We start from the raw sequence: 71,049 nt of genomic DNA, 5'->3' as shown, positions 1-71,049 counted from the left end.
TAGAGTCTACCAGTTTTTGCATTAATATCCTCCTTCTGCTCCAGAATCTAGTCTGGGGACCTGCGTCGCATTTAGTTGTCCCTTGTCCCAGTCTCTGCTGGTCTGTGACGGTGCCTTATTCTTTCTGTTTTCCATGACCTTGGCAGTCCTGAGGACTGCTGTCCAGATAGCCCGTAGACTGTTCTCCCACTCTGGGTTTGTCTGATGTTTTTTTCATGATTAGACGGGGGTCGTAAGATTTAACAAAGAAGACAAAATGGAATATTCTAAAATCACACAATTATTTTAATTTTTAATTTAAATATGATGTTTTGGTATTCTCTATTGCTTTCTTTTTTTTTTTTTTTTTTTTAAAAAGATTTTATTCATTTGACAGAGATAGAGACAGCCAGCGAGAGAGGGAACACAAGCAGGGGGAGTGGGAGAGGAAGAAGCAGGCTCATAGCAGAGGAGCCTGATGTGGGGCTCGAACCCACAACGCCGGGATCACGCCCTGAGCCGAAGGCAGACGCTTAACCGCTGTGCCACCCAGGCGCCCCTCTATTGCTTTCTTAAGAAAAGGATGATGCCATTCTCGCTTTTAAAAATATGTTTAGTTCATTTTCTTTTTTCTTTTTATGTTTTTCACCTTCCACCGGCCCCCCCTCCTCTTGTCCCCCAGGAGTCTTATAGAGACGTGTATGTGACTGGAAAGCTATTTTGGGAATCGGTCAGGATAGCGAGGTATCTCCTCTACTTAGAGAACTGTTCTCTCTGGAAAAGAGAGACTTCGTAGAGTGGATTGAGAGGGACAGATAGATCATCAATTCAGGTCAGGTGTTACATCCCGGTTGGGCACCCTTATGGGTTCTCTGCCTCACACAAAGCTTTGGACCCTGGTGTCTCCTGTCTCCAAAATGGCCCTGATGATAAAATCATTTGGTGGGTTCTGAAAGCTAGATTCCTTGCTGTTTCTGTTCAGGAAATCGGAGTGGCCAGGACCCAGTGTGCTTTCAGGGATGCTTTTGTGACTTTTTAAAAAAATATATAACAGCTTTGTTGAGATATAATTCGTACACTATATAATTCAGTCATTTAAAATGTATAATCCAGTGGTTTTTACTCCATTCACAGAGTTGTGCAGCCATCACCACAATCAACTGTAGCACGTTTCATCTCTAGAAACAAAAACCTCATACCCTTTAGCTGTCGCCCTCGTGTGTCCCCCCACCCCCCACCCCTGCCATCAGCCCTCAGCAAACGCTAATCTCCTTTCTGCCTCTAAGGATTTGCCTCCTCTGGACACTTCCATAAATGATTTCCATATGTGGAATCTATCAGATGCGGCCTTTCATGACTGGCTCCTTTCACTTAGCGTGTTTTGAAACTACATCCTATCAGAGCCTGTATCAGGACATGGCTGAATAATATTCCATTGTATGGATAGACTACATTGTGTGTCTCCATTCATCCATTGATGGACGCTTGGGTTGCTTCCACCTCTGAGCTGTTATGAATCACACCGCTGTAAACATTCATGTGCAAGTTTCTGTGTAGACATACGTTTTCCTTTCCCTTGGGAATGTGCCTAGGAATAGATTTACTGAATCATATGGTAACTAGTAAGTTTAACCGTTTGTGGAACTGCCACACTGCTTTCCAAGTGATTGCATGGAGTTTCTAGTCCCATGAGCGGTGTATGAGGACTGATTTCTCCACATACTTGCCAACACTGACCTTTTTTTCTTTTCTTCTCTTTTTTTTTTTAATAGCCATTGCAGGGGTGTGAAATGGTATCTCATTGTGGTTTTAATTTACATTTCTCCCATGGCTAATGCTGTTGAGCATCTTTTCAGGGCCCTGTTGGCCATCTGTATATCTTTGGGGAACTGTGCATTCAAGCCCTGTGTCCATTTTTTAAATTGGGTTGCTTGTCTTTTTGTTGTTGAATTATAAGAGTTTTTATATATTCTGCATACTAGACCTTTATCAGATAATATGATTTATAAATAGTTTCTCCCATTCTGTGGGTCATTTGTTCACTTTTTCGGTAACTTCCTTTGAAGTACAGAAACTTTTCACTGTGATGGAGTCCAGTTTATCTGCGTTTTATTTCCTGTTTGTGCTTTTGGTGTCCTAGCTAAGAAACCATAGCCTAATCCATGGTTGTGAGTTTTTTGTTTTGTTTTTTTTTTAAGATTTTATTTATTTATTTGTCAGAGAGACATAGCTAGCGAGAGAGGGAACACAAGCAGGGGGAGTGGGAGAGGAAGAAGCAGGATCCCAGTGGAACAAGGAGCCTGATGTGGGGCTCGATTTCAGGACCCTGGGATCATGCCCTGGGCCAAAGGCAGGCACTTAACGACTGAGCCACCCAGGTGCCCCAGAAGGTCATGAATTTTATAGGCTTAGCTCCATATTTAAGGCTTTGAGTTAATTTTTGAAATTTTTGTATATGGTGCAAGGTGGGAATCCAAGTTCATTCTTTAGCATGTGGGTATCCAGTTGTCCCAGCACCATTTACTGAAGACTATTCTTTCTCCATCGAATGGCCTTGGCACCTTGTAGAAAACCAACTGACAGTAAATAGGAGGGTTTACTTCTTGACTTTCAGTATCCACTGATCTGTGTCTGTTCTTACGTTGGTACCACGCTGTCTTGACTTGAGCCACCAACTTTGTTCTTGTCCAGGATTGTTTTGGCTATTCTGGGTCCCTTGAATTTCCATATGAATTTTAGGGTCAGCTTGTCAGTGTCTGCAAAGAAGCCAGCTAGAATTTTGATGGGAATTTTATTGAATCTGTAGATCTGTTTGGAGAGTATTGCCATCTTAGCAATATTAAGTCTTCTGATCCATGAACATGGGACGTAGGACTCCTTTTGAGGTCAGAAACTTACATGTTGCTTTTTTTTTTTCTCTGTGTTTGTGTCTTTGTTTTTTTTCTCTTTTAGAAACACAAAAGCCGAAAACGCCGGTAAGTTGCCAAGGCTGTTGGAGGGGAGGGGAAGAGCAGGCAGAAATACCAGGGGTGCCAGCTCCAGTGGCTCCAGGGCCAGGCAGGTAATGAAGCCAGCTGGGTGTAATATGGAGGGAGTGGTGGGGACTGGCCAGGAGGGAGAGAGCCCTCTTTCAAGGCATTGCACTTTGATTGGCACTGGTGAAGTGTTGTTTTCCTGAGTGTGGAAAATGACCATCCACTGTGCAGGGAGAGAATGTGTCATCCAGCACACCGCTTGTATTTCTCAGTGGGTCCTCCCAACATTTAGGCTTGTTTCTTGGTTAGTCCCTCCCTCTGAGAGCCTCAGGACACACTGGTTTGTGTTCATGTCTGTTGGGTTCACGGTGATGAACTGTATCCTAGTCAGAGCTGCACAAAGATGGAAGAGAGTGCTTAGGGGAGTAGTGAGTTTGCTGTCGCTGGAGGTGTTCATGCAGAGGTCAGCGATACCTTCAGACGTTGGGACTAGAGGACCCTTAAGGCCCCTTCTGCCTCTGGATTTCTGCCCACAAGGATGAGACTTGTGTCTGAGAACCTCCTATTTATATTTACCCCAGCTGGGGCAGGTTGAGCCTGCGTACTGAATCCTGAGGAGCTGTGAGCAGCCTGGGTGGCTACTGGCTCCTCTCCCGTCAGAGCCCAGCCCAGGTTTGTCTCGGGTAGGGTGGTCAGGAGTGAGCCCTGTTGCCTGTTTCCCGCTGATCCAGTTAGGCCCAGGATGCATGGCCTGGCCCTGCCCACCCGGCCCAATTCTCCTTTCCCAGCCTCTTCTGCACCATGGAGCCAGAGCCCGTCCAGCCTGGCATGCTCATCGACATCTGCAAGTATCTGGACTCCCTGCAGTACCGCGTCTGGCGGAAGATGGTCACGTCTGTAGAGTCCGGTGAGTGGGGGCGTGGGCAGGCGTTACAGGCAGGGGAGGCACTTCATGCAGGGCAGAGCGCCAGCCGAACCATTTTCTGCCAGCTTCCCACCCTGTCGGAGCTTCTCCAGCCCCTTTCAGACCGGTCCCTTGGTGCCCTGTCCACCCCCTGCCCCACCGCTCAAAGCTGTCCTGGCAGAACCCCTTTCTTTTTGGGTCCTGACACTCGCCACCTCTGCAGAAAGAGGAGCTGGCTGCCTTCTCTTTTCAGAACTGTGTTGTATAGGTAACGAAAGGACTGAGTGTTTGCGTCCCCTTAGTATTCATATGTTGAAGCCCTGACCTCCGATGTGATGGCATTTGGAGGTGGGGCCTTTGGGACGTGATTGGGCTACTTGAGGTCATGAGTGTGGAGCCCCAGGATGGGATTAGTGGCTTTGTCAGGAGAGGCACCAGGGAGCTGGCTTCCTGTCCCTCTCTCCCCTGTGAGGACACAGCAAGAAGGTGCCGTCTGTGGGCCAGGAAGAGGGCCTTACTGAAACCCAGCTGCGCCGCACCCCAGTCTCAGACTCTGGTCTCCAGAACTGTGAGAAACACGTTTCTGTCATTGAAGCCACTTAGTCTATGGTATTTCTGCGTAGCAGCCCAAGCTGACAGAGACGTCATGATTTCATAGGGAGAGCTGTCAGTGACCCAGATGAACGTTACGTAATGTGCTTCTCTCATTCGTCATGGGACTTGTGTGAGCATCGGGGTCCCTGCTTCTGTTGGTTTCCTATGGCTGCCATAACAAAGGACTGCACACTGGGTGCCTTCAAGTGAACGATTTACTTGCTCACAGTTCAGACGCTAGAAGTCCAAAATGAAGGTGTCAGCAGGGCCATGCTCCCTCTGAATCCTACGGGAGATCCTTCTTTGCCACTTGCTAGCTCCCGGCGTTTGCCGGCTGTCCTTGGCTGGTGGCTGTAGCTCTGTGATCCCGGCCCCTGGTGTCACCTGGCCTTCTCCGCTCATGTGTCTGTGTCTCTTCTCCTTCTTTAGCTAAGGACAACAGTCATACTGGGCTAAGGTCCCACTCAACTCCTGTCTGATCTCATCTTAATCACGTCTGCCATGACCCCATTCCGAGGCACTGGCAATTAGGACCTTGGCATCTTTTTCTGGTCGGTCATGGTTCAACCCACAACACGGCCCCTCAGCCCCAGACGGCTCCCTCCGGGCACTGGGGCCGGTCGTTTTGGGGGGATGGAGTCCCCACTGGCATGGCAGAAGGGTGGCCCGTGAGGTTTGCTGATTTTCCCCCACTTCCTGCCTCTGCTCTCAGTGCCTTTCAGCTTCGATCCCAACACCGCGGCCGGCTGGCTCTCTGTGTCCGATGACCTCACCAGTGTCACCAACCACGGCTACCGAGTGCAGGTGGAGAACCCGGAGCGCTTCTCCTCGGCGCCCTGCCTGCTGGGCTCCCGCGTCTTCTCCCAGGGCTCCCATACCTGGGAGGTGGACCTGGGGGGGCTGCCGAGCTGGCGGGTGGGTGTGGTGCGGCTGCGCCAGGACGCCGGCGCCGAGGGCCACTCGCACAGCTGCTACCATGACACCCGCTCGGGCTTCTGGTACGTGTGCCGCACGCAGGGTGTGGACGGGGACCACTGCGCGACCTCGGACCCGGCCACGTCGCCTTTGGTCCCGGCCATCCCTCGCCGCCTGCGCGTGGAGCTGGAGTGTGAGGAGGGTGAGCTGTCCTTCTACGACGCCGAGAGCCACTGCCACCTCTACACCTTCCACGCCCGCTTTGGGGAGGTGCGGCCCTACTTCTACCTGGGGGGCGCACGGGGGGACGGGCCCCCCGAGCCTTTGCGCATCTGCCCCCTGCGCATCACTGTCAAGGAGGAGCTGGATGGCTAAGGCCGGCCCGGAGCCTGCCCGACGCTGCCTGGGACTTGTGTCATGGTCTTGCTTCCTTTCTGTCCCTCTTCGTCAAGCCATGCTTACCTCAGTACCTCTGAACCATCGGCCTCCTTGCCAGGATCTGCCTGCTGACGAGTCCTGTCCTTTTCCTGTGACTCCAGGCCCAAGCCATCTCCTTGGTTTCTGGTCCCTTCTCCAACCACAGTTGAAAGTCATCCAGGAGACACCTCATTCCCCAGAGTCATGGCACCTTCAGGATGTGAATTTTCTAAATCCGAATTCCAGGATATATGGGGGTAACATTTACTTTGAGAATGGGCCTGTTTAACATGTAGGTTTTATTATCTGGGTATGATGACGTCAGCAGACCAGGAGAGTCTGCAATGGGAAAGCGTTTGTTATTTGCTATTCCCAAGAGGAGGGCCCCACCATGCCAGGGGAGCGGCCACATGGGGAAGCACCAGGGCCCCTTAGAAGCAGAGGGATTTGAGGAAGTGCAAGGTAGGAGACTGCTGTGGTTTTAGTGACAGGAACAGGTGAGGCAGGGCTCTGGGTAGACAGGTTTGGACTCTGCTAGTTTGAATGATCTCGGCAGGCTCTGGGGCATAGGGACTGCCCCCAGTTGTCAGGGGTGCCTGGGATAGGGGATGATCGGGAGGGGAAACGGTGGCCCAGTGTGTTAGAGCCCTGTGAGAGCCAGGTAAAGGGAGCAGTTGGGGGTTAGCCCGATAGCTCTGGATTGGTTGGTTTGTATACGAAAGGCGTGCTCTCAGGGAGTTGATTGCTTTCTAGGAATTGGCTAGCCCTGGGAGGAGCAGTTTCCCATAGTCAGAGTATCAAGAATACAGAAAATAAAATCTAGTTCATACAGCGCTGCTGCTGTGGGTTTGGGGCAGGACCCAGGCCCAACTTGTCTGTCACTTTATACCAGTATTTTAAAACCACTCCACAGAGCCCCCGCTTGTCCCCCGGGGCAGAGGCAAGGCTGTCAGGTCAGCTCTGATGTATCTATTTACACTTCTTGGACTATTTCACTTAGGAAAGGTGATTTTAAAAACCACAGTTTAGACCCGTTCCTGCTGTGGGCCTCGATTCCTCATCTGTAAATGCGATAGGAGGACTGGAGAATTATGTCCTCTAGTTGCTGTGATGGAAATAGCTCTGATTCATTCTTATAAAGTAACGAGAAAGGAAGGAAAGAAAGGTCCTTTTCAGTGAGGAGTAGGAAAGGGATGCAGTCTGGGAGGGCCTAGAGGGAGAAGGGCGGGAGGTACCTACCTCGCTTGGCCTTTGCTGCCCTCATCCGGCTCCTTCTTGCTCTACTGCCCTCTGTGTTTTCATCCTGATTTCTTCTGCCCCCCACCCTGCTGTGCCTATGAACCTAGAACGCCACCTTTTCTTTCTCATACCTGCCTGCAGAGGGTTTTTAATTGTCAGCTGTCCCGTCCCAGGAAACAGCATGGTGAAAGGAAATACTGGCCTGTAGGGGTGGTGGTGTTCTCCTCGGGGGCATGTTCCCGTGCCCCAGGTTCACAGAAAGGATGATTCAAAACTATGAAGTGGTTATAAACGTGACATGTACAGTTGATGTGGGCCACGGGGAGGGACGCCATAGGAGATGCCACTAGGTGAAGGGGACGGGGTTGGAATGTTGGCACACTGGTGTGCACAGGCCCCGTCAGAACGCACTGAGGCTCAGGGAGCTCAAGGCACTTTGTGGCCAACACGTCTGAGACCAGTGTGCAGTCTCTATGCATTTATCTAGCCCATCAAATATAATCTCTAGGGTAATCTTGACCTGAAATTATTTTGTTAGTTATATAATAAACTTTTAAAAATGTTTTTTATTTCCAACTTAGAAACTGGAAAGGGGTTTTTAAATAGGATAATTTGGATAGCCTGGACCTCTTTTTTAAAAAAAATAAAAATGATATTTGAGCTAAAATCCACTTTTTCTTTTGACATTTTCCTTTCAGTGTTCTTGTGATGAGCAAAAGTTCATCCATGTTGTAGCATGTTTGTGACCTTATTCCCTTTTATGATCAGGTAATATGCCATTGTGTGGATATACTACATTTTGTTTATCCATTCTTCAGCTAATGGGCATTTACATTGTTTCCATCTTCAGCCATTACGAGTAATGTGTGGACATATGTTTTGTGTGGACTTGTGTTTTCCATTCTCTTGGGTATCTCTCTCCGTAGGAGTGGGTTCGGTGGTGCATGCATGAACTCTGTTTAACCTTGTGAGGAACCGCTAGGCTATTTTTCAGTGGAGCTGTACCATTTTGCATTGTCATCAGAGGTGCGGGAGGGTTCCATCGTTCCATATCCTTGTCAACACTTGTTATTGTTTGTCTTTTAACTTAGCCATCCTAATAGGGGTGAAGTGATATCTCATTGTGGTTTTGATTTGCATTTCCCTGATGACCGATGATACCGAGCATCTTTTCATGTGCTTGCTCATTATTTTTGTATCTTCTTAGGAGAACTGTCTTTAGATCCTTTGCCCATTTTTGAATGGGTTACTTGTCTTTGTATCATTGAGTTGTAAAAGTTCTTTATACGTTCAAAATACAAGTCCCGTATCAGATACATGATCTACAGATTTTTTCTCCTGTGGTTGTCTTTTCACTTTCTTGATGATGCTGTTTGAAACACAAGTTTTTAACTTTGATGTCCAGTCTTATTTTTTCTCTTGTTACTTGTGCATCCTAGAAATCTCCCTTTCAACACTGCCCTTAAACCCAGGTACCCCAGTTTTTGGATTGGCTCGGGCATGGGGCAGTTCACCTGTTGACAGGAAGCCCTAGTGCACGAGTGTCCTCTTCTTTTGAACCCTCTCCCACCCAAGCCTTCTACTCTTGCTTGTCCCCATGTCAGTCTCCTCCTTGTTACCACATCCAGGCTGAAGACAGCAGTCCACTGGGCAGCCTCCCCTCTGCGGCTTCTCCCACCTTCAGTCCATCCCATGTGTTGATGCCAGAAGCACCATCCTTCAGTCTCACCTCTCACCCAGGTGACCCCGCTCCTACCTGTCCAGGTACATTTCTCCAGGGCGCAGCTCAGAGCTCATTACCCAGCTCTGCTACTATTTCCTGGAGTTCCTGACCTCCACACACATGTAGCTCCCACCAGCCCAGGCTTCTCGTGACATGTTCAGCCCACTGCCTGGCTTCACACAGCTGGCTGGGTTGGTTGGTTGATTGGTTGGTTGGCTGTTTTAATTGGAGTGTTCTGGCATCTGTTGCACTGCTGATTCTGGTTACATTGGCCCCACCACGTACATGCTGTGTCTCCCCGGGCACCCTCGTTACTTCCCTGAGCTCGTGTCCTTATCTGTAAACATGGGCATCATTCCCGCCTCATAAAGGTCTGATGTAGCGTGCCTGTGAGTGCTGTCCCACGGCGAGCTCTTGGGGATGGCAGCCACCGGAAGCGTGCTCGCCACCACCAAAGGAGATAACTTAAGGTCCCCTCATTGATCTCCCTGGCTTCCCGTCCCTGCCATGTTGGCCACCGGTTATTTTTAGCTCACAGTGTTCTATTTAGCTTCATCGGCCCTCTCCTTCCTTGCTTCTTTCTGCTAGTGGAGGATGAAATTTCTCTCAACCGAGTTTCATCGTCTGTGTGTTGATCAAACAGTGGAAGTTTCTCACCACCCCCACGATTCGCGGAGCAGCCGTGCCAGGGTCCTGGGCACAGAGTGACTGTGCTGTCCTGGGCTTTTCCCAGCTCCTTGGAGTGACGTCTAAGGGCCCTCTGCGGCAGCTTTTGCCCACTCTGCCGCCCCTCTCCCCCCAGACTGCCCAGCCTTCCCAAGCCCCTGCAGACTTGTACACCTCTGGGAGCTGCTTCCCCTTGTTTCCTCAGCCCGCAGGGCCTGTTGCCCTCCTTCACTTGCCTTTAGTCGTCTGGGCTCGGTGCTATCTTCCAAGACTGCCCAAGGCTTCCCTGGCTGCCATCACACGTTGGCGTAACCAGGATGATGGGATGTGGACACTGGAGTTCAGGGAAGCTGTCCCTGAAAACTCCACACAACGGGCAACATCTTTGGTAAGGAGAAAAGCAACCTGGCACCTGAAATCTAGTTTCCTGGATTCAGGAACCGACCTCATGATTTCTCAGCTATCTGCACCTTTTGAACATGGTGTTCTCATCTAAAATGAGGATTAGGGTATCTACCTCCGACTGTCGAGATCAAATGTGGAATTTTGGGGGCGTACAAACACCATGTATTATATCCTAAACATAGGGCAGCTCTAATATATATTGGCCAGTTCTTCAGGAGGTGGGAAGTTCTGAATGTTGACATATGATGCACATTAATGAATCCCAAAGGAAATTGAGAAATAGAAGTTCCTGATCTTGGGAGTGCTCAAATTTCTTGAGATTTTTTAACAAGGATCTATACATGCAGGATACAGGCTTATGAAAAATTTCAGCACTGTGGGAAAAGGATTATGTCATCGTGACTGAGAAAAATAGTGTTCAGAGTTACACATGCAGACATGCAACACACACAAAAAGACCAGCAGGTTCCTGTCTATAATTTGTGTCTATTGTGTGAGTAGACAATCCATTTACATGGCTGTAAATTTCAAAAGTACTTGAACAGTCTCCCACTTCTGCCCACATACTCAGTTCCTCTCCTGTGGACCATTTAAATTACCATTTAAAAAAAATCCTTCCAGAGATATTTAATGCATAGCACATATTCTGTTCATGAGTATATTCTGGTTCCCCCAATACACTGTCACTTAAGCGCATATACTCCAAATCGGTATCCCTAAGCAACCCAACCAAGAGGAGCATACTCAAAATAAAGGATGTTATTAAAGTAATTTCCTGTAGTCAAGGGGGAGGTATGCCATGGATGTTTTCATGCAGTCAGCCTAACTGGTGGATTTAGCTTTTCACTGGTGTTTAAGTATTTTATGCTAGGTTTTAAAACAGGGGGGACACAAAAGAATTTAGTCGCTCCTGACATTAGAAGATAAACCTGAGACCTCAACATCTGTTTTTAAAATTTCAATCCTCACAACAGTCTCTAGGGACCTAAATAACCTCGTGGTTACCAGGTTGGGATGTGGGATTGGACAACCTGGCTCAAAGTCTGACCCATCCACTGTGTGACCTTGTGGCAGTTACTTCACTTCTCAGTGCCTTAGCGTCATCATGTGGAAAATGGAGATTATAAAACACCTTAAGGGCACCGGGACGGCTAAGTCGGTAGAGTGGGTGACTCTTGATCCCGGGGTTGTGAGGTCGAGCCCCATGTTGGGTGTAGCAATTGCTTAAAAAAATAAAATCTTAAAAAAAAAAAGATATCTTAAGACACACGGAGATAATAAGCCACCTCATAAGGCGGTTATGGGATTACAGAAGCAAATGTGTAAAACGCTTAGGATAGGTCTGGCATGTACTCCGAGGTTGAGAGTTTACCGTTGTTTCACCTGGTTATGCTACTAAATAACTGTGAGACTTTAGAGAAAACTGTTCAACTTGTCTTCTGTAAAAAGGGAAACTGGGACACTTGCATAATTGTTTTCAAGGCCTTTTCCGAGTCTAACGTCCTGTGATTCACAATCTGTGTCACTAGCAGAAGCCTAGTGTCCTGCACGTGGTAGAAACTGCCGCTGCAGGTGAAGTATTTAAGGACCCGGGTGTGGCACCAGGAGCTCTGCCTATGTTTTGAGTCTGGAGGAAGAAAAAACTAGAGTCATAATGTTCGAAGTGTAACCAAGGTTATTCCAGAGAGGGGTGGGTCTTGAAAAATGGTTGCTGCAAATAGTAATCAGTCACGCACAATAAAATATTGTCCTGATCCAGAGATGGCTCGTGTGCTTGTATGTGCGCGATTAAAGACAATGTCAAGCACCGTGAGTGTGATCTTAGTGACCCCAGAGCTGGTTGGATCGGGCACAGGATGACCGTCCGTGGTGGGGATTGTAGCATCTGCCTTCAGGGGCTCCGAAAATGCAGCTTCTCACACTAGCCTGTGCCTCCCTTTCCTTCCTCCAGCGACGACCAGAGGACTGGGCAAGATGGTTTCAGCGATCGATCGGATCGCTAAAGCCTGTGCCCCAGGGCAGAGGAAAGCTTCCCTGTTCTGGGCACTCTTTGTCCTTGTTCGTGGGTGTCACTTGGGTGTGTTCATTTTGCTAGGGAACAGACTGAGGAAAATGGGAGATTCTGGTTTCTATGGATACTGGGCTAGCTGGGATTTGCATAATGTATTTCAGAGAACAGACAGTGTGGGAACAATGTGGACCCAGGAGGAACATAAAGGCACACAGAAACGAGGTGCAAGGCCTGGCAAGTCAAGCTCCTTTTCAGTCCTCGACTAGGAACGCGAGTCTGAGATCCGGCCCCGCACGTTGGAGAGGAGCCCCGAGGAGCCCCGAGGATCCAGGGAGATGGTGGGTGCACAGCGCCCCCCACAGGCACGGTCTATACTGTGGGTTCAACAAACGTCCCTGCTCTTTGGCTCCCCCTTTATCTCAGCACTTGTCTGAAAGGGTCCTTCAATAACTGCACCTAGCGTGTGGAGCTCCCTTGTTTATTTTCAGAACATTTCGGATACGCCCTCTCATTTTAATCCCGGCCACTACAGGAGACACGCCCAGGGGTCGGCAGATCATGGGACTAGTCAGTAGCAGAGCCCACCTCAATCCCAGGTCTGGTTCCTGTCCCCAAATCCCTGGGGGTTTGCGGCAGTAAACGTGGCATAACTGAGGCAGTTCAGTTTGGGGGAGAGGGGTGGTGGGGAAATACTGGAGGCAGGATGGCCAGGCAGCATCGGGGAGGAATGCAGCGGGTCAGGCAGGTCGGGGGTGATGGCTGCTAGTTTATGGCTTGCTAAAGTGTAGTCACCGCGGGGCGACGAAGGGGAGCGCTGGTTCAGTGCTGTGTGGCGGGACACGGGGTGGAAGTATGGAGACGGCCATTAGAGGGCGCTCTAGCTCAGGTTCTGGATGGGAGATAGGGAGTCAGGAGTCAGGGCCCAGGCGTCAGGTGGGGGCCACTGGAGTCTGAGCTCTCACGTGGGGATGAATGGAGAGGGCAAGGGCAGCATCCTGGGGAGCACTGACACATTCCGGGGTGGACCGAGGTGTCCGGGGTAGAGACGGCAGGAGTGAATGCAGAAGCGGAATCAGGGGAAGGTGATGTGACAGAAAAAATCACGTTGAAGGTAGAAGGGAGCAAGCAAGTGTTGAAAGATGCAGAGAGACCGGTAACATGAGAATGGGAAGTAATTCTCCAATTCCAGTTTAATCATGGCACCTGGCAAAGCTTCTCCCAGTGTCAGTGAAGACAGAAGAGAAGATGAAACTCATGTCATCAACAAGCTGTTGGTAGAAGTTGGAAGAAATGCCCCCTAATTCTGAAGCCAGGGGAGTGGGGTTTTTAGCACCCACCCCGACTGCCTCTTGAAACACCCACCCAAGAGACCTCAAAAGCTACTTTGTCTCTCCCCTTGTCTATACTGTGAGGACTGGACACTGTGAAGGTTCTGGTGTTAGACTGTGGGGTTCATATGAGGTGGTGGTGGTGGTGTTACAAAGTCATGTTCTTGAGTCCCTCTTGCTTTATTTTTAAATTTTGCCCCCTCCTTGCTCTATTCCCTTTTGCTGGCTGTGAGCCTGGTCTCCGCTGTGGGAATTAAAGGAGGAATATCATGCTGCGGGTCCATGGGGGACAGCTCAGCGGTGACTGGGAAGCTTATTGAAATAAGTGTTGAGTAAATAAATGCATTAAGGAATGAATCAGTACCGAAGGGGAAAGTGAATCTGGGAAACAAAAGTTGAGGTTGTGAGATCCAGCCATTCCCCTTGCCTGGACTTTCACTGCTGAGGTTGAGGATCAGGACATGATTTTAACCAATGGACGTTCCTTACATGTCCTAACCCTCTACTGTTCCCAAGCTGTTCTTCGTAGTGGCCAGAGATACTGGTTTCTTCTGTCCTTCATCCTGCCATACCCATTCTGGACTGCACAGCCCAGAAAACTAGCAGGTGGAAAGGAGGGGGAGGGGTGGCAACATCCTGAGGCCAGGAAGTTGTCTCTACAAAACGGGGGCGGGGCAGAGGGAGCCCTACCAGGGTGCACACAGGTTTGTAGTTTGTTGTCGCCGTGTTTCTGTTTGTATCAGTCCACTTTTTCGTAGTCTCAGGAGAGCTGCAGGCCCCGAAGATCACACCTCCACACAACAGAGCCCCCCACTTTGGTGCCTGCCGGAAGCTGGCAGGTGCTAGGAGCCGGGGCACCAGAATGTGTGCACACATTTTCGCCTGAGCAGACCTTGTGTGGGGTCGAGGGAATCCATGTGTCTAGTTACATACTACTTTCCTGAGGATGAGTTTATTGATTAAAAGCAACAGGGGTCATGAGAACATACCACAGAACAAAGGAAAAGAATCATCCCAATTCAGTGGGAGCACATACTCCTTTAAAAGGCAACATCCAGGAGAAATCTCTGGCATCCTCAACAAGGAGTCTTGTCTGGGTAACAGGAGCAGAGGGAGCAGGAGGGGAGCAAGCAACCATTGGGGGGGGCAGAATTACAGGAAAACTGAAAAGCTAACTGCAGACTTGCAGCCCAGAGAAGAGACAGTGAAGACCAGAGTTGTGACTAAGATGGGTATAATTGAGCAAGGAATGCAGAAGATGGAGTTGGAAACATTGCCGGAAGATAGAGATGAGGGACTTTTTTTTTTTAAGAAAAAGAAATAAAGATAGGGAGGACAGAAAACGGAAATCCCGCTTAAGAATTATAGGAAAAAATAAGAACCAATGGTAATGAAATGATTGGCGTAACTGGAGATTGAAAGTGTGTATCACATTCTGGACAAATTCATGGCAAATACTTTTACTTACAGGATATAAAATCAACTCTTCTAATATCCATGACTCCAAAGGAAAACAACACAACAAACACCCAGTTATGTACAAAGGAATTGAAATCAGCCCGTGTTACCAAAAGACAATGGGAGCATGTGCATAGAATCTTGAGCAAATTCTGAATTGTCTGAGAATTTTATACCCACACACATTGCATGAAGGTAAAAAATGACATTTTCAAAAATGTAAGGATCAGAAAGTATATGATCCATAAACCCTGCTTGCTTGATTATATAATTGTGATAAAGATGGATTAGGTTGCAAATGTCAAAAATTATTCCTGGAAGAGATAATATATAATGTTAAATGCAATGTAACAACAGTACTCTGATTATATAACTCCAAGTTATATTAACCAAATCCTGAAAATTTGGAGCTAAGAGAAATAAAGTTTCTTAAATCCCTCACAGGAGAAAAAGGAGTTGGAAAGAACAGAATTAAAATAATACATTGTTCCATTCTGTGCTTTTGATATTGAAATAAGTATATATTGGAAGGTTGCTGAAACACTAGGAGACTTTTAAAACAGCGTATGTTCTTTCCAAAACATGAACAAAGAGGAAAGAAAAAAAGATAGTGCACCCAGCAAAAATGAAAACAAAGGGAATGAGAATCCATAAAATTCAATAGAATAGTCTCTAAGTCAACAAATATATTCTTATTAAAAAGTTAAGATTTGCAAATAAGATTTTTAAAACTGCAATCAACTACTTATTAAAAACACATCTCATATAAAATGAGAAAACGAACCACAATAGCAAGGAGTCTGGTTTCTAACCACACACCCAAATAAAAAGAAAACATGATGGGCACCGATAATCGCATGCAGAGATTCAGAGGAAAAGGACAAAGTGAGCTTTGAAGGGCTATTTCACACCGACAAAAGCATCGACCTCTATGATAAGTCGTTGGGCATACACTGCAAGTTTGATCCCAGAAAATCAACTAAAAGCAGAACTTCCTAGAGATGTGGTAAAGTGAATCCAAATGACGTTAGCTTATAAAAACCAACACCTTTTTATGCCCCCTCAGAAATACGATAGAAATAAGATTCCATTTCACAAAATAAAACTAAAATATAAAACGACCTCTTGAATTAAAATTTAAAACAGAACTAGAGAACTTTACTGAATAAACAATCATAAATAAAAATACCTATGGTTTGGGTCTGAAATTAGACCAAGTGATTTTAATTTAATTTGGAATAACAAGAAAGGTTAGTCAAAATTGATGGGGGCAAAAGAAATCTTTAAAGTGGTCATATCCCTAAGACTGTATCCCAAGAAAATATTCAGATATTGACAGAAGAAATTATGTACAAAGGTTCCTTGTTCATCACAGAATTATTTAAAATAGGGAATAGTTGGAAATAAATATACAAAAGAAGGGGCATAGAAATAAGTTATTCCAAATGCTGGAATACCATGAAGCTACTAAAAAAAACAACCAAAAAATTTATCCCCCCCCCGCTCTAACCATATTTAGACATGAGGATATGCTACACGATAAAAGACAAAGTTAAAAAAAAAAAAAGGCAAACTGTAATCAGTACAATTTCAAATTTGTAAATCTATCGTATTTTTGACAGGAATACCTGATATTGTGAACAAAGGGTATCTTTGGATGATGTGTTTACATGTGACTTTTGCTTTCTTCCTTCTCCCTCATCCTCTTCCTCCTTTGTTTTCTAAAAAGAGAAAGCATTACACTTAAAATCGGAAAGGGGGACGTGAAGAAAATAAGATTCTGTTAGAGGCGACAATTTGGTGGTGGCTGGTGCCCCTGACGCAGGGTTTTATTTGCAGGATTGTGAGGCTAGGAGGGGGCAACCTGCACAGACAAGGGGAGCACAAACACTGGACTGGGTCCCCAGAGAGAGGATGGGTGGCAATGTGGGGACAAACGGAAGCAACCTCATAGACTCATTGCGAATCCGGGACTGTTTCCAGCAGGACGCAGGACCACCTGCGGAAAAATAAGCGGCAGAGGAATCTAGCAAAAAAGAAAAAAAACAAAAGTGAAGTCAGAGCTCTCCAAAGGGCTGCCCCGCAAGGGCCAGAACCCGCGGATCCGGAGACCCCTTGTGGCGCGCGCCCACACCAGGGACCACGAAGGAGGTCGCGTTCTGCAGGGCGGCGCCGCGGTGTTCAGTTGGAGGAGGCGACGGTGGAAACGTCAACCCAGCGGATCCAGGCGCCTCATTAAGGCATCCGGGTCTTAGGAAAACTTCCTAAGCAGGGACGCTGCTATTGGCTCCTGAAACTAGCATGATGTCACCATCAACCAATCTGAAGTCAGTTGAGCTTCCCTGGCTAAGGAGTTAATTAAGGAGTTAATTAACTCTTCCTAAACCATAGGAGCCTGCAAAAACAGTACGCCTCTTCTTCTTTTTTTTCCTGGCTACTCTTTAACCAGGGTAGGGGAGTGAGGAAGCGGAGTTGGAAATACACTGTAAGAACAGGTAGTGCCTGGTTTTGTAGATATAGGTATAGATGCATTTTCTTTAAGGTATAGAAGTAACACGTTTATTCAGAAAATGGTAGAAAGAATCACCCCAAATTCCACCACCTCTTACACATTTCGATATAGTTTCTTCCTGTACTTTTAAACTCAAAACTGTGAGATTTTATAGCAATGAACTCACGCCACATTTTCTTTGTAGCTTTTTAAATTGACTTGCTGTGAGACTTTTCCTTTGTTATACTCTTCAAATGCATAGTATTTAATAGCCGCAAAACTTTTCAATTAAATGGGCATTCCATAACTGCACCATTATATAACTCTGTGCTATCATGTTTACTGGCTGCAAGGAATTGTATTGTATGGATATACCATAACTTATTTTAAAAGTGCCCAGGCCACTATTGAAAAGAAGGCTTCAGTGAACTTTATTGTATATACATTGTATTGTAGGGCACTTGTCCAATGAATTCCTTAGGATGAATTCCTAGAAGTGTAATTTCTGTGTCTAACAGATTGCTCTCCGGAAACGTAAACAGTGTCTAGTTCTTTACACCCTGAACAAACTTGGATGCTTCCAATCTCTTACATCTTTGATAATATAGTACAAAATGATAGCTCATGAATGTTTTTCTGTTCATTTCCTTCTTTAGTGATGTTGACCACGTTTTCACATATTCAATGGCCTTTTATATTTCTTTTCTGAATTTTCTGTCTTCTTTGTCCATTTTTATATCAGGATGTCTTTTTCTAAGACATTTGCAAGATCTCTAATTTCAACTTGACAGTATTTTCTTGAATCTTTTTCATAGGGACATAATGAATGTATAGTTTTCTCTTATTATGCTATTTTGTCAGGCTTTTGTTTCAGTATGTAGGTATTTTGTAGTGCATCTGGACAACTTTCCTGTTTTATCTGTGCTGTAGAATAGCTTGTGTATTATGTTCCTGAAAAGTTTAAAGAACCAGAGACAATTATTGGAGGTAATTCTTTGACTACTTAAAAAATATCTTACACAATTCTTAGTCAATTCAATTAATCTATTCTTAAATTTTTCTTATTTTAGTTCATTGAAGTTTTAAATAAAACTGTATTAAAATTTCTTTATCAAAAATTTAAAAATTAGTAGTATTCACTTGGGTACAAATGCAAAATTCAAAAGAAAGACAGTACAAGTTAAGTTTCTCACTCTTCTCTGTCCCCAGCCATCTACATCCTCTTCCCATAGGCAAGCACTATTACTGGTTTATCATGGGTGGATCTTTCTGGAGATATACTAAAATAACAAAAGCACATTCTTTTCTTAAACCACAAAATAGTCACATACTGTAAGTATCTTCATCTTGCATTTTAAAAATGATTTTATTTATTTGTCAGAGAGAGAGAGAGAACAGGCTGGGGGTAATGACAGAGGGAGAGGGAGAAGCAGGCTCCCCTGGGGCACCTGGGTGGCTCAGTTGTTAAGCGTCTGCCTTCTGCTCAGGTCATGATCCCAGGGTCCTGGGATCGAGCCCTACGTTGGGCTCCCTGCTCTGCTGGGAGCCTGCTTCTTCCTCTCCCACTCCCCCCGGTTGTCTTCCCTCTCTCCCTGGCTGTCTCTCTCTCTCTGTCAAATAAATAAAATCTTTAAAAAGAAGGTGAAGAAGATGAAGAAAATGAAGGTGAAGATGAAGAAGAAGAAGAAGAAGGCGGCTCCCTGCTGAGCAAAGAGCCCAATGCGGGACTCAATCCCAGGACCCTGGGAATATGACCTGAGTCAAAGGCAGACACTTAACTGACTGAGCCACCCAGGCGTCCCTTCATCTTGCTTTTTAAAAATATATTTTGAAGATTTTATCTTACATAACACATAAGAGTTACCTCATTCTTTTAAGAACTGTATATTGTCCCATTGTCTATAACTTATAATTTACTTACCTACATTGTTTTTGAAAAAAAATAAGGTTACTTCTAATACTTGCTATTACAAATGATGCTACAGTAACGATCCTCCGGGGTAACTATCGAATCTGTGAGCTGCCTCCTTTTATTAAGCAAGGTTAGCCCATTTGTAATAATTGGCATGACAGAAAAGCTTAGATTTAATTCTGTCATCCAATTTATGATTTCTGCTTTTATTGTTTCTAAAATTTTATAATTTTATGATTTTATACTTTATAATTTTAAAATTTTTTATAATTGTTATATTTTACTATGTATCTGTGTTTGTATGCATGTTTATGTTTCTTTTTGTAATTCAGAAGTATTTTATTTTAGGTCATCTCTCTAACTATAAACTTTTTAAAGCTGTTTTTATTCTTTGAAGTAAAAAAATGGATAATTTCTGTAAAATTTCTGCTGTTTGCAATTGTTGGTTCTTTGTAGTTTTGTAGATAACCATTTTGGAAAATATTCTGTGCTCCGTGTAATGATTTTAAAAATGTGTCATAAATTCTTTGACACTCTTCCTTTGAAGGGAGGGATCTAATTCCCCTCTCCGTAAGTGTGTGCTGGACTCAGCAACTCAATTCTAAAATGATAAAATGAAGCAGAAATGATGGTGTGCAACTTTGGAAAATAGATCATATAAAAGCACTGCGACTTCCATCCTGATTGCTCTCCCCCTGTTGGGTCACTTGCTCTGCTGTGTCTGCAGGACATTCATGGAAGTAGATCCTCCAGCCCCGGTCAAACCTTCAGATGACCACAGCCCTGGCTGACACCTTACCTGCAACCCCTTGAGAGACCTAGAGTCAGAACCACCCAGCTAAGCCACTCCTGGGTTACTGACTCTCAGAAACTGTGTCAGATAATAAATGTTTGTCATTTTAGGTTTTGAAATAATATTTTTCACAGTAGATAAGTAAAGCACACTATTCATGCTTCCTGTTGAATTCTATTTTATCTGACATAATATTGCTACTCTCATTTTATTTTTGTGTCTGTCTAGTATGCATAGGTTCATCCTTTTAGTTTTAACTTTCTGTGTCATTTTTTAAAGATATGTCTGCAGTACAATAGTAAGATGAGACTTTTTTCAGATGTTGTTTTTAATAGAAAAATCTAAAATTTATTTTTACTGTCACTCTGTTTTATATGTTTTACACTTCTTTGTTTTATTGTCTATCCATATTTTGCTATGTAAAGTGTACTTTCTTTGCATTTTTTTCCTCTAGAAATTTGGTAAGTGTTTATGTTATTTGTGGTCTTAGTAGCTATCTTCAGTCCTTTTTTTTTTTTTTTTAAGATTTTATTTATTTATTTGACAGGGAGAGAGAGATAGCAAGACAGAGAGCACAAGCTAGCAGAGGGAGAGGGAGAAGCAGATTCCCCACTGAGCAAGGAGCCTGATGCAGGGCTTGATCCCAGGACCCTGGAATCATGACCTGAGCCAAAGGCAGACACCGACCGAGCCACCTAGGCACCCCTCTTTTTTTTTTTAAAGATTTATTTAATTTATTTAAATAATCTCTACACCCAATGCGGTGCTTGAGCTCACAACCCCAAGATCAAGAGTCACATGCTCCACCAATTAAGACAGCCAGGCACCCTGCTATCTTCCGTTCTGTTAGAAAACATAACTAACACTCCCCACTCATTTTATGAAATTAGCATTACAGATCAACACCTGAAAGGGACATTATAAGAAAGATAATTATAGACCAATTTCATTTATAATCAAAGATCCCAAACAAAAGTTCTAAACAAATAGTGAACCAGATCTTATTTTAAAACAGTATGTATATATATGTAAACACAACTGGGTTACGTTTATTTCAGGAATTTATTTCATTCCTTGCTTTTAAAGTTTCAGAATCAATCAATTATTTTATCACATTAACAAGAGAAAAAAGTATATGATCATTTCATTAGATGTGGAAAAATCATCTGATAAAATTCAACAGCCGTTTATTTAAAAATACTTTGAAAACTGGGAACAGAAAAAAAAATTCTCAATCTAATAATGGGTATATGCAAAAACTTAGAGGAAACACATACTTAATGATGAAATGTTAAAAGCTTTTTTCTTGAAGTCAAGAAGAAGACAAAGATGTCCACAATCACCACTTTTTATTTTTTAAGGTTTTATTTATTTATTTGAGAGAGAGTGAGTGAGAGAGCATTGCAGGGTGAGGAGCAGAGAAAGAGCCCCAGAAGGAGAGGGAAAAGCAGACTCCCTACTGAGCAGGGAGCTCTAAGTGGGGTCCAATCCTGGGACTCCAGGATCATGACCTGAGCCAAAGGCAGATGCTTAACTGACTGAACCAGCCAGGTGCCTCACAATCACTTTTATTCAGCATCTTTTGGAAGCCCTAGGCAGTGGGACAAGGCAAGGTAAAGAAATAGAAGGCAAAGGATTGAAAAGAAAAAGATACAACTCAGTATTTGTAGATGGTACAATTATTTGTGTAGGTAAATCAAAACAATTTACACATAAATTACTAATAAATAAGTCTAGCAAGAAACTAGAATGTGAAATTTAGCAAATGGCATTTTCAACAAAAGATTTTTTCAGTCATATTGAAAAATTAAATATTTAGGAATAAATATAACAAAATATGTTACAAACTCTACACAGAAAATTATAAAACATTTTGAAACTTGAAAAAAATTAATAAATCCCTCTGATTAAAAAAATTTTGAAAAAATTTAAGAAGATCTAAATAAATAACCAATATACCATGCTCATGGATTGTAATATTCAATCAATATTGCTAGGATGTCAGTTCTCCCCCAGTTGTTCTAAAGATGTGACACAATCCCAGTCAAAATTCCACATGATTTATAAAAATATATTGGGTAGATTGTTGAGTCAAATGTAAATAGCAAGTAATGCTTTCAAATGTGAGGGATAAAATATTTTTAAGACATTGGTATAGGGAAATAAACAAGGCACGCACAGATATTTAACTATAATTAAGAGATGGAGGAACTTGACTACATTACGAAGTTCTGTTCATCAAAAGAAGTCATTAAGAAAGTAATCATTCAAGCCACAGAGTAAGAGAAAATATGTGTAAAACATATAATCCAACAAAGGGCTTGAATTCAGAAAATATGAAGAAGTAAAGATGGGCTCTATTATAGTTCTCCGTCTAAAACCCAAGCCAAAATGCAAAGAGAAAAGAAACACTTTCACTTGCCATATGTATTCTTTCCCAGTTTAGAGAACCAAGAGCCCAGGGTGGGATGGCTAGGAGGGAACCAGAATCCTCGTTTGTCACAATTAGGAATTTTGCTTCTTCACTGAAGTGTCTTTGTTCTGCGTTTTGTGCAACCGACCCCATCAGAAACAAGTGTGGCAGCTTGCCAGTCTCTAGGGTGGTGCACTGCTCTCTGCTTGTACAAAGGTAACTGAGAGCAAGAATTATGAATGACTTGGTATGCCTGGGTGGCTCAGTCGATTAAGTGTCTGCCTTTGGCTCAGGTCACGATCCCAGGGTCCTGGGATCAAGTCTAACATAGGGCTCCCTGTTCAGTGGGGAGTCTGCTTCTCCCTCTCCCTCTGCCTGCTGTTCCCTATGCTTGTGATCTCTCTCTGTCAAATAAATAAATAAAATCTTTAAAAAAAAGAATTATAAACTACTTTAGTATTCTAACTTTGTAAATCCATATTTTTAAAAAATGCTATAATGAACATGTATTACTTTTAAAATTAGAAAATAAAATCCTGGGGCGCCTGGGTGGCACAGCGGTTAAGCGTCTGCCTTCGGCTCAGGGCGTGATCCCGGCGTTATGGGATCGAGCCCCACATCAGGCTCTTCTGCTATGAGCCTGTTTCTTCCTCTCCCACTCCCCCTGCTTGTGTTCCCTCTCTCGCTGGCTGTCTCTATCTCTCTGTCAAATAAATAAATAAAATCTTTAAAAAAAAATAAAAATAATAAAAAAAAATAAAAATTAAAAAAAAAAAAGAAAAGAAAAGAAGAAAAGAAAATCCTGAGCCTTGTAATAAAAAAGTGCAGAGTGGCAGGGTGGCTGTACAATGATGTAAAATGAGGACGACAGTAAAACCCTCCTGCACTCAAAATACCTCCTCTACGTTCATATTTCTATATCTGAAATTGTACTGTGTGCTTCCTATCATTTAAGAATTCCACTCTCCCATGGGTTCCCATTTAAAAATTCTAGATTCATATCCAGCTCTCGTGTTAGCTGTTCTAAATTGTTGTCTCTCTCAGGTGCTTTGGGAAACACAGGGGTGAGAACAACTGTTTCCTGAGTCAGAGAAAACCTCCCAGAAGGGATGACAAGTGTGCTGGGATTTAAAAGATAAATAGGAGCTAGCCAGACAGAGAGATGGTGGGAAGTCACCCCCCTCCATGAGCAAGGACAGCATATTCAAAGGTGAGTGGCTGGGAGTTGTATGGCAACTTTGGGGAGCCAACTGTATTTTGTTGCAGGAGTTGAAAGGAGTTCAGTGTGTAGGGTGGGTCTGTGTGTGTGTGTATGTCAGGGGTAAGGGGCAGGAGGGGACAGTGGTGTGCATGGAAAGCCTTGGGGACACACAGAGAGATTTGAACTTTGTCCTGTAGGTGCTGGGGAGCCACTGAAGGTTTCAAAGGAGGGTCCAGGTATGATCAGGAGCAGGTTTCCCTTTCCTCTCTTCCCACAGCCCCTAACCCAGTGAGGTTATTCTCTGTATGAGGACAGAATGACAATAATGGCTTGACTTCCACAGCCATGATGCTCATTACTTAAAGAATTACAGCCACTCATGGGCATTGGAGTCATCCCTGGGGAGCTGAAGGCGTCATTGGAGTCCTCAGAGTCTCAGCAGGCAGGATGATGTCATGCTTTCTGTGACTGGAGGCCTCCTTCCCCCAGGGACAGCATTCATTGTGTTCCTTACAAGTAAGTCTCTCCCCAGGTGGACAGTGCATGCCCACAGGCTGAAGAAGGCCCAAGATGGTGAGCTCTGATTTGAGCTGAGGTAAATGCCCAGAGGTGGCTTGTGATGTTTTTTGAACATTAAACATGGTGTTGACAGTGGCTTCTGATCTCTCCATTTCTAGGTCAGCTCTGTTAGGGAAATGGCCAAATGATACAATGGTAATGAGTCCTTCTTTGAAAGACCTCTGAGATGGGTCCTATTTCCTTTGGCCTGTCAGGCTCCCCTCTGTACTCCTCTGTAGCCTTCCTCAGAATCCATGAAGGCAGGACTTAAATTATGACAGATCCTAACAGCTCATCTGCTGGGTAGCTGTTCAGAACTTGAAACACATACCCATGAAGTCGTGAAAGTTTGCTTCTGTTGCCTTAGAATGAATCCATCTACTGCCTCTGTCCCCAAACCTTCCTCCTTCTCTGCTTCCCTCTTCCTGGGATGTTCCTGGTACATCCTGGGCTCACAGCCTGCTGGATTGATCCCCAACACCTGTACATGTGTTTTGTTGAAATGTACCACCCAGTCAAAAGAAAGAAGGGAGCAGACAGATGCAGTGTACTGTCTTCCTTCTTTCTTCTCTCTGGACTCCTTAAGAGCCACAGTGAGGGGCGCCTGGGTGGCTCAGTTGGTTAAGTGACAGATTCTTGATTTCAGCTCAGGTCATGATCTCAGGGTCTTGGGATTGAGCCCCGGATAGGGCTCTGCACTCAGCACAGAGTCTGCTTGTCCCTGTCCCTCTTCTCCTTCTCTCCCTCCCATAACTAAATAAAATATTTTTTTTTAAAAAAAGAGCCACAATGATAGCCCTGGAAAGGCCTTAGGGAAGGGGGCTTAGATGTGACCCAGCTCAACCCTGTCATCTTACAGGCTGGGAGCTTAAATCCCAACTTCCTTTGTCCCTCCCAGAGAACACCTACGAACCCCTTGTATCAAGTGCTTGACCAAGTTCTTGTGCAAAGATTGCAATTTCTGAAGTCAGTTCATTCCTTGTCATTTATTCATGGTTTATTCATGCCTTCCTTAATCCCATAGTTTTTGAGACCCTGTCAGGCAGTGAGACCCACAGAAGATAACAAGTTCATCAGTCCTTGCCCTCAAGAAGCTCACAGTCTAATGCAGAGACAGGGAAGTAAAATACATGGTGAACATTTCATGTCAACATTCTGCTTGAGGCCAGAGAGGAGTAAGAGGGATGGAAAAGGCAGGGGGCGTCCTAAAGGGGCAGGAAAGATGAGCAGGAGAGGGTGGCCTAGGAGAACAGGGTCACTACCTGCACTATCTGGATTGTGAGCTACCTGAAGCCTTTTGGATTTGTGGATTTTGTTTTCATAATATCAACCTACACAAAGCATTTGGTGCAACACGGAGTCTTGGAGCCAGGAAACCTTGGCTCATTGTCTGGCTCCTGTGTGTAGCAATATGATCTTGGCCAAGTTAGTTAACCTCCTTGAGACTCAGTTTCTTTATCTGTAAAATGATAATAGCCATTCCTGCCCTATAGGCTTATTCTGAAAATTAAATGAGCTAATCTATGTTAAGAACTTAGCGGAGTACCCAACACTTGTAGGAATCAGTACATAGCAATGTTGCTGGTATTGTTTCAGGCTGGGATTCCAAGAAAATAGGGCCAAACACTCTGGCATTTTAAGGTGAGGAGGTGGGACCCAAATGAAAGTTCAAGTTAAAGTAAAGGACACTGATGCCTTGTTTTCCCATCCTCAGCTCACCACCTTCTTTCAATCTGTAAGAGAAGTTGGGAAACCAAAGGATAGGCCCGAGGTTAGAGGGACGATTTCTTTGAGGAGTGTTGTTGGGATGCTGTGGGTTCCACCCTCCCTTCCAATCCTTCCAGGTCTCCCACCCACATGCTTCCACCACCATGGAGAATGAAGGTGCCTTTCTCTTATCCCAAGACCAAGGAAAGGAATTCCTCAGGGACCACCTGGAATACTTCCCACGTGACCTTTGGAACCCAGAGGTAATGCTTGCAGAATCAGACTGGGAGGGTCCACACTTGGTGGGTACCTCTGACGGTGGAGGAGAGAGGCTCCTGCATCAGGTACAGCCTGAACCCACACGCTTGTCAGAGCAAAGTGCATGGGAGAATTTCCTGAGCTCCTGATGTCGTCTCAGTGATGAACTTCCTGGAGTTATCTCAGATTGCACCCAAGGGGGCCACCTTGAGAGAGAGGGGCCCTAACACAGAGAAGCTGGTGTGTACCTCCCTTGCCCAGGGGCTTATAGTGCAATCCGTTACAGAGGCACCCACCCACCAACCAGAAGGGAGCTGCAGGCAAGAAAGGCCAGAAATGGGGTTGGGGGCTCTTTGAAGAACCCTCCAGAGTGCTCCAAAGGAAAAAGTCAGCTCTGAACACCTGCGAGGCCCAGAGAAGATCCGATGCATCATCATGACTGAAGCATCCTCAGAAGACCCTTCTTCCCACACCCCACCCCATTCTGGGAGGATAGGAAGAAAGAAAGGCAGAGTGCTGGAGAGGAGCTGACCCCAGCCCCAAACATCCCCAGGATGGAGGGAGACAGAGGTGGTAACTTCTAACAAAGTTGGAAATCTTTATGGAACACAATAATTTTTTTTTAAAGTAGGTTCCAAGCCCAGCGTAGAGCCCAACGCTGGGCCCAAACTCACAACCCTCTTATCAAGACCTGAGCTGAGATCAAGAGTCAGATGCTTAACCAACTGAACCACCCAGGTGCCCCGGGACACACTAAGTCTTGAATTGAGGCTGCTCTAGGAACCGAGAAGAGTGAGAATAAATAAGAAAGTCTTGGATTTTCATCCAGGAACATTGGTTGCCTGTCACAAGTTGTGTTTGTTCAACTGCATTTTGATTTTACTATAATAGTTCTCTGAATACACCACTCAGGACAGCCGCTGCCTCACTCGTGCTGATCTCTCAGCCTAGAATGCCCTCCCCACCCTGGCCCTCCATCCAGTTCCATCATCCAAACTCGAGCCCATCACCATCTCCTTGAGAGACCCTCTCTTGATTCTCCCTGTTCCTGCTTTCCTTTGTAGAGAGGGAAGGGGCACACCTGTTTGATTGCAGGAAGACAAACCCACCAATGCCCCAGCTTTGGGGGAAGATGCTATTCTTTATGGTGATTCTTCTTGTCATTCCCACACAGTGTTGTTGTTGTTGTTGTTTAATCAGATTTATTGAGGTATGGATTTACCAACAATAAAATAAACTCATTTTAAGTTCAGTGAGTTTTGACAAATATATAAACCCACACCCATCACTAACACAACCAAGATATGGAATATGTCTGTCACCCCAAATTTCCCTTGTCCCCTCCCGGTATGATCCCCACCCCTGCCCAGCCTCAGGCAACCCCAATCTGCTTTCTATCTCTTCGGATGAGATTTGTCTTTCCTAGAGCTTCAAATAAATGAAATTGTATATGACAATTCAAGTTTAATCAAGAAAAATCTGTCTACATAAGAAAAAGCCAATTTCTTTCTAGAAAATAAAAAAGTCAGTTTAAAATGTGAGTTGTTTCCAAACCAATATTTATTCTCTCTAGAAAGTAAACACATTGAAATATAATCTTTCTGATTATATTTTCCAATTAACTCAAAATCTCTATCCTCCTCCATCGCCCCTCCTCCAATTTATGTTTCCATTTTCCTTTGAGGTCTTATTTATTTTGCTAGAATATAAAAATGTTATTGGCATTCTGCTTATGGGTATTTCTAATTTCCTTGGATTTGGATACAAATTGATTTTTCATGGGCTCATACATCTTCAAGATTACTTTGCTTGAATTTGGACTATTCATTGATCTAATATATTTTTGAAGACACTGAACAGATTCTAAACTACATGAATGAAATTCACTGTGGCTTTTTGTTATTGTGGCAGGATTGAATGTATTTCTTCCTTTTTTGCCTTTCTTTTTAACCTACCTTTACAGTCTTCCAAGTCCCTACTGTCCCTTAAACCTAAATTCTGTAGGGGAGGTATTAGTTGCCTGCCCACCCCCCCAGCTCCCAGCTCCCATCCTCTCTGCATTCTTGAGGGAGGGAATCTGCCAAGATGACCCCAGAGGTGATTCCTTCTCCTGGTTCCAGCACCTTCCATGTACAGACAAGCATGCAGCCGGCAAAACTGGATGCCTGACTGCTATAGCCCCTTGTCTTCCAGTACCCAACCCTCCTCATGGTCTGTGTTAGAGGTACATCTCTTAGTTCCCTGCTGTGACCCCAGAGGAGGCATCCCTCTGAGAGGTTCAGCCCCTGGGAGTCCTGCACTGGGGGAGGAAATAGCTCTAGTGCTAGGGAGGGGCATGAAATGCAAAAAGCAAATATTCTCTTGTCCCCAGCTTTTTTTCTTCTTTTGCCTAATCCAATATAAGTGTTCTGCCATTGGCAGTTACCTTTTCGTTCAAAGACCTTTTTGCAATGAGCATGATATTGCTGTTTCATGATTGGTCCCTAACCTTAGTGGAGTAGCCATGTGGGATGTCTGCTTAGCTCTACACAATGCTGTACTCTGAGAACAGAACCCATGCAGAGTCATACTAGGCAACCCAGCCCCCGACCCATCCGTGACATTAGACATGCACACCTGATTGAAACCGGGCCAGATGGATTCTCTTGCCTGGATATTTGAAATTGGGATTGAAAGAGGTGTTCGTCTGTCTCTCACCTTAAGAAACATGGGATGGCCAGTGCTCAGAAGGCAGAGTCTGTCATGGAGATGGAAGGAAATAGCCTTGTAGATGGATGCAGGTGTGGACCTGTGTGAGCACAGGGTGCTGGGGGCAGGATGCACAGCCACATACAGAAAGGGGAGGCAGGGAGAGAGTGACAGAGGCACAGAGGAAGGGAGAAAGGGAGAGAAGAGGGAGGGAGGAGAAGGGAGGAAGAGAAGGAGAGTGAGGGAAAGGGAAGGAGAGAGAGAAGGAGTTGGAGGGAGGGAGAGGGGGAGAGAGTGAGGGAGGCGGAAGTCTGCTCAGATCCTGTTGGCTTCCAGTTCCAAGTCCCAGCCCAGCTGTCCCTTTGTGTTGGTTTCCATGTGATATTCCTGTAAACTTGAATGAACTTCCTGTTTATGCATGAGGTGACTTGGAGTAGTTTCCTGTTCATTTGCAACCAAAAGACTTTGAAAAAGATGCAACCTGGTGTCAGGAAACAAACTTGCACACAACCATCACCAAAGTAGGCCTTTTCAGGGCTTGGAAACAATAAGGGTCCCACCATCCCGGGACAGGGAGGAGTATTAGTGAGGCATAGACTGAAACAGCTGGTGAAGTTAGTGTCACTGTTCTGGAGACGTGGACAATTTTCCTCCTGAGGCTGAGGCTGTAGCAGGCTTGAAAGGCCACGTTGAAGGACATGGGACTGTGCTGGCTGCTCCCTGGGACCTCAGGAAGGGGCATGGAGACATGAACCAGTCTGTGGCTGCCCTCCTTACAGTGGAGGGGGGGGGGACACAGGTCAGTTATGCAGCTCTGCTCCTGAGAATCCTTTCTGCTGATGGGATAGGAGCCGAGACCACTTGAGTCCACTCTTGAAGTGGACTTCTGAGCTGTAGCACTTCACACTCCACAGCAACCGGCATCAACAACTCAATTCCGTGCACTGATTTTGAAACAGTGAGGTCCTGGCACTTGGAAAGAGGACACCTGGGACACTCCAGAGGCATTGGGGAACCTGATCCTTTGATGCTTTCTCTGAGTCGGTCTGCTGGGTCTTTGGGCTGGGCAGAGGTGGTGATGCTTGCTGCTGTGAGGCATACTTTAAGACCAGGTTTGGGATCTCCCCTGGGCTGATGAGGTAAAACAGTCCCCACTGCCCTCTACACCTTAAGAAGAAAACACTAAACAGAGACCCCAGGCACAGCCCTTGGGGGTCCTTTTGAGAAACTGAGCCCCCCCCCCCAGACTTGGCCTGCCTCTGGCTGTCCAGTTTAGCAAGCTGTCTATAAAAGTCTTCCAGCAAATCCAGTCTCCCTAAATTAAATCAGTGAGCTGCCAATCGAGGTTTTACAGGCATTATGCTGCCAGGAAAACGTCACAGGGTCTTTAGAGCAACACAAATCCATTCCGCAGGGCTTCTTAGTCCCTGAGGCAAGCCCAGATCCACGCTCAGAAGCTGCTGGCTCCATTCAGAAGGTTTTCACGCTCCACAGCCAGTTCCTGTCCATTCTCCCCCCAGGAGTGCTTCTAGAGGGCCCCAGACAAGGCCATGTCCCCAAGGGGCAGAACATGGAGTGGTACTACTGGATAACCGGGGGCCTGCAGGAGTCAGCACGTAATGGCCATGGCCTTGTCAGATATCCACTGATATCTGCAAAGCATACCAGCTCCACCAGAAGGCAGTGGGGTCCTTCATGGCTCTGAGGCAGCTACAGGCATGGAGCAGCAGACAGTAGTCTGCAAAGAAGGAAGCACATTCGCGGAGAGGGGAGAGAGACAGAGACAGTGACAGAGAGAGAAAATAATTCTAGATCTGGAGGAAGTGGCATGGGTAGTACAGGAAAGTCCCATGGACCCCTCACTGTTTCCCCCATGGTTATAATTTACATAACTGTAGTACAGCATGAACCAGGAAATTGACATTGCTATACTGTGTGCCATTTCATCATGTGTGTAGATTTGCAATCAAAATACAAAACTAGTCCACCCGTAAGCATCTCCTTACTGCCACCCTTATCTAGTTACCCCTCCTCCCACCGTTCCTGATCCCTGGCAGCTCCCAATCTGTCCTTCACCTCTATGATTTTGTCATTTCGAGAATATTCTGCAAGTGGAATCATACAGCCTGTAGCCTTTGGAGACTGGCTGTGTTTTACTCAGCGTTAGTCTTTGGGATGCATCGTTGTTATGTACATCCAAGGTGCGACCTCGGTTAGTGCGGTTAGCATTTCATGGCATGGGTGTACTACTGTTGTTTAACTGATCACCTCTCCAGGGACATTTTGGTTGTTTGGGGTTATTACAAATAAAGATGCTATGAGCATTTGTGTACTACCCGTTTTTTTGTGAACATGTTTTCATTTCTCTGGGAATAATGCCCGGGAGTGCAATTGCTGGGTTATATGGTGATTGCATGTTTTGTTTATTTAATGAAATTAAGAGACTCCTTTCTGGGGTGGCTGTGCTGTGTATGAGAGTTCAGGTTTCTCTTCATCATCACCAGCATTTGATAGTGTCATTTTTTATTTTACTTGTTCTAATCTCATTGTGGTCTTAAATTGCATCTCCCTTATCGCCAGTAATGTTAAGCATTTTTGCTTGTGTATATTCGTTGTCTGTATATTCTCATTGATGAAATGTCTCTTCATACTTTTGCTCATTTTCTTTTTTTTCCTTGGCAATCATGTATTAATTACTACTCCCAAATTCCAACAATCATCTCATTAAGCTTATTTGTAAAATCTAAGTTTTATTTGTGTTTCACTTGATTGAAAAAATCTAACACTAATATATGAAGGGGGGGTGGGGTTGGGAGAGAAGCCTACCCCCTTCTTCTGTGTCTGCAGAGAAAGTTCTTTTGGATGACAATCCCATGTGTAGATCTGAGCATAAGCACATTGACTGTTACTCTTATGATAAGTTAGTAAAAAAAAAAGGAAGAACTCATCTTTTTTTAAAAAGATTTATTTATTTATTTTGAGAGACAGAGAGAGCGAGCACACATGCCAGGGAGGGCGGTGAAGAGAATCTCAGACTCTACCTTGAGAGAGGGGAGAGCCCCAGTTCAGGGCTCTATCAAAGGACCCTGAGATCATGACCTGAGCCCAAGGCAGCCACTTAACTGAGTCACCCAGGTGCCCAGGAAGAATTCATTTTTAAGTTATTTTACTGTGTGTACCACAGTCACATTTAAGTTGGCAGAGCCGCTTCTGAGACAAACCGGGCAGAGACCTGTCATGCAAGGAAAAGTAAGTGAAGTTTTTTGTAAAGCTTGCGGAGAGAAGTGCCAGGGTCACACAGGGGTGGCTGCAGCGGTCTCAGGGTCTCAGGGAATGGTGCCAGGGTGCACGAGTGGGCAGGGGCGCTGCAGGGCAGTTGGCCCACAGGTGTTGCCCCGAGGCCGCTGCTGTTTCTCAAGGACCATCTCCTCATGTGCCTGGAAGCAGGTCACTTGTAACCCAGATGTACATGGACTGGGGTAATATTTGGACAGAATAAATTCTACAAGTTCCACGAATCTCTTCTGTGACAAATGGTTGCGGAATTATGATTCTGCAAATGGAATGCCATCAATGGACACCCAAGAAATTTTTACAACCTGTGAAATTCCTAGATGAAAACAGTAAAGAGCCGCCCAGACCGAACTCACGCACCGCGAGTTCAGATGCTCCGCGCGAGGACTTCTGAATGAAGCGGAGCAGGAGAGACTCTCCGGACAGAAGGGTCTTGTGTTTCTCACCAGCCAGGAGATTAGCGGGTGCCATCACCTCTCCAGCTACCCTCCACTGCCCCACGTCCTGCTCAGATTTTTCCTGGAGAATCTTTTTCTTCTGTATTTTCTTTGACCTGTAGAAGTCTCACTGCCTGGATTCCAACTCTGTGATGGTACAAGCAAGGGCGCGTCCAGTCGGGGAAGGATGACATGTTCAGTGGCATTTACACGCCTCTTGGTTATCTTAACAGCTGCATCCAAAGTAACAAAGGGAGTCTGCAGAGAAGCTACTCCTACTGCCTTGGCATTATTCCTCTTGAAATCAGAGGCGTCGTCGCCACCTCTGGCTAAACCAGTCAGTCTGTAGCTGTCGGTTTCTTCAAGGTAATGTTCCAATACAGGCGAAGGGTCCCCTGTGGCATTATCCTCGCTGGAAACTTCACTCAGGCTTCTCTTACATGGTGCATAACTGTGCTGCCCAAGTCCCCGCGGACCGTGAATGTGGCCTCGGCAAGTAAGGGCAGCTTGCTTCTCTTTTCACACTTCAATCTTGTTATCTTCTTGAGGGTCCGGCGAAATCAGGGAGTTAAAGCATCACATTGTTTTTTTGGGAGGCTTTGATCTGTCTTGCTCCTTTTAGTAGAACCTTCGAGGTGGGCTGTGCCACCCGAGAGGGAGAGGTCTCACTTGGGGCTTTGCCCACATTCTGAAGGTGACAGTTTGGTTCAGGTCCCCTGCAACAGTCTTGGCCACAGTGCCTTCTTCTGGGAGGTGGACGCTCGTCGTGCCCATTCTGATGGGGTGTGTCTGTGTGTTTACTGTTCAGTTTTGAAATAAATGCTCGTGTTCTAAGTTTGAAACCGGCTTCTGTTACTTGCAAACTCACAGGTAGTCTACTTTTGAATTCAACCGAAGTAATAGCTAACGTTTATTAGGCACATACTTTGTGTCAGGCACTACTCCAAGGGACTTACACGTTTTAGCTCCCTTAATATATATTGTTTTTATAAACATCACACATTGTTGTTCTAAATATTAACCATTACAATTTAGTTTACAAATCTAATGATCGGCATAAATAAACAGGTTCAGCAATCCAACATTGCCTAGATTTGAACTGGGTAAGTTTTATTTGTGTTTCACTTGATTGAAAAAATCTAAGTTATTGGTGTCACGAGCGTGCATGAATCACAGGAGCCACTCTTCAAGTGAAATAGCATTGCTCACATTTTAAAAAATTACATGGTGCACACGTTTTTATTTGTTTTAAGTAAATACCTGACGTTATTCAATTCAATAAATTCTGTAGAAGAAATCTCCCAAACTCTAGTCTCCCCCTGAAATAAAGGCAGAAAATAAAAGCTCATTGAAGACACACAGTTTTTAAAAATTGCGTTGGTGTGAGTGTCGCAGCCTGTGCGTGCAGTGACCAGATATTCTGAATTCTTGTGTGAGGCAAGGACTGCATTTCCTGAAGTTTGGAAAGCGACCAGAAGCTTGTTGAGGGTCCCCTCGGTGGCTGTGCTGCTGGCCTTATAATAGAACTACCTCTGTGGCAGGCAGAGTCCCTTTGGGGCCTGGACACTGTCCTCTGGGTCCCAGGGGCTGTGAGCTTGAGTTATGGGTGAGTCCAATCATTGAACAGGGACTGCCCTTACACACCTGGCTTCTGGAAAATCAATCCTTTATGCTGCTGCTTCTTTCCACACTTCAGCCTCAATAGGAAGATGCGGAGCCCCCTTCCCCACACGTTAGACATTCATGTTTCTACCCTGGGAAGAGGTAAATGAATGGAGTTCCATAGTGTAGCCAGGCAGCAGGCATGGGTTCAGGGAATGGCCACCTGCGCCCATTGCCACGGTGCACCCTGAGCTGTGGAAAGTGACAATCAGCAGAGCGACATTGCCGGTCTGCTCCTCATGGGCCCTGTGTCCCTTTGACTAAAGTCCAGCTGCTGCATTTAATGTACTGCTCACAGGCAGCTCGCTCCCCCACAGCCGATGTGGCAGGCCCAGGGTTGGCCTCTGCTCACCCACCTTCCTCAGCAGAGCTCAAGACAGCTTTGGACATTGAGGTGTAGGGAACACGCTGCCCATCTCCTTCCCCACCATCTGTTCTCTGATGGTGACCCCACCCCTCTTAACCTCTGGGCTTTGACCTTGGTGATTGCTCTCCCCACTCTTTAACCTTTGGACTTGATGCTTGACAGTTTCCCCTAAAATAACTGTATTTCTTTCTCTGTTCCATCACTGTACTGCATTATGCCATCTTGGGGAAGCTCTGGGACTCTCCCGTATGGTAAGCCTGGGCAGGCAGAGCTGTATATGGCTTGCCTACTCTCCCTTTTCCCAATATTAGCCCCCGCCAATTCAAGTCTGGGTCTCACCGCTTTATGGGAGGCTGTGCGCAAGTTACCTTGACTATTTGACTCTGTTTCTTGTATAAATAGGGTGGCGAGTCCCTTTCTCACAGGGCTGTAGTGAGATTTACATACATACACACATACACACCACACACACACACACACACACACACACACACACACACACACACAGAGTCCATCACAGTGGAGTACTCAAATAGTAGCTAAATAACTCTAGAAATAAGGCAGCATTTCTCTTTTCCCCCACCTTGGTCTCAGCTCTCAGGTTGTGATGTCCTGTCCTCCCACTCCAGCCCCCATCTCATATTAGTCAGTAAAGGGGACTGAGACAGAGGGCTCCCCTCCCCTAGTAACAGAGAATCTCTCATTGGCTGCCATCACCATGGCAACTCACTGTCTCCTCCCCGCCCCCCCCCCCTTCCAGAGCAGCAGATTGTGGAGTTCCAGACTTCTCAGCCCTGGGAGGGAGGAAAGAGAAGACGGGGGAGGGGAGAGAGGGAGAAAGGCTCCCTTGACTGCAAAGGCAGCCACATGGTTCATGTTTGCTTGGATTCCTGATACCAGTCTGGCTTGCAGTGTGGCCTCTACTCTCTCTGCACATTCAGGCAACCATTCAGATATCCCTAGGCACTCCTGATTCCCTTTGAATTGGGCCAGCCTGGGACCTTAGGGGCCTGGGTTCGTGGCATGTGGCATGCATGAGAAGCAAGTTATTCCTACAGAAGAAGGGTTTTCGTCCCACTGCCTTTGCAGTGCTGCTGGGGGTTACACGACAGGAGCAGTGGGAGAAGATCTGTGAACTCCAAAGACTGTCAGGGACCATTGGTTATTCTGGTCACCCCCCCCACCCCCACCCTGTGTGGTTGGCCAGAGCGGGGCAACTAATGGTGCTTTCCTCTCCTGATGAGCAGTGTGGGGTTTGGGGCTCCTAGAGAACAGCACAGGGCACTTGGCAGGGAGCCGCCAACCAGTGGGTCCCAGCTGTGGGGTCGGTGCCAGGGCCCAAGAACCTGCTTCCTTCCCAAGAAGCTTGCAGAGCCGATACACAGCATGGCTTCCACACACACAAACTGTGATGTGCAAATGCTTTTTGATGCTCTTGCAATTCAAAAACGATTTAAAAGCATGGGCTGAATGAAGGTAAGTTTGTCTGTTTTCAGTCAGCAGGGCTGTGATGGTGAGGGTGAGTGTCAGTGGCATTGACTGTGGTAGAGCAGACTCTCCATAGAAAGGGTGAGGGGAGGACATCCTGGCACCTGCTGCAATGTGGATGAGACATGATGCTAAGTGAAATAAGCCCAAAACAAAAGGACAAATACTGTGTGATCCCAATTACATGAGGTAATACATGAGGTAATGAATTTGCTAGAATAGGCAAATTCACTGGGACAAAAAGTAGATTAGAGGTCACCAGGAGCTGGGGCGGAGGGGGAAAGGGGAGTTAGTGTTTCATGGGGACAGAGTTTCAATTTGGGAAGATGAAGAGTTCTGGAGATGGACGGTGCTGACGGCTGCACAACACCGTGAAAGTGCTTAATGCCATCGAAGTGTGTACAGAGAAATGGTTAAAGTGGTAAGTTTTCTGTTATGTGTATTTTACCACAATAAAAGAAATCCACCCCCCCCAAAGGAGGTGAGGCGAGGTGGGGTGCTGGAGCACTGCCATGGGAGTGTGGGGATGGAGGACACACCAGGGAGGCTTTGATGGAAGAGGCGTTCTAGAGAAGGGGTCTTGTTTGACAGGATGCCTGGCCCTACCACTTCCGGCGGACTGGCGGGCTGAGAAGGTGGCATCAGGGGCTCCCTGCCCCCATTCCCTGAAGCAACTAGGGAAGCCCCCATGGATGACCCATCACCTCCCGTCAGGGGTCCACCTGTTTCAGGAGTCATCAGGGTAGTGATGATCCTCGGATCAATCATGGTCTTCTTCCCTCCGGACAGCCCGGGGGGGTTGAGTGGAATGTGCGGACCCACCAGCGCTAGCCAAGCTGCCATGGAAGAGGTGTGGCCAACATCAAAGCCAGGTGGCAAGAGGGAAGCCCTGCTCTCCTGGGACCCATGTGCCACGCCCTCACGAGCTCCAAGGCCTGGGGTGTCTGCAGCCTCTCCTTGCCTTCTGAGTCACTGTTCAAACCCACCAGCCCTTCTGACAGAGTTGGAAACAGGCACCAAGCCCTCCAGAAGCTATTTTTAGGGTTCATCTGTTCTTTCTGATTTCTCCTCTAGATTCCATGTTTTCCCACCCCCAGATCCGAAAGAGCTCAAGATTCTGGAAATCATTCCTCATTCCCCCTCTCCAGGTGCTCTCCTTCACTGGACAGCTCAGCTTGCAAGCTGTGCCTTCACCCCCCACCTTCCTGTACCACTCCCTCCTTCTTTTCTGGATCCCCACTCTCACCCTCTGGCCCCCAGCTCCCCAGGCAGCAGGGAAAGCAGGCTATTTGTCTGACATCATCTTCCACTCCCTGGCCTGCTAAGAGTTACTCACTCAGGCAATCCCTGCTCCGCCAGAGGAGACTGTCCAATTGCCAAGCAACCCACTGTTGGCCAATCACGGAGCTCAGAGGTGATGTCATGGCGAGAGCGAGCAGTGGTGCTGATGTGGAGAGAAGCCCAGGGTACCACTAATTGAGGGAGTGAGGAAGGGAGCAGCTCGCTTCGAACGGGACTGCAGGTAAGCAGGAATGAAATGCAAATTATTTGAGGCTTTTCAGACAAAAGAAAAAAAAATTAGCAGTGGCAGAGAGGAGAAGCAAAGGGTCTGGCACCATTTGTGTCGCCTTTTGGTTTCACTCAATCCATTAAACTTTGTCAAATCCTGGGGAAAATGGGGTGACGTGAAAAGAATGGGGCTACCCCAAGGGGTAAGGGGGTGGCTAGAGGCAGTCCTTCTATTCCAGAGCTCAGGAGAGAGAGGGCGGGTGGGAATTGCCAGGGTTTCTTTCGGGTCGATGTCCACGGTGAGTTTTTTGTGCATAAAAATGTTCCATTGCTCAGGCAGACCGGTTTTGTTCAGAGTCTGGCTTCCCCTGAGCTGGCTCTGATGCCCAGACCTGTTTCGAGCTAGCAGCTGCTCTGGGTTTTATATTTCCTTTCTCAGCCACAGTTTTTCTTGGCTCCCTTTCCCATGTGTATCATCCTTTTCTTTCTCCTCTGTCTGTACTGGGTTACTTTTTGCTCCTGGTTCTGAGGATACGATGAGATCACCACCTCTTCCTCACCCCGCCCTGCCCTGAGGTCAACCTGCTCCTACCTGGGCAGGGCCAGAGGGCTGTCAGGCTGCAAACTGCAGGAACCCACAACTGCCACGCCCTGGTCCCCTCTGGTGGCTGAGCCAGCCCCTCCTTGCTCAGCCCACTGCCCTCGCCAGGAGTTTAGGGATTGCTCTGTTCTCATGCAGGGGACCAGGACCGGGGATTTGCTGTCCAGTGGCCAGCTCCGTGCCCACGTGGCGGTGCTGTCTTTGTCTCATTCCTCCCAGGAAGACAGTCAGGTGTGGAGGAGTCCCATTGTCCTGAAAAAAAGCAGGTCCCCTGAACCCTTTGGGGGGGGCTCAGAAATATTGAGGCAGCCCAGGTCTGAACCCTCTGGGCAGGGATACCCCCAAGACCAAGAGAACACATTGGGAAGGGATGACCAGCAGTGGCCCGCTGGAGTCCTGCAGGGTAGGTGGCAGGTTGAGAGAAAGTATGGGAGAATCTGTCTCTATTGAGGCTGAGTCCCCCTCTAGGGGGAGGAAACCTCTCCCACAGGCAGGGAGTCAGGGTGGCAGGGGAATGAGATCATCCATCAGATGAGGAGATAATCATAGTGCTGGAGCCAGAGGTGAGGAGGCAGAGGGGCAAGGATTAGCAGCTCCACCGAATGAAGCTAGAGCTTCCAGAGACCTGCCCTGTCCTCTAGAGCTGGCCAGCACCCTCTCCTCAGCTTGCTCCAAGCCCTCATCTTGCTGCTAGGAACTATGCTTGTACCCTTTATCACCAGTGCCACAGCACCTATCAGTAGGTTCCAGTCCCTCAGAGATCCCCAGCTCCACCCAGGCCACTCCTGGAACAGGCTTGGAGTGGACAAGGATCTTTAACTGCTAGATGGATCCACCAAGAGCATTGTAGGAAGTGAGCTCCCCATCACCGAGGGCATTCAAGCGGATGTTGACCATCTGAAGGGTGGCTATAGAGATTTCTGCATGTGTGGGAGACTGGGTCTAGGTTAGTGTTTTTCACACTGTAGATTGAGATCCAATAGTGTATTGTGAAATCCAATTTGTGAGTTGTAACTGGCATTTTTTTTTCAAATAAAATGGGATAAAATAAAGTAGAAAAAAAGTTGAAACACATCTCATATAGTAGAGTAAATGTTTCCTTTACTATTTTTTACTTATGTATTTTCAGTTATGTAAATATTTATAAATATAATGTTTATATTTATAAATATATTTTAGAAATATTATATTTATAAATAAATATAGATATATTTATATATTTGTGTTTATATTTCAGTTATGTGTACATTTATGTGTATGTATGTAGATGTATCAGTGACTATACACGTGTGTGTGTCAGTATTACGACATGTACATACTGGATCATGATACAAAATGCAGTTCTTTATTGTCAGTCCCAGTAAGAAAAAAACATTGGCTAAGTGACCTTTTTGACCTTTTCTAAGACTGTAAGCCTGTGGATAACTCTTATTAGACTATGAACTTCTTTTTGAAAATTTTTAATTTTTAATTGTGGTAAAATACACATATCATGAAACTTACCATTTTAAGCATTTTATAGTGTACAGTTCAATGGTATTAACTATATTCACATTGTTGGGCAGCCATCATCACCATCCAGCCCCAGAACTTTTTTCATCTCTCCAAACTGAAACTCTGTCCCTGTTGAACACTAACTCTCCATTCCCTCTCCCCACCAGCCCTTGGCAACCCCCATTCTATTTCCTGTCTCTATGAATTTGACTGCTCTAGATACTTTATATAGGTGAAATCATATAGCCTTTGTCTTTTTATGACTGGCTTCTTTCACTTAGCATAATGTCCTCCAGATTCATCCATATCACAGACTATGAACTTCTTGCAAGGAGAGCTGTCTTGTTCAAACATGTCCCAATGACCACGTACAATACAGGTGTCCAAAATCCAAGTACTGTGTTAAGTGGAAAACTGTGTCTCCTCAGGGCGATACTGTGTTCTAAAGGACCTACCAAAAATTGAGAAGTCTGCTCTAATATTGTTCTTTCTGAGCAGAGTGTTGAACAGACATACTATTGGCTTGTGCGGTGGTGGGAATGTCTTGCATTTTTTTGCTTAATGTTTAGATTTCATTTTGGCTCAATAAAAGAAATCCCAGGGCCAAACAAGGTTGGCTGACTTCTCTCAACCGACTAGGCCATTTAAACCACATTTTCCCTAGGGGACGTAAGTGTGCTGACAGATAAGACTTAAAGTAGAGCAATAAAGATTGATAAACTGAGATCCAGAGAGTAAGACATGACAGGAAAGAAGGCAGAGAGGGAAGGTAAGAGAGAGGTAAAAAGAGAAGGACAGAGTGTCTGCGTTCAACCAACCATATAGAGAGAACGGAAAAATTCAGATCTTTTGTGCTGTTGATTTTAAATATTTGGATGTTTTCAAAATCAAAATCATAATCCAAATTCAAAATCCTAAACTTTTAAATCCTTTCTCCAGACCCCCTTGATATCTTTATATAATTTCTCATTTAGCTGGAGACTATCATTTGGAGATACAGAACTCCCAGAGATTTTGAAATCATAGGTAGGTAGAAATGAGACATTTATTTGGAAAAGGGGATAGAAATTTTGGGGAAAATTAGAAAACATTCAAAATGTAATTTTTATAATGCTCTGTAGAGAATCAAACTCTATCCCCTCCCCCCTTTTTTTGGCTTGACTAATAAACACTCATCATGTATAATTTAATTTGCTTATAAGTTAGAATTTGCTATATTTAGAGATGTGATAGTCTGGAAAAAGGTTATTTTTCTGTTTTTCTTTGAGGGAGAGTATCGACAAAAATCTCTTCTGATACTTTTTTTTAGAAGATTTTTAAAATTTATTTGACAGAGAGAGAGAGACAGCCAGCGAGAGAGGGAACAGAGCAGGGGGAGTGGGAGAGGAAGAAGCAGGCTCCCATTGGAGGAGCCTGACGTGGGGCTCGATCCCAGAACGCTGGGATCACACCCTGAGCCGATGGCAGATGCTTAAAGACTGAGCCACCCAGGCGCCCCTCTTCTGATATTTTAAAAAGCATTTTACAGGTTTTTACATTTTTAGTTCCACTAGGAAGACAGGAAAATACACAGATAGAGGTATGCTACCCCTGCTTCCCCATACACACTTATGCTTCTGCCTTCCCTCCCCAGCTCACACTGGTCTTTTCTATCCGTTCAAAATGATCGTTGCCCTGTGTCCATTCCCTTAGGGTCCTTCTCTCAGAGGTAGGTGGTAGGGGGCAAGAGGACAGAACAGATTGGAAGGGGTAGGGCTTTGGGGGCATTGGCCTAGTTTATGGCAGAGCACGAGCAACCGGGGAGTTCAGAGAAAAAACCAAGGAATGTGAATCCAGAGAAAGGAGCTGAGTGCAGACTATAGGGTGAGAGACCCAGCAGGCGAGGGGGTGGGGCAGAGTGCGGGGTTCCAGTGGATCGGTTGGGGGTCAGTGCCCAGAAATGCGAGCCCAGTAGAAAGCAAGGTTGAAGCCGAGAATGAGGAAACAGGTGGATAGGTTCTGTTAGCTGATAGTGCTAACACAACTTGACTATTGATCCTGGGGCAGGTGTGTCTGTCTTCTGTATCTGCCACCAAACAGATATGTAAGGACTCAGTAAGTATTCCATGAACCTGCTTGAAAAATACATTACCCCAGAAGTAGTTTAGCTAACCTAAAGTTGTTTTTTTTTAAATCAAATTAAAGAACTCAGGTACAAAACAGATATGGTACTGATAATGGTGACAAAGAAAGAAAATACTGGAATTTAGACTGTTTGTCTATTTATTTTTCTTTATTAGAGAGGGAGCTGGGGGAGGGGCAGAGGGAGAGGGAAAGGCAGAATCTTCAGCAGGATCCATGCCTAGCGCAGAGCCCTACTCAGGTCTTGAACTCACAACCCTGAGATCACAACCTGAGCCGAAATCAAGAGTCAGATGCTAAACCAATTGAGCCACTCAGGTGCCCTGAATTTTTATCTAATTATAATCAACATATTTATAGAGCTGTATGCAGCTGTTAAATATCTTAAGGCTAAGGAATATGTCTATTAAATTTATCATTGTATTACTTCCTAGCACCTTCCTAGCATGATGCGTATAGTAGATTCTCAATAAATATTTGTTGGTAGAGGAATTTAAGAAAGAAATCAATAATAGTAATCCAGAACTGAAAATACAGATCACTGAGACAAAATCAGGAGGTCTGTAGTGAAAGGAAATAAAAGTATGCAAAATCTCTCATTGTTCACAAAGAAAACCATTAGATGATACTGTTTTCTTCTTAATGTAATGAAACATAGATATAAATGATTTTAACTTGGAGATTAAAACAAGATGTAAAACTTACAAAGCCCTGGGGAAGAATGAAAGAATAAAGAAAACAAGAATAATATTGTAAAAGATAAGAATCTCCCTCGATCGTAGCTAAATGTGGGTTGGAAACCTGGCTGTGCTCCTCCTACTTACTCTTGGGAAAAGCACTGACTCTTTTGGGCCCTCTGTCTCTTCATCTAAAAAGGGTGGGAAATGGAGGTGCCAGAGATCACCACGGCTCCTCCCATCTGTAGGCAGAGAGCTTGACACGTGGAAATGCCTACAAATCTATTGCTTGTTCTCTGCTGATGTGAAAGTGATTTAATTGATTACACTTGGTCGGGCATGTGTATATGTTTGAGCAGGACTATCTGAGGCAATGCCTATTGTAAAAGAGAGCTCAATGGTGGGAACTTAAAGCTTTGGGGTTGCCCATGGTTGGGAGGCAGGTGTGGGGCGGGCAAGGCTTTGTGCGCCCTTCATCCACATGCCCTAGGCAATCATCCATCCTACTTATATTTACACTTGGCCTTGGATATGAGGAAGTACCATGGAACTTTGAAGACGTTAGTTCAAATCCCATCTTTATCATCTTCTGCTTGTATGACTTTGGGCAAATCAAGTCACTTGCCTGAACTGATCATCAGTAAAATGGGTATAATAAAACCTATTTTACAGGATTTGGAGAGAATGCAATGATAAAATATATATGCCCAATTTACAACTATCTAGAAATAATGGACATTAGGAAGAAAAAAAAACTAGAAGGAAATGCCAACAGCAAAAAGTAGCAAGATGACAGGGATTTCTTTTTTACTCTCTGTCACACAGGTGTTCCAAAATAGGATATTAATATTTTTGCAATTAAACATTACATATAAAGTGCACGTACATGCACTTGAAAGTGCCTGGTAAACTACAAAGCACTCTAAAATATTGCTATTGGTGTGATTAGAACTCAGATTACAAGGGCTTATTCTATATGCTGATGCTTCCAAGTACTCAGACCGGGATCTCACACAGTACTGGGGTCACGATACCTTGCAGTCCATCCAGCGACCCTGAATGCAAGTCTGTGCCCTGGAATTTTTCTTCTAATATGTTGATTCTTCTGTACATATTGAATGGAAAATAGAAGCAGCCCAGAAAATGCCATCACTGTAGATTATTTGTAGATTATTTTGTCATTTTTCTAGATTTAATTTTCCTTTTTTGGCTGGCCTCCCAACGTAGCTGTTACAACGAGGAGGGGCTTCTCAGACTTAGGCCTCCAGAGTTCTGTGCTTGCCAACAGGTGACTCTTCTTCATTTCCTAGAAACACAACCGAAGCTGCATTTCTAAGCCCATTAGGTACCATCTGGGAGTTGCTTCTGACCACAGCTCCCACCACCTCTCCTTCATGAAGCCCTTAGAAGCAACCTAGGTGAGGGTAGTGATTAGATAAGCGCTAGCTCCCAAAGCCAGCTAACCACACACCGTTGCGCTTTGCCCAGTTGCCCTCTGTGGGTCTCACTGGTCTGGTCTTGGCTGGAGCTCTAATATCTGCTCCTTCTCCCTTTATAACATGGTCCATGGTACAGCTGGGGAGTTGCTGTGGACCCGCAGGGCATCTGCAAAACTTTCAGAGGCTCCAGATTCTCACCCTGGGGACCTGTTTCACGTTTTCATCACCCAAAACCCCTGCAGTTATTTTAGGACCCAGCGGAGGGCTTGGCACAGAATTATATATTCAAAAAATATTGTGAAAAGAACCACATTCATGAAGAAATAATTTATCTTCTTCTTCTTCTTTTTTTTAACCCAGATAAGACGTATGGCTTTCAGTCAAAGTCTTCTGATCAGCATAAAATAACCAAGGTTACTGTTCAGAAATAGGGTTCCATGACATTTAGGTAGCTTGTACAGCTGATGTCAGGCACATACATAACTTCAACAGGATGAGTAATTGGGACAGACCTAAAGAGCCACCTCCCTGTACTGCCTGTGGTTAGAAGTCCTGCATCAGAGCTCACTGTGTCCCTGCTCTGATTCCACGCTGGAGTCCTGGTATCACCCCCGGACACCCTCGCCAGGGACCACTCTAGTGAAGTCACTAGAAGTTACCTAGTAAATGGTCACATGGCATCAGAGAGCTTGGTGCTTAACTCGATCAGCTCCTGGTCATCAGTCACGTTACAGAAAGCCTGGGAGCATGGGTTACCATTTCTGGTCACATAAAAAGTCCTTTAAATCCCCATCTTTTCATGCTGCTCAGGTGACCCCCATGTGGGTTTTCCCCTCATGTCCTAGTGTGTGGGAGGAGGGAAGGGATCAGTATGAAGGGTAAGGGTACTGGAATTCAAAGGTTTGGACCCTGGTCCATTTCAGCCACCAACCCAGTATGACCTCTGGATCTCTGATCCTTGGGGAGGGCATATTGGCACTTTGGAAGGGACAGTTGGTGGTAGTGTGGGTTGGATATGTGCAGTTCAGAGTGTTTAGTTTACCCAGCTATTGCCCACTACAGGCTGGAGCACCTCTAGTCTAGTGACCACCAAAGAGTCCCACCGTATATTCCTGGGAGTGAGGCTGTCCTCGTTGAGGACCTCTGACTAAGGATCAGCTGTTCACTCCACCCCACTGCTGCCATTCGAGGGAAAAACTGGCTTCTAACTGGTGGCTTGAACTCTTCACTTTAGACATCTTTCCCCTCACTATGCCACATGAGATCCCCCTTTAGTCAACGGCCTTAATTTCTAGAACTTCTCTCTCAGCCACCCCCTCTGCCAGTCAAAAATATTCACTCTGCATCTTGTCTCTTTATGGCCTGGGTCTCTTTTCAATTGAGTTATCGCTAACCAATTATTTCTACCAGTTACGTTAATGGTTCAATGCATCAACAAAAATGTGTGATCACTTGCTTTTCTATACATAGACTCTTAGATGCTGGAGCTGGAGTAAATGCATAGATTGGTTTGCAAACAAGAAAGCAGTACTGGGTGGGATGCAAACAGTTCAGGTTGTTACTTGTTCTAGGTGGGTCCTCATGGCTTTGTGCCTAGTCCTGGCTTCCAAACTTGCTCTCCTAATCTTTTCCCCAAGCTGATGCTGCCAGAAGGATCTTTTTGCCTGAGTAGCAACTAATGACAGAGATGGGCTTCAGAGTGAACCTTCCAGCTCTGCCCTTACTACCTGTAGGCCTTTGTGTCCTTAACCTCACTCTGCTGAGCCTCAAGTTCCTCCCAACAAATAACCTCAGAGAACAAATTGAGATAATGGTTGCGAATTTTCTGGTACCAAACAGATGTTCAAGATTTGGTAGCTATTCCTGTTGCTATTATCATAAGCATCACATTTCCCCTCTCCCCTCTTAGTCCAAAGATGTCAGTGCCTTCCTACTGAATAGAATATAAAGCACAATTGCTTTCCCTAGTCTGCAGGTCCCTGATCTTCCTATTGCTATTCTACTAGTTGGTCCCAATGAGTCCTGCATGCAGCCCAGTGGGTCCTCTCTGTTCCCCAGGAAATCCAGTCAGTACGCCCACACAAGTTCCAAAGCTATGGCAGGGATAGAGGCACCTGCAGAATCTGAATTGCAGAAGGCTAGTACACTCTGACCTTTGCCATCTGAAACTTGAGTCCTCTCACCGTCTGCTATGCTGGAGCAATAATGGCCAGCACAGGGGCTGGGCTGTCCAGGGGGCCCTGCCTCCTGACCAGTAGTCTGCACCCATCAAAAGTGCTGGGGAGTGAGCACTGGGCAAGAGTCAGGAGGCCACTGTCGTGGGCTCTGGTTCTATGGCTTTGGCTGAGTGGGTATAACTCATCTACCTTGAGTTGGGAACTGCTTTGATCCTTGCTATGGCTGGATATAGTCATTCTCTTGGCTTCCCTAGCACTACCAAGCCCTGGGACTGGCCTCTGCCAGAGCAGAAACCATGCAGAAAGCCTCTGTGAGGGCCAGACATTTGCCCCAGCACAAAGTTTTGCCTTATGATTCTCTGATGTGTCACGTTTTGGATGGAATTTCCCCCAATGGGCCTGATTCATGTCTCCTCTGACCTCTATTGTCTCTTAATTTTCATCTTGCCTCCCTGAATTCCTGGTATTTTGTCCTCTGTGACCTTAAGCAATAATATTCCTTAACGCCCTTCTCTGGCAGATGTGGGACAGGCCTTGTGGCCCCACTGCATTGCAGGTATGTTGCTGTGGCCTGACAACATAGCCCAAACTAACCCAGGCCACCAAGTCATTTAATAGATTTCACAGTGTTGTGAGAAGCTTGTAGGGACTAGGCTACAGATTAAGGGTGGTTTGTGGGCCTTTGGGTTGACCGGACATGCCCAGGAAAATGACCTGAATTGATGGTGCTCTAAGATGGGAGAACAGAGGCCTCAGAGCCATTCTGAAGGGCCTCCAGGCCATGGGTTAGCATAACTAGATCTTCCAAGTGGTGTGCATCCAATCTGGGTCTAACCCCCAGAAAACTTGGAGTCTTCATGTAGCCAGGCTAAGTGCTGGGGAGGAGGGTATGACTGGCCCCATTCAACTCTGATGCTCCATGCTAATTAGGGGCAAAGTCAGGCCCCCTGCTCTGGCTGCCACCACCCAATGTCTTAGGACCCCTTTTCACTGCTTGGCCTTCTAGAAGAGTCTATGCCCTCCCTCCTGGCCCCTTCTATCCTTTCTCAGAATGTCCCATGGGCAGCAACATCTTTTGGGTCTTGAATGCAATAGAAATGATGTGACAATGGCATGAGGATTTATAAGGGCTCCGTGTACCCATAAGTACAAATATACAAATTATCTTAAGGAACAAGTCAACTGTGTATAAACATTAGTAGCTGAGATAAGGTGGAAGAATCACAAGTTTGAACCCTGGCTCTGTCACTTACCGCGTGTGTTTGTTTCCTGCAGCTGCTGTAACAAATGACCACACACTTAGTGGCTCAGAGCAACACAAATTAATTCTCTCCCAGTTCTGGTGTCTGGAAGTCCAAGACCAAGGTGTCAGCAGGGTCACAGTCTCCCAAAGACTTTAGGGGAGGAAACTTTTGTGCTTCTTCCAGGTTCTGGTATCTCCAGCTGCTCCTCGGCTTGTGTCTGCATCAATCCAATCTCTGCCTCCCTCTTCAGATGGCCTCTCCTCTCTGTCTGTCTGCTCTCTGTGTGTCCCTTTTAAGGACTCTTGTTGTTATATTTGATGCCACCTAGATAATAAACAATGATCTGACCCTGAGGTCCATAACTTAATTCAATCTGCAGAGACCCTTTCCCAATAAAGTCACATCCCCAAGTCATGGGAGTTAGGATGAAGACATATCCTATTGGGAAACATATTCAACCCACTACACTGGATGGCTCTGGAAATGTCACTTACCCTCTCTGAGCCTCAATTTCCACATCTATAAAATGGGGACAACAATCCTTACATCATAAGGTTATTATGAAAATGAAGATGTAGTCATCTGTCACACAGTAGATGCTCTAGAAATATACATTTTTGATTAAGCAGACTCTGGCCCTGTGAAGGAGAGAGCTCTCAGTCACAGATTCCTTGGCCATGCATACCTCTGCACATCTCTGGAGTGTCTCCTGTTCCCTGCCCTGGTCTTCCTTCTCAGCCTCTCTGACCTATGTTCTCTACCTGGTTTCTCATGCTCCTATAACTCCTAGCACAATCTCTTCCACTGAAGTGTAGAAAACACCTAGTCATGTTTTTGATTAAACCATATCTTCAGATCAGACTGGTATTTCCCGAGTCCCCAAGACCATGGAGGAACTAACATCCAGTTCCTCTCCTGGCCACGAAGGAAGAGCTTAAAAGTAAGAAGACCTGGAACAAAGAACCATCTCTACCACTAAGTAGCTGTGCGACCTTAGCTAAGAATCTTAACTTCTCTGAGCCCCAGGTTCTTTATCTGAAAGTGAAGCTGATGATGTCTATCTTGTCAGCCCAGCCTCACGTGAAGACTAATTAAGATAATGTAGGTGACAAGATTTGTAATTTGTGCTCCATGAGTGGAGGGCCTTAATTGTCATTCCCAGCTGGGGCTGAGGGACACAGTCCCTCATTCCAGGTACCTACTCCTACAGAAAAAGTCCAGTTCAGTCCCCCTTCTTTTTCAGAGGGTCCTTCTCTGCCTTTCTTCACTTACTTGGACTCCCCTGCTTTAGATCCATTACCTAGGTTAAGTCTGATGCCGCTCCCTCTCCTGGCAAGGGTTTGCTCACCCTGCCAGTCACCTCATCAGTCAGCCTGGTTATGAGCCAAAATTGTGTGGAATGGAGCCTCATGACCAGGGATGTCACATCCAGGCCCTGTTCAGGGACCCACTGGTACTGTCAGGATCAGCTTGACTCTGAGGAAAGAGGCCCATTGTGCTGCACAGCGAGGGGGGTGGTGCATGGCAGGGGCCTCTGACTCCAAAGAACAAAAAGACGCTGCAGGGAAGAGAGCATTTTAAGGCCAGTTAACCTGGCTTCAAATCTCTGCTTTTATAACTCTCTAACCTCATGACCCTGAGTAAGCCACATAAATCCTCTGAGTCTATGTTTCCTTATCTGCAAATGGGGATTGCAGTCCTTAATTGCAGAACTGGTGAGGACCAGAGGCAGTGACTTTCAACCAGTGTGTGGGGGCTGGTGGCTTCCCTGATAGAAAAGGCAGAGGAAAGGAAACTCACATTTATTAAGTACCTCATTTTTGCTGGATGCTGTACAAATGCTTTTCTCATTTAATTTGTGCAACTTGGTGCAGAATTAAGATGGAGAAAGCAAATTGGACATGTGAGTGACAACTAGTAAGTGAGATCAAGTCTGAGTTTGACTCCGCATTGGTCTGGTCTTAAAGCTGAGGCCCTGCTCCAGTTGGCTCCCCTGCCCAGCCACAGCTAATACAGACCCTGGTTGCCAGAGGGAAAACACCTCATTAAGGAAGGAAAGGGGCTCTACATCCATCTCAGTGTCTTTTGCCTTGTGAGATGCAGGCAGTGAAGTTGTTGGCTCAAGTCACCCTCTGCTGGCACAGTGACCACTGAAGGTGACTGTATTAGTCGGCGTTCTCCAGAGAAACAGAACCAACAGGATGCATATAAAAAGAAATTTATTACGATGGATTAGCTCATGTGGTTATGGAGGCTGAGAAATCCCACAGTCAGTCACCTGCAAGCTGGAGACCCAGGAAAGCTGGTGGCATAATTCCAGTCCAATTCTGAAGGCCAGAGAACCAGAGCTCTCACGTCTGAGGGCAGGAGAAGATGGATGTCCATCTCAAGCAGGGAGAGTGAATTCATCATTTCTACCCCTTTCGATCTATTAAGGCCCTCAACAGATTGGGTGAGACCCACCCACACTGGGGAGGGTCATCTTTTCTCAACCTATCCTCTTAAATGCTAACTTGTCCTTCAGACACTCTCACAGACAAAAGCAGAAATAATGTTCACCGGTTATCTGGGCATCCCTTAGCCCAGTCAAGTTGACACAAAAATTAACCACCGCAGAGGCCAAAGATCAAGGGGTTCCCATGACAACTGTTTACCACTGGCTATTTCTCACTCTGTTGGTTACCAGCCTTGAGTGGAGCCCTGTCACTTGCTGTTTCACCTCCCCTTCCTCCTTCACACTCTCTGGTCCAGTATCAACCATAGACACAGAGCTTTCTCACCCCCACCATCCTTGCTTGTCCTGCTCCCTTGGCATAATGCCCTCCCTGCTTAATTCCAACTCGTCATCTAAGACTCAGCTCAGGTGCTGCTAACACCAGGGGCCACTGTCTCGCTCCTCAGGGTCTCATGTTGAGTATGAAGCCCCATCTCTGTGCTCCCACAATAATGGTGCACGCTGATTTCCATCTCTGTACCAACCACATTATGATGATATTATTCTATAATAATGTTTGTCTCTCTCATAGTCCAGGGTTATCTTAAATAGAGTAAAGGAGTGCTTAAGACAGAGGTTCTTGGTGGGTAGTGAGTGAGGGGCCATCTGTAGTAGTATTTTGACATCCTCTGTCCAATTCCCTTTGATCCCATATCAGAATGGGCTGGGTGGGGAGGTCTGGCGTGGGAATAGGGAGAAATTCAGGACATATAGTTATTTTTTGAAAACCTCTCAAGTGATTCTGACTTAGGATTTGTCTCTCACCCTAACCTTTGCTTTGGGCAAGCCATCAAGCTGCACAGAGAGACAAATGAACACCTCTTTCTTTTTTAAGATTTTATTTATTTATTTGACAGAGAGAGAGAGACAGTGAGAGAGGGAACACAAGCAAGGGCAGAAGGAGAGGGAGAAGCAGGCTTCCCGCTGAGCAGGGAGCCCGATGCGGAGCTCGATCCCAGGTCCCTGGGATCATGACCTGAGCCGAAGGCAGACGCTTAAAGACTGAGCCACCAGACGCCCACAAATGAATACCTCTTGACACATACAGTTTTGGGAAATCCATGTCTGATACTCAGAGGGGCTTGAGACTAGAAAGCCAATCATGCAACTGTCATTAGTACATGGAAACTGAACTTGATTGTGGTGATATTGAAGAGGGGGTCTGTGTTTGGGAAAGGGAGAGTGGGTGTGTAGAGTTCCTGGAGTTGGGAACAGACCAGGAGTTCCTGGGATTCCCTCCCCAGTTGTAAAGACCTTTCTTATGCGAATAACCCATCAGTGGTAAAACACTCTCTTTCTCAGATTTGTGATAGCATCCTGAGCTGGTGACAGACCTACTTTGTGACTTTCAGCCAGATTCAGCCCTCACATTCCAGAAAACATGACCCTCGCTGGTAGGTACAAAAACTGTTTATGTGATGGGGCACCACAGCGTAGGATATTTCTGCACACATATATATGTACTTACATAGGCACAGAGAAGGATAAAAGACTGATGGGAAATACACCTAAGGGTAAAAGAAGTTCTCTCTGGATGATGGGTGGAATCACCATTGAACTTCTTTTCCTTTTACTCATCTGTGTGTGTTTTTAAAAAGTTTTTACGATGCACATATGTTATTTTACACTTAATTATGAGGAGGAGAGTGCCTGAGCACTGTGCTGGGTTTAGCTGAGGACAGAGAGAGCCTGAACATAGTGGAGCTTAAAACAAGGGGCATTGGCCCCAGGGTGGTGGGTGTGCAGGCAGGAGCCAGGGCAAGGATGGGCTGGACTTCACCATGTCAGTTCTAACCGGTGATCTCCTGGTTTTCAAATCCTCCCCTGACACAAAGATGCTAGATGGTGGTGGGGGTACTCCTCCAGCCCTCATGGACACCAGCACTTCTGGCTTTGACCAATTCACTGGGAAGGTCAGAGAAGACTCACATTCTGACCTTGACACTCAGTGAGGGGCAAGACTAGAGGGATGGTGGTGAGCTTCTTTACCTTTCAGAGAAGCACTGCTGAGTACTTTGAGTAAAATGGAATGTGGATTTCCTGCATCTTGGAGCAAAGTAAATGAAATATTCTGGCAAGTGGGAGGAAATAGAGAACCAGTTTCAGGGTAACCAGGCTGAGGCAAAGGCACTAGTGCTTATGGTCTTTACCTGACGGCATTTTTCATTCAGTACTAAGAAGGGAAACAATGTACTGCGGAGAAGATGGGATCATGGGGTGCTCTGGAAGGCTCAGATTCTAATAAAGTGAGCAGAAGTGGACCTAATCACACAGGAATCCTAAACCAGGATGCTTAGGACAAAGGGGGCTGGATCCTCAGCCAAGGGATGGGTCTGGGTGGTTTAGGTGCCTCTGTGGAGCCTGGTCACCCCTAGCTGTTCAGGCACCTGGACTCAAACAAAAGCTGACTTCTGAGTCTGTGGGGGGGGGGGGTCACCATGTTGTACTGCTGGTGTTTCTGCAGCCTACAAAGAGAAGATGAAGGAGCTTCCATTGGTGTCCTTGTTCTGCTCCTGTTTTCTTGCTGATCCCCTGAATAAATCATCCTACAAATATGAAGGTAAGTGAGGGCCACCATTGGGAGAGTAATTTGTGAAGTGTTCCTGGGCTCATATCCATGAGTACCACACTCTTGTCCTAATTTCATGAAACTCTCCTCCCCGTGTCATGTTGTCTTCCCCAAAGCCAATAAAACTACCACAGCTTATTCTGAGGGTCTAAGCCTCAGGGCTGGTGTGGGGCTGCACCTGGGAGACTAGACAGCCATTGAAAATCTGAATCAGACCCTCTGTAGAGCAATCTTGAGCTTAAGTTTTCTTCATTCATTTAACAAATGGATGCTATGGAGGATATAGAGGTGAAGCAGACAGAGATTTTGCCCTTGGAGAGCACCTAGAATAGAAGACAAGATGCCATATAAATCACTAGAGTTCACGGTTGACTGGACTCCTCTGTGAATGGTAGAGAAGGCTCTGAGAGTACAGAGGTGGAGAGAAGACTTCCACCCGCAGCCAACCAATGAGGGTGGCCATGCTTACCGGGACCTGTGATAGGGTCCCAGGACATTGGCAGGGAGCACTGAATGGCCACATTCTGCTCAGAGAGGGGAGGGGAACAGGTCACCTCTTAATTTCCCAGGGATTAAAAGGAAAGGACAGGTTTGTTCTGGAAATGAGAGGTGGGAGTGCTTGGGTTACCTGAGATTGTTTTTTCTGTCTAGGCTGGTGTGGGAGACAGTGTAGGAGGAAAGATCAAAGCCAGCGGAAAGACAGTGCTGACTGGAGAGAAAGAAGAGAGCAGGGTAGGAGGGAGCAGGGGAGAGGTGGCAACAGGCTGAGCCATCAGATTGGTAGTGGGACGAGGAGTGGATGGGTGGTGGGTGGTGGGCAAACGCACCACTGTTGGCCACCACTGAGGACAATTTGAGCAAGAGCTCAAGTATGGCAGGAGCCTTATGGCAGAAGCAAAAGCAAAAGCGTTTGCTACAGCCATTATTAGAAACCATGAATCCTGGGACCTCTACTCTTGGAGCTGAGTCCTTGCTGTGGCTACCAACCCCTTTAGCTCTATCAGAGCCCATTAATCTTAGGTGCACGTTCAGGACCAACCCAGAACCCTGGTTGTTGATTTTCCTTGGGGACCCCGGATCTCCCATATATTTGTGCATGTGTGCATGCTTTTGGGGTGCCAATCTAGTCTACAGGGGGTGAGCAGCCCCTTTCCTGCTCTCTGCAGCAGACACAGTGGACCTGAACTGGTGTGTAATTTCTGACATGGAAGTCATTGAGCTGAACAAATGTACCTCGGGCCAGTCCTTTGAAGTCATCCTGAAGCCACCCTCCTTTGATGGGGTTCCCGAGTTCAATGCCTCCCTACCCAGGCGGCGAGACCCATCACTGGAAGAGATCCAGAAGAAACTAGAAGCAGCTGAGGAGCGAAGGAAGGTAAGTGCTGTCCTTTCCTTCGTCCAACTCAGCATGACAGGAGAGAGTTGGAGAAGATAAGAGGTGGACCTGAGCTGGGGTCAGGTCACCACCCACCTAAAAATATTTAGGTAGCGCCTCCCATGTACAGGGCAGATAATGAGGCACCATTGAGGAAAACAAGGAAGTAAAGGTCCCTGGTCTCTAGGAGCTTACAGTTTGGCTAGAGGGATAAGGCATCACATTACATATGTCCAAGAGGTGGCCTAATATGCACACTAACAGGAGGAAGACATTGACAAGCACTGAAGATTTATGGAAAGGCTAGACAATCAAGGAAAGTGTTCCTTAACTGGGGGAAGAAGGTCATAGGATGGTATACTTCCACCCTGTTGTGCGCCTGCTGTGTTTCCTATTGATTCTTATGGCTCAACTCCAGTATCATCTTTATGTAAGCTTTTCATCTTTGAAGCAGAAACTAATTTTCTTCTCCCTTGGATCCCTATAGCATTCCCTCTCTACCTCTTAAGGCATATATGTCACATGCTAGTCTGGATTAGAGTTGTATATATATGTCTTACCTCTATGAGACTTTTTTCTTTCCCAAGTTGCTAGGATAGTGCTTGGCACATAGTCATATAATATTTGTGAATGAATGAATGAAGGAGGGAATGAATGAAGGCAACGAGAAAAAAAGAACTGAAGGAATGGTGGGAAAATCCAGATAGTGTCCTTGCTTCTTGTCAGTGGCCAGGGACCAGGCTCAGAGAGGTGTGTGTTCTGGGTGTAGAGCTCTTAAGTTATGATGGTGAAAACACACCGTGGCATGCTCATTTTCAAGGGCGTCTTTCTCCCTTTGTGCTGCCTTAGTACCAGGAAGCTGAGCTCCTGAAGCACCTGGCAGAGAAACGAGAACATGAGCGGGAGGTGATCCAAAAAGCCATTGAGGAAAACAACAACTTCATCAAGATGGCTAAGGAAAAACTGGCTCAGAAGATGGAATCCAATAAAGAGAACCGGGAGGCCCACCTTGCTGCCATGTTGGAACGGCTGCAAGAGAAGGTGGGTGTTCATGGTGAGAGAGGAGACTCCTTGAACAGTCTCTTCCTTCTATGGCAAGTATAAAGGACCTACATATTATTTCAGGTAGCAAATAGCCTCAGGTAGGAAAGGGGGTATTTCTGTTAGGCTGGATCCTTACAGAGTTTCAAGGGATTTTTTGGGAAGTCACAGGCAAGAAACATGAGCCGAGCTTTGGAATTCCTTGGGGGATATTATGCACAGCTACACAATTGAAATTTCTCATTGTCTTAGGGAGATTAGACCTCTTATCTTCTAGAGAAAGCCTGCCTAATGCAAAAGAGTAAGGACGAACAAGCGATTGTACATTCCTGGCTTCATCCTTGAATGGACCGATTCGATTTAATGAAAGATGATGACTTGGGCTCTTGGCTCTAAGCCAAGGGCATGATAAGCTGAGTTGACCATTGAGCAGGAAACATGATTCTCTCCAAACCTCTTGATATGGACTGAGTGAGTCACGGGTCTTTCCAATATTCTGCCCTTTGTCAATAAACCAAATGGTGTCACCTACATATGAGAAACGTGAGAGACTGGGATTGGTCCCACGTGTCAGCAGAATAACAGCCCGTTCTGCTGAGAACACGTTGGCCTCATTTCCTGAGTCTCAAGGCTGCCCCAGTTTCTCCTGCAGCTCCTGGGAGAGCTCCAGCTCTGTGTTTTATTTCCAGGAGCCGCCTGCTGCGCGGTGACTCCCGGGACCCGATCGGTGGCCTCGTCCCATGGTGAGCAGCGTGGTCCCCACTCCTTCCTGCCCATCCACCTAGAGTCTCAGGCCCTTGGCAATAGCTACTAGAAAGATTGGTTTCTTCACAGGGGATCTGAATGTTGGATAGGCCCTGCAGCTGGCCAGCATGTGGCAGCCCTTCCACTCTCACACTCCACCCTTCTAGCAGTAGTAAGACTTCCACCAAATATCAGATGGGAGGGAAGTGATCTAGGTCTCATTTCAGTCTTCCCTAGTTATTAAGGGATGGCTAGGAGCAAACTCTTGCAGGAAAAAAAAAATCTGGGATTGCCATAAAATGGAGCATGGGCTCTCAGGCCAAACCCAAAAGAAATAATTGAGGCTAGAGTCACACTATGGCATTTAAAAAATGGCAAAAACACTTTTACTTCTGCCTACTCCTATCCTCACAATAAATCCATGAGGTAAGCAGAATAGTATTATCCTTATTTAATTAATGGGGAAACAATGTCAAAGAAGGTAAAAAAAACTTGGCCAGGGTCATACAGCCACTAAGCAGTACGGCTGGGACTAGAACCCAGTTCTCTGGCTATGTAAGTCCAGGGGACTCTTTCAACCCCTGTTTCAGGGGCACCAGCCCACAATCATCCCGTTGGCCTTTTGCCAGAGAGGGGACCATTGGAGACCAAAGAAAGAGAGCCCAGAAATCTAGGGTTCTGCCCAGAGAGCTCACCTGAATGGAGGTCAATTCCAAGGGGAAGAGATTGAGAAGCCCCCACTCTGGAGGTGGGGTAAGACTCAAAGAAGCAGGATGTCAGTCAGAATCTGAGTGGGCATCACTCCTTTGGGGTTGTGACCCTCAGCCACTGATGAAGGCAGGAGGTGGAATAAAAGACAGGTGCATAGCTCCTGCCCTGCTCTAAGCCAATGCTTTCTGTGTCGGTATCTGCATGAGGCACTGACCATATACATCAGATTAACCTGGAGTAAAGTTTAAAACTACAGATCCTTGGGAATCTACTGCTCTACTGTCATGGGAAACCTGAGGATCCAGCAGTTTAACAAATTCCCTAGGTCATGCTGATACATAGCAAGGTTTAGAACCACTGTCCTAGACACCACTACCTACACTTTCCCCACGGCCATGGAAAGTTCTAAGGCCTTCTCAGGGATGGATTCATAGTTTAAGGTATATCCTGGGCTCCTGGACTGCCTGGGTCTGGCAGAGACAGGTCTGACATGATTGCCAGGGTCTGGCAGAGAAAATATTTATTGACACCCGCCATGTGCAAAGTGCCATAGGAAGAATTGGGAAATACAAAGAAGAAAAAGGAGTGCTCCCTGTCTACAAGAAAGTCACTGTCCAACAGAGGACCCAGACAGATGCACAATGAGCAGTGACGTCAGGCAGATATTAGTGTCCTAGAAGTGAATGCTAAAATCACAGAATTCTAGAGGTGAAAAGAGCTTCCGGGTTAAGGCCCTCTCTTTAAAAACCAGGGAGCTGAGGCCTGATTGATGAAGCAATTGGTCAAAGTCACACAGCTGATGGGTCTTTGAAGTCAGAGATCATCTTCTGGCTTGATTACGCTGTCCGACGAAGAGGGTTCTCATACACCACTTGTGAGAGAGTCCGCTTTTTGGAGTTGGGTGACATTTCCAAAAATGACATTTCCAAAAAAAAAAAAAAAGAGGCCTCATCTTTCACCAAGGGGCTGAGGGAAACAACTTGCACTGAGGGGTTGGACAGAAATGAAAGCAGCTGTCACGTTGCAGGTGTGTGTCGGGCACTTTTGTAATGAGGCCTGTCTGTTCCACCGGCTCCTCCGGCGTAGCTACACTGAGCTACTCCTTACATTAAGTCAAGCAATGCACTCAGTGCAAGCCCAGGATGGCCAGGTGAAGGAAGGGGAGGCTGGTGGGTTCTGGGGTCACTGTGAGGTGGGTCCCCCATGGGAAGTTGGCCCCAGTCAGTGAGCCACCTGGGGCCGCACCAGCCGGCTTGCTCACCTGCCTCCTGCCAGTCTCACCTGCCACCTTCTGCCCCTTCTCAGGACATCTTTGCAGACCTTCCTCTTCACTTCCTGCGGCAAAAATTCTTTACTTTGGGTTCTCTTGCCCCTCGGCTTTCCTTTTTCCCTGGGGAAGCCTGTGTGACCTGCCCTTTTCGTTCCCTTCCTTCTTAGGACAAGCACGCGGAGGAGGTGCGGAAAAACAAGGAGCTGAAGGAAGAGGCCTCCAGGTAAAGCCTAGAGGCCAAAGAAGTTTCCAGAACAGCCGGACAGCTCCAGCAGCTCCGCAGTTCCCGAGGCAGCCTCGCCCGCCGTCGGCTGCTCTCCCAGCACTGGGGTTTGGGGGGAGGGGGGTGGCCAGGGGTGTTTCCTCTGCTTTTGGTGTTTGTACATGTAAAGAATTGACCAGTGAAGCCATCCTATTTGTTTCTGGGGAACAATGATGGGGTGGGAGAGGGGAGAGAAGGAGAGAATTTGGGGAAGAAGGTAGAGAAGGACTCATGGACATTGCAACCCTGCCCACCACAGACTCAGGTCAAGTCCTTGGCTTTTCTTCACAGCGAACGTCCAGGCACCACGTGGGAAGCTGCAAATGGAGTAGTACAAGTACCAAGTGAAGGGTGGAGTCCTGGGTGAGGCAGTGGCCTCAGGGCGTGGCACGAGAAACCCAGGGAGAGGGTGGGGGGCCGGATGTATTGCTTCCGCCCTGCAACAGGTGGGATGAGGTCTGAGTGTGTGTGTATTAACTATCATCTTTTGATCATCATGACCAATGAAATATTTACTCCAGGTCTCCCGTTCTTTATTTCCTGAATTTGTCCTTTGAGTGATGGACAGAATATTCTTGAATTTGGTTTCCACCCGTTAGGTGGCAGATGCCCCTTTTGTTCCTTAATTGGACCGTCAGCGTGTCTGAGAGGTGCTGGGCGAGGTGGGTTAAACATGCCAGCCTCTGGCATAATTGAAAAAGTTTGCTTTTGCTTTTCTTCTTCTTCTTTTTTTTTTTTTAAACCCCTTTTTTGGGTTGTCCATTATTGGGTTGAGTTCACTGAATTGATGAGGAAAGAAATTTCATCTTGCCTTCTGTGTACTGACTTTCTAACGGTCCCCAACATGAACAGTAAGAAGAAAGTTCTCACTTTGGGAGTGTGGGATTCTAGGTGGTCACAAAAGTGAGCGAGGGAATACAATGTTTGTTAGTGGAAAGCAGAGGGATCATTTCAGACCCAGCAGTTGCCTTATCCAGAACACTAAACCATGACTGGGAAAGGAGTCTCCCTCCTCTTCTCCCCTGCAAACAGCCTACAAGAGCAGGGTCCCCACCCTGCCCCACACACTGTGTAGCTTTGTAAAGCTTTATAAATAAACCTTTTGGTATTGCCCCTGCCCCAACCTACCAGTGGTACTGCATTTGACTTCTTCATTGGAGGATGGGATAACAGGAGGCATCATTGATGATAATGATGAGCAGAAAGAGGAGGAAGATAATGCTGGTTAACACTTAAGCAGCACTTCCTAGATGCCTGGCAATTTTCTGGGTATATATCTATGTCTATATCTATATCTGTCAAACCTCACAACATCACTACCCAGTAGGTACTCTTATCCCAATTTGCAGACAAGGAAACCGAGGTATAGGTAGGTTAAGTAACTTGCTCAGGCCCACACAGATAATAAGTAGGTGAATAGGGACTTGAATTCTGGCCATTTGCTCCCAGGGTCCAAGCCCTTAGCCACTGCACTCTGCTGTTTCTCAACACTTCCAAACCAGAATATGCGTTCCAGTGTTTCTCAAAGTGCTAGTTATGGCTCATTGGATTGTGAAATCAACTTAGTGAGTGCCCCCCAACCTTAATTTTTTTTAATGGACTAGATTAGGAAACAAAAGCATCAAAGTAATTGCAGGCAACAATGGAAATAGTGTTTTGTAGAAGTCGTGTTTCAATTTTATATTTGCGTATGTGTGTTTTAGGCCACAGCATAAGACATACTTCTTTCTGGGGGTTTCAATCAAAGCTCCTTGAAAGTCACCGCTCTCCAGTGAATGTGAAGACCAGATTTAGAGCCCCAGGGGCTTTAGTAGCTACTGTGCTTGAGAAAGTGAGAGGCTTGGGGTCATGCCATATAGAAATATCTGCTTCTGAGTAAAAGGAGACAAGAATGGCTTCAAGGGTCTATCCCACAAATCTACCCCACCAGCATCTCCATCCTCCCATGGGAAAACCCAAGGCTTGGAGGAAGCTTCATTCCCACTATTCTTTTTCACCAAACACTTGTACTTACCATTCATTCCCCGATAAACCCTATTAACCCACTCTTCCATCCTTTGCAAAGGCAGTTCTCTTGCTTGGGTTGCTCTTCCCTACCTGGCTGAATATTAATTCTTACTCATCCTTTTAAACTCAACTCAGATATTAAGTTCCCTGACTCCACCAAGGTTTCTCTACCTCTTACATTCATTGATTACTATGTAATTATTTGTTTACCTTCTCTCTCATCTATTAGACTTGAAGTTCCTTGAAAACAGGAACTAGTTTTACTATTCTTTATGTTCCAAGTAGTGGCTGCTCCAGAATTTCTTCATAGGATGGGATTATGGGCAGCAATCTAGTTAAAAGAAAGGCCAGACCACTTGTCTTGAAGCTTCATTGGTATAGCATTTTACTGAAACACTGTATATAAGACCCAGAAAACACAATCAATTGCACATATCAAAAAATATGGCTGATTCAGATTATGCAGAAAACTAAAATCTGTCAACAAGACACCCCCTGGGTCCCACTAATCCTCAATGCCTGACATTGAAAACTGAAAACTCCAATTACGTGCTCAGCATGGAGCTCGCTTCCAAACATTAAAAAGGATTGCTACATTGAAAGGGTTTACACATCACCCAGGATACAAATGAAATGACCAATGCAACAGATCTTAAATTCTCAGTTTATATCAAAATCCCTCTGAGGGCTTGTTAAAATGTACATTACAAGGTAAATCGGGTGTTTGTAAATGAAAATAATTGACCAGGCTTATTGAAATATTATCTTTTTGAGGATGTTGCCTTGGAACCTACATTTTAAACAGCCATTTCCCAGCTTTTTAGGTGCCAATCATGACTACAGTTTGAGGAATTCTGTACAATTAAGGACTAAGCATCAGGCAGTATTTCTGAAGGCAAGAGGAAGGGAGGAGACTTCCTGGAGTGGGCAACACTTGAGCTGAGCCTTTAAGGATGAACAGACTTTGAACAGGGAGGAAGAGGCAGACACAGGAAGAGAGAGTTGGAAATGCTGAGTTGGGAACCATGAGCATTAGGAAGTAGCTGCTGCCACAGAAGTGAATGGATTCATTATCCAGGCAGAGTATACAAAGAAAAGGGCTCTTGGGATTCCCTAGTGTTGTGGCAAGATGAGGAATTGGGGCCAAGGCAGAGCAGCCTAAGAGAGGCATATTTTAAATCCAAGATCCCAAACCAGTGGTTTTCAACGGAGGCAGTAATGCCCCCTCGAGGGCATTTTGGATATGTGCAGCAGCAATTTTGGTAAACTCAAGGAGCAGGCTCAGCGCTTTCTTTGAGTGGGTGGAGACCTAGGATACTTGGCTGCACCAAAGAGAATGTCCGACATCACATTTGGCTTCTGAATGTAAACGAGAAACCTGTTTATGACTATCTAAGCCCAGAAGCTAGCTCAGTTTTACAAATAATCACAACTTTCCTCCAACCCACCCATGCCAATTTAAGTATTTGCTGACTTTTGCGGGAATGCAACTTCTCACGTCTGCTGGTCTCTGGTCTTTGCTCCCTGATCTATCTCATTCCTCGTGCTCTTTTCTGTCTCCTGAGTCCGATACTTGTTCATTCATTCTGTCCTTGGACTTGATTCTTCTCTCCCACTCAGCACCTTCTCAAAGACAAAAGCTAATTTGAACCCACTCTGAGAACACTAAAAAGCAAGCCTCGAGGGGTGCCTGGGTGGCCCAGTCAGTTGAACGTCGGACTCTGGATTTCGGTTCAAGTCATGATTTTGGGGTCATGAGATGGAGGCTTCTGTCAGAGCACAAAGTCTGCTTGAGAGTCTTCCTCTGCCTCTGCCCCCCCATGTAAACAAACAAACAAACAAACAAATAAATAAATAAATAAAATCTTAAAAAAAAAAGCAAGCCTTGAAAGAATCATACTACTTTCAAGTAAATTAAAGGCGTGCCAGAACAAAGTCCCAATTGATTTAAAGGAATCCCACAAAACCAAGGACCAATAATGTAGAATTCAATATGTCTATCATTCAATAAAACTTTAGCAGGCATACAAAGAAGTAAGTAAATATAACATTTAGTTAAGAGGAAAATCTATAGATGCAAATATAGAAATGACAACTATGATGGAATTAACCAAGATTTTAAGATTTCTAGAAATATGTTCCATATGTTCAAGAAACTAGTGGAAAGCACAGAAGAAATGGAAGATATAAAAAAGACCCAAATGCAACTTCTAGAATGAAAAATACAATTGGAAAAAAGTACACTGGGTGGTATTAATGGCTGGTTAGTAACAGTATAGGAAACCTTGAAGGTAAAGACAAAATAGTAAAGACTGTCTAAAACTAAGCCCATAATGAAAAGGAAAAAAGAAATGAAGAAAACAACAATGACCTGTGGAACAAGATAAAATGCTTTATCATATGTATATTTGAGTCTCAGAAGGAGAGGAGAATGTTGGGTGTGGTGAGGGAACAGAAAAATATATGAAGAAATAAGGGCTGGCATATTTGAGATTTCATAAAAAGTATAAGAATCAGATTTAAAAATCCCAACAATTTTCAAAAAGAATAAACATAGAAAAACACAGCCCTACCAAATTGTTGAGAAAAAGTGGCACAGCTGGTTAAGTGCCCGACTCTTGGTTTTGGTTCAGGGTTGTGGGATAGAGCCCTCCCTCGGGCTCTGTTCTCAGTGCAGAGTCTGGTTGGAGATTCTCTCTCCCTCTTCCTCTGCATGCACGCACTCTCTCTCAAATGAATAAATAAGTCTTTAAAAAAATGATAAAGAGAAAAATATTAAAAGCAGCTAGGGGAAGAAGACATTACAAGCAGAGAATCAGACCTAAGAGTGATAGCACACTCTTGTCAGAAAATAATTGTTATGGGCTGAACGTGTGCTCCCCAAATTCCTATGTTGAAATCCTAACCCCCAGCACCTCAGAACGTGATTGCATTTGGAGATAGGTCTTTAAAGAGGTAACCAAATGAGATTGTATGGTGGGCCCTAATCCAATATGACTGGTATCTTTATAAGAAGAAGAGGTAAGGACACAAATGTACCGTGGAAAGACCATGTGAAGACACAGCAAGAAGGAGGCCATCTGGGAGCCAAGGAGAGAAGCCTCAGAAGAAACCAACCTGGCTGACACCTTGATCTTGGACTTCTAGCCTCTAGAACTCTGAGCAAATAAATGTCTGTTGTTTAAGCCACCCAGTCTCTGGTAGTTTGTATGACAGCCCTAACAAACTAATAAAATAATGTAGCAAAATCTTTAAAGCTCTGAAAGGAAAAAACCCGGCAATTTAAAATTATATCTGCACCAAAAATACCCTTCAAGAATGAAGGTAAATACTTTTTTCAGATCGTCATTATTGGAAGGAATTCATTGCCAGCAGATCTGAACTAAAAGAAATGGTAAACTTTCCTTAGGCAGCAGGAGCATGCTAACGTCTTTATGTAAAGGACTAAAGAGTATCAAGAATTGTAAATATGGGGGCGTCTGGGTGGCTCAGTCCATTAAGCACCTGCCTTTGGGTCAGGTCATGATCCTGGGGTCCTGGGATCGAGCCCTGCATTGGGCTCCCTGCTCAGCAGGGAGTTGCCCTTCTCCCTGCTCATTCTCTCTCTCAAATAAATAAAAATCTTTTTTAAAAAAAGAATCATAAATATGTGGGTAGATATAAACACATCTTTTCTCATTTAAAAATGTCTAAAGCAAAGTTAATGACAATGTACTGAAGGCTTTATAACACATAAAAGTGAAATGTATTACAAGAAGGCACAAAAGATTGGAGGCTGGAAATGAAGGCACTGTAGGTGAGCGGGTACAATGCTGTTTCATGAGAGACTGAAGTAAGTTGGGGATGTCTATTGTAAATCTTAGAGCAACCGTGAAAACAGCAATCCCAACAATAAGAAAGATGAGAATCAGAAAAACAGGAAGCGTAGCTCATAAGCCAAGACTGGAGATAAAATGGAATATTAAAAAAAATCTGACCCAAAACAAGAAAAAAGAAACAACGACCAAATGGGGCAAATGTAAAGCAAATAGCAAGATGGTATATTTACATCTAACCACATGAATAATTTTTTCATTTATTTTCTTTATTTTTATTGAGATATAATTGACAAATAGCACAGTTAAAGTTTAATGTGTACAGGATCGTGATTTACATATATTGAGAAATGATTACAATAAATTTAGGTAGCATCAATCATCTCCTATAGACACACACACACACACACACACACAAACACAAGGGAAAATAATACCTTTTTCCTTGTGATGAGAACTCAGAATTTACTCTCTTAACAACTTTAGAATATACCATATTGATAATTCACATTAAATTTAAAAGTTCCAAACACTCAAATTAAGATGCATAGACTATCACATTGGACAAAAAAGCCAGACGCAGCTACTTGCCAGACACAGGTAACACACTTTAAATATAAATACAAAGACAGGTTAAAAGGAAGAGGATGAGGGGCGCCCGGGTGGCTCAGTCATTAAGCGTCTGCCTTCGGCTCAGGGCGTGATCCCAGTGTATGGGATCGAGCCCCACATCAGGCTCCTCCGCTGGGAGCCTGCTTCTTCCTCTCCCATGCCCCCTGCTTGTGTTCCCTCTCTTGCTGGCTGTCTCTCTCTCTGTCAAATAAATAAATAAAATCTTAAAAAAAAAGGAAAAGAATGAATAAAGATATATCATGCAAGTACCAATCAAAAGACAGCTGGAGTGGCCACATTCATATCAGACAAAGTAGATTTCAGAGCAAGGGTTATTGCCAAGCACAAAGGGAGAAAATATATAATAACAAAAGGAGTCAATTTATCAAAAATAAAATACAATACAAAAATGTATCTAGATTTTTAAATTGCACTAAAAGCACATGTAAAATTTATCATGTTAACCATTTTAAGTGTACAGGTTAGCAGTGGTAAGTATATTCACATTGCTGTGAAACAGATTGACAGAAACTTTCCATCTTGCAAAAGTGGAGCTTTGTACCCATTAAACAGTTCCCTCAACCTCCCCCTCCATTCAGCCCCTGGAAGCTACCACCCTACTTTCTGTTGCTATGAGTTTGACTACTTTGGTGGACATCTGGGTTCCTTCCTCTTTTCAGCCAGTGTGAATAAGGATGATATGGACATCTGGACATGATAGAGAGTTAGCTCTGTCCACTCTCTTCCACGTAACCCAAGGATTAGCTTGCATTCTTCTCTACCACTAGGCTTACTTTAGCAGAAAAGTTTGGGAAGTCCTGATGCAGTGGTGAAAAACATGTTCTTTAGAATCAGTACAACCTGGATTTATGAATACCAGGTCTGCTATCAGTTACTTCTGTGACTCTTGGTAAGTGACGAAATCTTTGGAAGTCTTGCTTACTCCCCTGTAAAATGAAGAGTCAGTAACTACCATAGCTACAGTGCTCAGCACAGTGCCTGGCACAGAGCTAATGCTCAATAAATAGCAGCAAGTGCTATTCTGTTTTGTTTTCTGTTAGTGACACCAAAGTCTGTTTCCTCTTCCTCATGATAACGTTGTCATAATATTGTCTTCATGATTTGGAAACATCATGTCCATCCTTACTTCTCTTCAGAGAAGTATCCTCTTTAAAGAAATATCCTCTCCTATCTTCACCCTTACTTCTTACCTAGCTCCCATGTATCTCCAATAATTACTTGCATGTGATGTTTTCAAATTCCTCGAATTTGTTTCCTTCTGCTATAGGTGTTTTCTACTTGGCTTATAGCTCTTAAAATATGATGCTTACTTTCATGTACTGCTTTTGTGAATACAAATAGGTTTGGCCATTTTAGAATGCCATTTGACATTATGTAACATGACCCTTAAAAATGTCCATACCCCCCCAAAAGTCCATATGCATTGATGTAGTTATATTCTTTCTAAAAATCTAATATAAAGAAATATTCTGAAATACAAAGCTTCATGAACATTAATGTTCATCAAAGTGTTAAATATAAAAATGCAAATAATGTAAATGTCTAGCAATAGGGAAATACTTTAAAAAGTAGGAACAGTTATATAGTAGATGCTTATTAAAAATTTTAATGTTATAGGGAGCTTGATTTAGCAGTTCCTATGAAATAAAAAATATTATATAATCTTAAGTGGAAAAAACAAGACAATTCTCAACCACATGAAATTATGCAGGAATAAACACAGCAACATGCTAGTTTATATTTTAGTCTTTCATTCTGCTAGGATTCTATTACTGGTTAGGTCTTGTGCAAGGTTCTGAGGACACAGATACAAACACAGTTAAAATACTTATTCTGAAATGTCTTCCAATCTAACTGAGATAGAGTTTTAAAATACTGTGGTAAGTCCTATAATGAAATTATATGTTTCATGGGAAAGGAGCAGAGGGCAGGCCTCACTCTAGTGAAGTGGGAGCCAGGTGACGGGCAGAGGTTACACAGAGGAATGATATTTGAGCTGACTTTTGGAAGATAACTAGGAAAAGGTCAGGCCATCAGAGAATGGGAAGAAAAGGATGGGGAAAGAGTGGAGAACCTTCCAGACCAAGACAACAGCATGTGTAAAGATGCAAGGAGAGCCTTCTAGACCAAGACAGCAGCATGTGCAAAAATGCCATGTCACATGGCATTCTGGAGGTGACAAGTAGCTCCCTAAAATCCTAAAGGATTTATGATAATAAGGGGAAGTGCCCGCAGCTAGAGCCAGAAGGATTAGCAGGATTCTTCATGTGGTCAGGAGGGGTGGGAGTTAACCAATATGGGCTTGGTCCTGTGAGTGTTAGGGAGGATTTAAGGCAAGAGAACAACACACTTGTAATTTGGAAGGTCATTCTGACAGCATCAAGGAAGGGGCTGTGGCTGGAAGTGGGCGTCTGGTGGGGAAAGTACAGGAGAAGACCAGGCGAGGTGAGAGCCCGCACTAAGAATGTGATGGTGAGGGAGTAGAGGGAGGGATTGAAAGAGGAGGAATCAAAACAGGAGGAATCAACAGAACTTGGTGGCTGTATAGAGAGATTTCCACGTTTCTGGCTTGAGTAGGTGGGCAGATGGTGGTGCCATCATTAAGATGAGAGCATGGGAGGAGGGGAAGGATTTGGTTTGGGGTATAGTGACTTTGAGATGTGATTTCTTTAAGTAATATCACTAAGCTGATTTCTTGTAACAATTAAGTTACATACCTTGCTTATGAGTCATTTTTCATTAACACCATCAGGGAGTAATGGGATGCCCTGTTTCACAACCAAAGCTGGGGGAACAATTGTGCCACAATTCAACATAGGCAATCTCAGAAGCAGTGACTGCAGTAATATCCCAATATACGGTTAAGTTTAAGTCCTCGCTATAAATACATGTGAAAATATATGCATGAATGTAGAGTAATTAATGCTAAATGTGTTGCACATTTTAACTTGCCTTGAGCATAGCTTCAAATTATCATAAGTCATTGTGGTTGCAGGGATTCTGTTCCATAAGTACGTGTTTAGTTTGCATAATGAAACTTTAGATAACTACACTCTACATTTCCCAAACTCCCTTATTGCTTGGTGTCAGTTTACTTATTTCTGACCAGGAAATGGAAATGGTACATACAATTTCTAGGAACTGTCTTTTTTTTTTTTAATATTTTACTTATTTATTTGTTTGAGAGAGAGAGAGAGAGTGCATGCACGCATGTGCAAGTGGAGGGGGACGGGCAGAGAGAGAGGGAGAGAGAGAATCTCAAGCAGAATCCACACTGAGCATGGAGTTGGAGACACGGGTCTTCAGCTCATGACTCTGAGATCATGACCTGAGCCAAAATCAAGAGTCTGACAATAAACCAACTGAGCCACTCAGGCGCATTTCCAGAAAGTGTTTTTAATTGGAGAAGTGTGCCCTTTTTCTTCCTATCTCCTGCTGGATTGAATGTGGGTGAGATAGCTGGAGTGGGGGCAACCATCTTGGATCCTGAGGTGAAAATGGGAAAAGAGGTATGCATGGGGGCATAACAGGGTGGCAGAAGTCTGATCCCTAACACCATGGTCACCAAACATACTTCACACATATAAAAGAGAAATAACCCCCCTTTTTGTTTTTTTAGTTTTTTTTCCCTGTCAGTAACAATTGGATCTAATCATATTGAATTTAATTTCTGTTTTCAGGGGCACCTGGCTGGCTCAGTTGGTAGAGCATACAACTCTTGATCTCAGAGTCATGAGTTCAAGCCCCATGCTGGCTTTGGAGCCTATGTGAAAAGATGTTAAAAAATAAAAATAAAATAATTTATGTTTTCATTAGTAAAATTTACATAAAATTTTTGTCCTCCCCATGCCCTGAGATTGCAATGATGCACTGAAAGCACTGGGATGATGGATATGAAAAAAAGGACTATAAAACTTGTGTTCTATTGGGGAAGAATCACACGCCACCAACTAAAACTACAGGTGATAGGTCCCATTGTTGTTGTTTGCTGGAGTCACAGAAGAGGGAGTCATTAGCTCAGGCAGAGTGAGAATGAATAATGAATGACATTTGACCTGAATCCTCTATGTAAGGAGGCAGGTATGGAAGTGGTATGGGGAGAGCACATTTCGAGGATCTTACAGCATGGGTAAAGGCAATGGGTATGTGCAACTGACAGAAGTGTTCTCTGGAAGGCTAGTGTGTTTAGGGAACAGCGTGTTATCCAGAATGACCAGGATGCCATATGCAATGGGACTGGCAGAAGATAACCTGGGAAGGACCCTGAATGTCAAACTAAGTAATTTATATCTAATGTACAGGTAATTAAGAGCCATCTAATAATCATAATCTGCAAAGATAAGAAGTCTAGTCACAACCTGCCATGGCAACATCACAGAGTTTCATTTTCAGATCATCTCTCTGTGGGCAGCAAAATAGTGAAGGGACTTCCTACAGAAATGCAATATAATTAAAATTTTTTTTCCAAGGACTCAAATAATTTTTTGGGCAAGAATTGGGAGTTGGGAGAAGGAAAGGGAAGAGGGAGGTGGGGACATCACACACACACACACACACACACACACACAATGTGTACATGTGCATGTTTAATAGAAGCTACAGATGGTAGATAAGAAAGAGAAGAAAGCCTGAAGACTTGAATCAGAAAAGATTTCAAAGGAAAGGAAGAAAGAATGAAGATGAATTCTGAAAAGTTTAATTAAGATCATGAGACATTTTTGTCTTAGGGAAGGAGAAAACTGCCTCTAAATTTATTTGTAATGAGATCTTCACACTTTCTTACTTGGTCTATTTTTGTGGCTTCTTTGCAGGTTAATGATAATAGATGTTAAATGCCTTTTGATTCAGTTTCTAGAAGTGTTACATGCAGTATTTATTTAATTTTGGGTTTATTTTTTTATACATACCCAAGGGAAATTTTGTAAATTTAAAATTAAGTTTTGCACTGGGAAAAGGAGAAGAAAATGGACATGATGTGCATCCCCTGTGCTTAGAGTATGGCTGGAATTTAGTCTACCTCACCTTATTTAGTTTACCTGTCACTGTAACCCTAGAAGGTAGACATTATTGCACCCATTTTATAGAGGGAGCTGACAGTCTTAGAGACTGAGAATAATGCCCAGGTTCTTTCTAAGTGGCAGAACCAGGATTTGAATTCCAATCAGCTTGACTGTAGAGTCTATGTTCTTTTGAAACCCGAAGAACATTGCAGCTCTGCCTTTCACCAGCTGAGAGAACTAGGGCTTTGTTGTACACCCGCAATGAGGTGAACTACATTATGCTCTCAATTCCCAAAGGCAATGCTTCTGGGAAACCTGAAATGATGCACACTAGTGATTCCAGGTTAAGTTTCTCATGGGAAAGAAATAGAGCACTCATCCATTATTTCTTGTTGGCAGTTTTATTTCAGTCCCTTGAATCTATGCAAGAAAGTCTTCTAAAGCCACTTGGAATGCTCTGGCCTCAGCGAGATAGGAGGGATAGCTGAGCAATTCTAAGCCACCTTAAGTCACTGAATCTCTTCACATATAAACCATATGCTTCACTGAAAGGTGAAGAGTATAAGGCTCTTGAACCATATGGGCAGCTTTAAGAACATGGAAATGCCTTGTTATGTGCTATTTTTAATCAGTCTGTTTCCTAAGCCTTGAATATCTCAAATCAAACAGGATATTAATCTGTTTTTTTTTTCAACTTCTAAAATTCGAGAGAAGTATTTGAACCCTCATGGTAATGTGCATTTATTTTTCTTACTTCCTTTCCTCCATGGTGATTTCATGGGATTGTCATGCTTGTGAAAGTAGAAATACTGTATTATGAGTCTGAAGTTCTGTCATCAGACTGTGGGACCCCGATGTAGAGATAGGAAATGGTTGGAAAATGAAACACCTTGTATTGCCCCAAAAACCGGAAGTCAAGGGTTCACACATTCCGGCATTTATCTTTCCAATCCTAACTTTTGATGTTTCTTTTTTGCAACGCCCCTTTGCCTATCAGCCTGATGTTTATCATGAAATACGTATTTCCAACTCTGTGCCTTCCCTCCTGCTTGGAATGGGCTTCTCTTTCATCTATTTGCCTCTGTCCTGCTCTTCTTTCGTGGAACTGTGCAAATCTCAACTTTACTAGGAAGCTTCTGTGGTTCTTACAGTCTGCCCTTCCCTTGGAACTTAAAATTCTGCTGTTTCATGTCATCTTTAATCCCCTACCTTAATTTATTTGTCTCTGATTAAATTATTTGAGAACATCGCCACCACTTAGTGGGTGCTTAGGGAATGCTGATTGAGGATTGACAGGTCCTGGGGCATACCCCTGGGAAAGCGCACCTTTTCAGCTGCATGGCAGATAAAAGGGAGTGCAGCATGACTCTCAAAACCTCTACCCCCTTAGGGACCTCCTGGTGACCCAGCTCTGTCTCAACCTTCTCATTTCTTGTGTTCCCTACTCTACTTCCTGCAGTCTCCTGTTTGCTTGCACGATGCCAACCATTGTCTTCTGATGCTCATCGTTCAGATCCTCATGATTCTTGATATTGGCTTTCTACTGTTGCCTTGCCTACGGAGCTGGAATGCCCTGCATCCCGGGGTCTCAGAAATACAGGACACACAGCTTCTCTGAGGGACTGACTATTATGCCAATGCGTATACCTCCTCTGTGAGATGGAGGTAATAATACTTCATATAGTCATGAGAAATTACTGATACAGCATCTGACGCTTTATTATGACACAAGAAATAAAATAAACACTTAAGAAAACATGAGATCTTATTAGCTTCCTCTCTATTCCTATGCTTTCTCACACCTGGGATTACTTGTTCTACACCTCTCAGTTCATGTCTAGCCTCTTTTTTTCTATTCTGTCTGCATCTAAGGAAGGAAATAGTTCAGTTCTTTAAAAATCTCTAGCATCATCTTCCCACTTGCATATTTTCTGATGAGAAGTCTGCTTTTATTCTTATCTTTGTTTCTCTGTATGTCTTTCT

At 44.9% G+C, this 71,049-nt stretch overlaps 2 protein-coding genes, 1 long non-coding RNA gene and 1 pseudogene across 6 annotated transcripts in view; 3 read left to right on the top strand and 1 right to left on the bottom strand.

Moving 5' to 3' along the window:
• Nucleotides 1-7,694, top strand: part of TRIM35 (tripartite motif containing 35) — a 24,890-nt gene extending 17,196 nt beyond the window's left edge. Inside the window, exons 4-6 of the mRNA XM_002914417.4 lie at nucleotides 2,932-2,954; nucleotides 3,743-3,861; nucleotides 5,165-7,694. Coding sequence (XP_002914463.1) covers nucleotides 2,932-2,954; nucleotides 3,743-3,861; nucleotides 5,165-5,742 — 720 coding nt within the window. The 3' untranslated portion in view covers nucleotides 5,743-7,694. The remainder of the gene's footprint in view (nucleotides 1-2,931; nucleotides 2,955-3,742; nucleotides 3,862-5,164) is intronic.
• A 15,293-nt stretch (nucleotides 7,695-22,987) lies between these two features.
• Nucleotides 22,988-27,323, top strand: LOC117802394. Its single transcript, XR_004625759.1, has 3 exons — nucleotides 22,988-24,019; nucleotides 25,827-25,952; nucleotides 26,234-27,323. It is a non-coding gene; the product is annotated as an uncharacterized LOC117802394 (long non-coding RNA).
• A 4,638-nt stretch (nucleotides 27,324-31,961) lies between these two features.
• LOC100484076 lies at nucleotides 31,962-36,726 on the bottom strand (annotated as a pseudogene).
• A 527-nt stretch (nucleotides 36,727-37,253) lies between these two features.
• STMN4 (stathmin 4) lies at nucleotides 37,254-58,126 on the top strand. Of its 4 annotated transcripts, XM_019794333.2 has the most exons (8): nucleotides 37,254-37,405; nucleotides 50,942-51,033; nucleotides 52,104-52,199; nucleotides 52,860-52,940; nucleotides 53,375-53,583; nucleotides 54,433-54,624; nucleotides 55,314-55,367; nucleotides 57,517-58,126. In XM_019794333.2, the coding sequence occupies exons 2-7, from the start codon at nucleotides 51,021-51,023 to the stop codon at nucleotides 55,332-55,334; spliced, it is 612 nt and encodes a 203-aa protein (XP_019649892.1). In that variant the 5' UTR covers nucleotides 37,254-37,405; nucleotides 50,942-51,020; the 3' UTR covers nucleotides 55,335-55,367; nucleotides 57,517-58,126. The 4 variants fall into 4 exon arrangements, with proteins under 4 accessions (XP_019649892.1, XP_019649894.1, XP_019649890.1 ...); XM_019794335.2 differs by lacking the exon at nucleotides 52,860-52,940 and having other exon boundaries at nucleotides 37,255-37,405; XM_019794331.2 differs by lacking the exon at nucleotides 55,314-55,367 and having other exon boundaries at nucleotides 37,255-37,405.
• Nucleotides 58,127-71,049: the final 12,923 nt, after the last annotated feature.

The sequence above is a fragment of the Ailuropoda melanoleuca genome, chromosome 5 (genome assembly GCF_002007445.2).
Source record: "Ailuropoda melanoleuca isolate Jingjing chromosome 5, ASM200744v2, whole genome shotgun sequence".
Classification (NCBI taxonomy): Eukaryota; Metazoa; Chordata; class Mammalia; order Carnivora; family Ursidae; genus Ailuropoda; species Ailuropoda melanoleuca.
The sequence above is the reverse complement of the archived record's forward strand: the minus strand, read 5'-3'. Positions and strand labels throughout refer to the sequence as shown.

What these genes read in the sequence shown, in the direction of transcription:
- STMN4 (XM_019794331.2), top strand. An exon ending in ATCATCCTACAAATATGAAG is followed by an intron (nt 52,200 to 52,859) that starts GTAAGTGAGGGC and finishes TTTTCTGTCTAG; the next exon opens with GCTGGTGTGGGAGACAGTGT. An exon ending in TGGAACGGCTGCAAGAGAAG is followed by an intron (nt 54,625 to 57,516) that starts GTGGGTGTTCAT and finishes CTTCCTTCTTAG; the next exon opens with GACAAGCACGCGGAGGAGGT.